The sequence below is a fragment of the Pituophis catenifer genome, unplaced genomic scaffold, assembly GCF_029215685.1.
Source record: "Pituophis catenifer annectens isolate HBS135680 unplaced genomic scaffold, rPitCat1.0.hap2 SCAF_1, whole genome shotgun sequence".
In the NCBI taxonomy this organism is placed as follows: Eukaryota; Metazoa; Chordata; class Lepidosauria; order Squamata; family Colubridae; genus Pituophis; species Pituophis catenifer.
Genome location: NW_027256881.1, coordinates 235,536,841 through 235,608,611, shown reverse-complemented (window position 1 = coordinate 235,608,611; position 71,771 = coordinate 235,536,841). Strand labels below are relative to the sequence as shown.

General features: G+C 37.5%; 9 protein-coding genes across 9 annotated transcripts in view; 1 reads left to right on the top strand and 8 right to left on the bottom strand.

Moving 5' to 3' along the window:
* LOC139310544 (olfactory receptor 5G9-like) overlaps positions 1-1,691 on the bottom strand; it is a 2,009-nt gene extending 318 nt beyond the window's left edge. Inside the window, exons 1-2 of the mRNA XM_070934723.1 lie at positions 1,636-1,691; positions 1-520 (exon numbers count right to left, since the gene is read on the bottom strand). The exon at positions 1-520 is cut by the window's left edge and continues 318 nt beyond it. Of these exons, the coding sequence (XP_070790824.1) occupies positions 1-520; positions 1,636-1,691 (576 nt within the window). The remainder of the gene's footprint in view (positions 521-1,635) is intronic.
* A 4,181-nt stretch (positions 1,692-5,872) lies between these two features.
* Positions 5,873-6,811, bottom strand: LOC139310536 (olfactory receptor 5J3-like). Its single transcript, XM_070934712.1, has one exon. The coding sequence runs from the start codon at positions 6,809-6,811 to the stop codon at positions 5,873-5,875; it is 939 nt and encodes a 312-aa protein (XP_070790813.1).
* A 6,782-nt stretch (positions 6,812-13,593) lies between these two features.
* Positions 13,594-14,535, bottom strand: LOC139310525 (olfactory receptor 5J3-like). Its single transcript, XM_070934701.1, has one exon. It carries the CDS (start codon positions 14,533-14,535, stop codon positions 13,594-13,596), a length of 942 nt encoding a protein of 313 aa, XP_070790802.1.
* Positions 14,536-26,157: 11,622 nt separating this feature from the next.
* LOC139310515 (olfactory receptor 5J3-like) lies at positions 26,158-27,114 on the bottom strand. Its single transcript, XM_070934689.1, has one exon. It carries the CDS (start codon positions 27,112-27,114, stop codon positions 26,158-26,160), a length of 957 nt encoding a protein of 318 aa, XP_070790790.1.
* A 3,119-nt stretch (positions 27,115-30,233) lies between these two features.
* LOC139310505 (olfactory receptor 5J3-like) lies at positions 30,234-31,181 on the bottom strand. The gene is given in 1 exon segment (XM_070934677.1): positions 30,234-31,181. A coding segment is annotated over 1 exon segment (948 nt).
* Positions 31,182-34,102: 2,921 nt separating this feature from the next.
* Positions 34,103-35,038, bottom strand: LOC139327407 (olfactory receptor 9G19-like). Its single transcript, XM_070957225.1, has one exon. It carries the CDS (start codon positions 35,036-35,038, stop codon positions 34,103-34,105), a length of 936 nt encoding a protein of 311 aa, XP_070813326.1.
* A 7,887-nt stretch (positions 35,039-42,925) lies between these two features.
* LOC139327560 (olfactory receptor 5AR1-like) lies at positions 42,926-43,891 on the bottom strand. The gene has a single exon (XM_070957417.1). It carries the CDS (start codon positions 43,871-43,873, stop codon positions 42,926-42,928), a length of 948 nt encoding a protein of 315 aa, XP_070813518.1. The 5' UTR covers positions 43,874-43,891.
* A 9,549-nt stretch (positions 43,892-53,440) lies between these two features.
* LOC139310498 (olfactory receptor 8U3-like) lies at positions 53,441-60,274 on the bottom strand. The gene is made up of 2 exons (XM_070934664.1): positions 59,333-60,274; positions 53,441-53,491 (listed from the first exon to the last, which is right to left on the bottom strand). Exons 1-2 carry the CDS (start codon positions 60,263-60,265, stop codon positions 53,441-53,443), a joined length of 984 nt encoding a protein of 327 aa, XP_070790765.1. The 5' UTR covers positions 60,266-60,274.
* A 4,214-nt stretch (positions 60,275-64,488) lies between these two features.
* LOC139327551 (olfactory receptor 5AP2-like) lies at positions 64,489-65,412 on the top strand. Its single transcript, XM_070957405.1, has one exon. The coding sequence runs from the start codon at positions 64,489-64,491 to the stop codon at positions 65,410-65,412; it is 924 nt and encodes a 307-aa protein (XP_070813506.1).
* Positions 65,413-71,771: the final 6,359 nt, after the last annotated feature.

Below are 71,771 nucleotides of genomic sequence, written 5' to 3'. Positions count from 1 at the left end.
TGTTGCTATTAAAGTGAAGCCAATAAATACTAATTTCAACGAATTATTTAAACTGATATCTGAACAGGCAAGTTGTAGTAGTGCAGGACCCTCACAGAAAAAAATCTTAATGATGTTTGATCCACAGAAGAACAACCGAGATGCAGGAATGATATGTACTAAAGAATGCAGGAGCCCAATAATGTAGGAAACAACTACTAGTTGAACACATTTTATTTGGGACATGATGACCAAGTAGACTAGAGGGTGACAAATGGCTACATAGCGGTCATAGGCCATGAGAGCTAGGAGGAAACACTCTGCAGTGGAAAATGCACCATAAAAGTAAATTTGAGTAAAACAACCTACAAAAGAAATATCTTTTTTCTCTTTTAAAAGATGGCATAGGAACTTTGGGGTAATAGCTGATGAACAGCAGATATCCACAAAGGATAAGTGAGTGAGGAAAAAGTACATTGGTGTGTGGAGTTGAGGACTGATCCTGATTAAGACAATCATGCCCGCATTTCCCAATAATAACCTTCAGGTTATTATTTTTCTATTCCTCAATTAGCTGAAAAATAGTGGGGGGAAAAAGAAAATAAATCCATTTTCCAATCATCCCAGAATGATATAGCATAATGGTTTATCAGTAGTTTATGTTGGAATTATGTTTATAAAGAAGGTTTTCTGTGTTTTTAATACCGAGTTTTAAAATATTCAGACTAGTCTGATAAAACCCAGAAAATCCCAAGCAGCCTAAACTTACCTATTGACTCTGATCTCAGTGACATCTACAATAGCATTCCTTCTTTTCTGGATGTATGTGGATTGCTTCTATATGAAATGAGTTAGGAAATTCTTCGCTTCCTGGAAGAAATGCAGATATCTTCCAGCTCCAGGTCTTCTTAATTTGGTCATAGCATTTTCTTGGCTGTCTTTTGATCTTAGTTTGTGCAAGAGATCCTAAAGCTATTGGGAAACCTTGCTATTCCCTAAGTACTCCCGATCTTAAACAAATACTTTCTATTAATTCTCATTAATAGATATTGGAGCTGCATTGCAACTTTTTAATATTCAATGACTGAAAATTTTAGCTTATTTTTGAGAAGTTGCAATACATTTGAAATAATGTTAGTTGAAGTATGCCAATGGACACCTACAATTTTCCTTATATGACACAATTATTTCAACCATCGACTTGTTCCCACTGTTATTAGTGATTGTATATGTTTCTTTGTATTTGTTTGTTTCTTATTATCTCTCAAGTGTTATAATGGAAGTTTGAATGGTCATATATCAAAGATGATGTATCTGAGACTGACTCAAGGCTATCTATTGATGAAGGAGCATTTGTGTGTGTGTGTGTGTGTGTGTGTGTGTGTGTGTGTGAAAGATTTTTGTTTTTAAAGTATTTGGAAAGAAAGAAAGGAAAGAAAGAAAGAAAGAAAGAAAGAAAGAAAGAAAGAAAGAAAGAAAGAAAGAAAGAAAGAAAGAAGGAAAGGAATAAATATAGAAAATATTTTGATTACCTGCTTCTAAGTAAAGGCCACACGATATGGCAACCTCACCAAACTAAAGAGGAAAACAGAAATGTACAGAAGAAAATAAATGGAGGCCAAAACTCAACCTAACCGGTCTTTAGGGACAGCTCACAAAGTATGAGGAAACTTCATTACTTTGGAAACATCATCCAGAATGATGAACAACATAGTGTGGGACTCCCAATTAAACTTTACTGAAATATACACCCAGCAAGGCAATTTGAGAATGAGTATTGTGAGAAAGCTAGAAATATAGAACTTTTAGTATAGAATACTAACCTAGGTAAGAGGTTAGTAGGTAAGACATGTATTTGTCTCTACATGTTGTATGTATAAGAAGAATAAGTACCACTAGAGATTTTATTTATTTATTTATTTATTTCATCAAGCATGTATTTCATGACAGATACAAGTATAAATATAATTATAAATACATGACAAGGATACAAATAAAAGAAAACATTAGGACAGGGATGGTAGGCACGCTGGTGCGCTTATGTACACCCCTCAAAGTCTTCTTTCTCATTCTCTGAAGAAAAAAATGGAATTAAAGCATCAAGGTCCAAGACCACATCAGTAAATCCACCTTTTCAAGATCTTATGATTGCACAGGTCTGACTAGAAAGATAGATATTTCTATCTAGCCTACCACTCCGGTGTGACTGGGATATCACAAGGAATCCACATTCAGCTGTTAAGCAGTTTCCTAAATTGCACGAAAGGCAGTGTGAGGAAGAAGTGTTCTTGAAATCAATGAAATGTACCTGGGAATATTTGATTCACAATCTCTTTATATGCTAATCACTAATGTAACCTATAGGAATATTGAGATCGCATGCAGGAATGAAAACATGAGAAGAAAAATACAGTCTCAGAGAAGCTCTAAGCATTGCCAATTACAGTTGCTGAAGGCACTCACTGTCCCAGTTCATATTCACCAAGCTAGTTTTTACTGGGCAGCAATGTAAGAGCTGTTGGAGAAGACTGAGTCAGAGATGGTGTCTTGTGACAAAGCTTGCTAATCTGCAGATACTTACTCTTGTTTAAAATTACGGGTAGTCCTTGATTTACGACCACAATTGAACTCAAAATTTCTGTTGTTAAGTGAGACATTTGTTAAGTGGGTTTTGCCCCATTTTATGACCTTTCTTGTCACATTTTTGTTAAGTAATTCATCACAGTTGTTTAATTAGTAACAAAGTGGTTAAGTGAATCTGGATTCCCTGTTGAATTTGTTTGTTAGATGGTCATAAAGGTTATCATATGACCATGGGATATTGCAGCCGTCATAAATATGAACCAGTTGCCAAGCATCTGAATTTTGATCACATGACCATGGGGATGCCATAATGGTGATAAGTATGAAAAAGGGTCATAACTCACTTTTTTCAGGGCCATTGTAACTTCGAATAGTCACTAAATGAACTGTTGTAAGTCAAGGACTATCTGTATTCTCATTAACTTTTCATCTCCACTTCTCTCCATAAGATAAGAATAATAGTAACAGTAATAATTTATTAAAGTTGATTCTTGTAACAGTTGAATGGAGCATTTGCCTGCTGACATTATGACATTCTCTAATGTCCTCATGTTCTAAAATAATCCAAAGAACACTTTCCTGGAAAATGTGATTTCTAAAATGCCTTTTCCTGGAATAACAGCTATAGATCCCTTATTTTACAACAGATAAAAAAGAAAGAATTCTACCAATGTGTATTTTTCTTGCCTTGAAATCCACTTCTTGGACTTATCCTCCTTTTGCTATCCTTCCATCCATTTTTTCATATATTCCTCACTGTATTTTCACACCTTCCTGATCATTGACAACAGATGGCTCTCAACCTTAGGTGGGTGATCCTAACATCTTAGGGGAGAAAAATCTCCCTAAGGTTGGGATGGCTACCAAAAAGAACAGCTGGAATGGAGGAATCTTTAACTTTCCTTCCTTCCTTTTTTTTAATTTTTTTTTATTATGAAACATTAAGACAATACAAAACATACAACATTTATATACATAAACTCTTTTCACAGCTTTTTAACTTTCCTTCCTGGTTGGAATACCTAGTGCAGGGGGATTTTACAATTTGGGAGCTAACACAGTTTTGACTTCTATATAAAAATCTATTGGTGTCCACATTGTTCCTGTGATATAGTTTTTCTAAATCTAAGCCAGTCCTGGGTGGTTAGCAAGCAAGCCCATGCATTGTGAACTGAATTCCAAGTAATCTTCAGTGGTAATCCTAAGTAAATGATATTATGGTAATATTTTATACAAATTAATGAGAGTTGAGTAACTGATGTTAGAACAGCCTGCTCTTGGAATAGTTGCATCTGATCCAGCAGCCAACTCTAGGCAAAAAATGCTCCTGGCCATGGCTTCCATTTTGAAGCAGGATTCTTGAAAAACCATCTCCTTTTTCAGTAGTGTAATACAATTCAGAAGTCTTTTGAAGCACCTGGAAGATTTCATTTCCCTGGTTCATGGAACACAGATTCTGCAGCACCTAAAATGCACTCAAGTCTCAGGATGAAGTGGCTGCAAGCAACAACTAAGCTGAGAGAGCACCAAGGATTCCAAAACTCAGCCCACTAGATTTCTGACAGGAACCCCTCCCCCATTTTTTATCTGATTAGGCCTGGTAATAGAGACCAGTCCATTCCTTTTTCTCCAATCAGTCATAGTGGTGTATGGTCTTATTGGGGATCCAAAAGTTTAATTCCATTGTCAAAAACCTTCCTGGATAGAATTTTGTTCTGAACTCTCCTGCTGTGTGTGTGTGTGTGAGAGAGAGGGGGGGGGGGATGGGGAAGGAGGGGGGGAAAAAAGAAAACTATGAAACTTCTTTTGTTGAAGGAAGAAAAGAGCAACTTTTTTCCCATTCTTATCATTTTTATTACCATTTTAGCTTTTTTACAAATGATTCCTATTTACTGGGTATTAAAATGTACACAGCTGTCACTAAATTTATATCCCTATCCTGTTGCAAGAGTATATTAGTTGAAATCAAAGGAAGTATGGGTAAAATTCTGTAAGAACAATTACATTCTGCTCTGGTAACCAAAATGAACATAACAATACTTCAGCATGGATGTTATCAGAAAAAATATGAAATGGCTAAGAAATTATTTGAAATACATCATGATTGGCCTGTAACTTTGCCACTAACCATATGGTAACCCTTGTGTGGAAATCTGAGTGACCAGAGTGGGGAATTTCAATGAAGAGTGATATAGATATGCATAAATAGTACATAGAGTGATATTTCAATGCATGTCCCTGTTGAACAAAGGTCTGTGGGTAGGGGTGGGTTCTACTTACCTTTACTACCGGTTTGCAATGGGAGCGTGCGCACAGGCAGAAGCTTCTGCATATAGGCAGATCATCATTTATGATATCCAGGCGGGTGGGCAGAGCCTCCCACTGCTTTTACTACCGGTTCTAAAGAACCGCATAGAACCAGGAGCAGCCCACTACTGATATCAACTGAAATTCATGACTTTTGTAATTAATGAATATACGGCTATTTTTATTTGGGAAATATTTATTTCATAAAGTTTGTATTATAGCTAGTCTAAAAACAGAAATGGATTGCCCAGGATTATAGACAAAATAATTTTGATTGCAACCGTGAGACAAATATTGCTGAAGGTATTACTGTCAATATTTGTCCTTTAAATGCTGGGTTTGTGAAGCTTCTGACAATACCAAATAACTGGTAGATAGATTAAATAATACATTCTGAAAAATATATAATGGGTATTGTGACCTCATTAGATATAGGAAAAGTCTTAGATAGAGTACAAATTAAATTTCTGGAACATGTTATAAAAATCGATTCTCATCAAACCTTCTAGAATTTTAAAGGATTAAAAAAACCCATGTCTAAATTGCAGTTTATACAGTTACATTATTTGTCACAGTCATGCTATGTGAAATGTAATATCAACTGCCTTAGAAACTACTATGGATTTGAATGTGCCAGATCAAGGCATTTTTAGAGATTAAACCAACAATGCCATTTCATACACAATGACAAAAAAAACAACAACAAAAAAAAAAACAACAACCCCAATCTAGAAGAACCTTGGAAGAGAGAGCTAGATTTTCCTATATTATAAAATTATAGTGTTTTAACATTTAAGACACAATGATTTTATAATTTTTAAAGAAATGTTAAATGTATTTATTACATTATTTTGAATTCAAAAGCAAATATATAATTAAGACTAGAGCTCTAGGAATATTATACAGCCTAGTGATTATTATTTAATGAGACACAATGCTAAAAACGTTTTGCTACTAGAACAGCTTTTATGTAAAATTAAATTTTGGCAAAAAGCAATAGCTCTTAAAAGTGTTGAAAATGATTTTTTTTTTCTAGGATACTTCTGAAGGCACCTCTTACCTCCTGGTTCCTCATGCTGTAGATTAATGGGTTGAGCATGGGGGTCACCACTACATAGAACACAGAGGCCATTTGGTCTAGGTGATAACTCTGCCTAGAGCTTGGCCTTGCATACATAAAACTGAGACATCCATAGAAAATGATGATGACCATGAGGTGAGATGTACAAGTAGAGAAGGCTTTCCTACGGGTTGCAGCAGAATGGAGCTTTAAAATGGTAACCAGGATATACGTGTAGGAAGTGAGAACAGTCAGGCTTGTTATTATTAAGTTGAAGCCAACAAGTACAAAAACCAACAAATAATTTAGACTGATATCTGAGCAGGAAAGAGCAACAAGGGGAGGACCCTCACAATAAAAATTCTTAATGATGTTTGGGCCACAGAAGGACAGTCTAGATGCAGCCATTGTGTGAATGGAAGTATTAATGATCCCAGCTATGTAGGCAACTGCTATCAGCTGAACACACTTTCTTTGGGACATTGTGATGAAGTAGAGTAGTGGATTGCAGATTGCCACGTAGCGATCATAGGCCATCACAGCTAGGAGGTAGCACTCTGTGGTGGCAAATACACCATAAAAGTAAAACTGAGTAAAGCAACTTGCAAAGGAAATGGACTTCTTCTCTTTTAAAAGATTGGATAACAGTTTTGGGGTCACCGTTGTTGAATAACAGGTATCCAGGAAAGATAAGCTGGTAAGGAAAAAGTACATTGGTGTGTGGAGTTGAGGACTGGTTCTGATTAAGACAATCATGCCCACGTTTCCCATCAAGGTGACGGCATAAACAGCAAAAAATATCACAAAAAGGATCAGCTGCAAGTGTGGGTCCTCTGTCAACCCAGTGAGTATGAATTCTGTCACCCATGTGCTATTTCCCATTAACACTGTGAAAATAAAATAAATATAGTATTTAATGTTACATGTTCTCTTAACATTTCAACTACATAAGAAGCTATTTTCTGTGATCTCAAATAAGATCTTGGAAGGAGGATTAATAAATTCTAAGAAGATAAAACTGGGTATGCCATTGTCAATATTCTGATGATATATTACAATATTGATGTTTCTTCATGATTATTATTGAAGAATGATGAAATCAAATTCCATAAACAATAAGAAGCTAGTATTTGGGATTCAAAACAAGTCCTTAGAAGGAAGACATGGAATTACATCTACAGTATAAAGAATAGCTACTCCAACATTAATACAGAACAATTTTGAGATTGTTACACTATCCTGATAAACCCAAAAGCCCCCAAAGATCCTCAACTTACCCAGTCACTCTGAATTCAACCACAACTACAGAAGGTTACAACATTCCTTCTTTGCTGGTTGTGGGTGGATTGCTTCTATGTGAAATAAGTTAGGAATTTGTGTGTGTGGATAGAAATCCGAATATATTCAGCTCCAGCTGGCTCTGAGTCTTTTTATTAATTTGGTCACAGCACTTTCTTGGCTGTCTCTGCAAGGGAATATTTTCTACTGGGAAACCTTGGTATTCCCTAAGTAGTTCTAATCTTAGACAAATGCTTTCTAGAAACGGCAGCTGTATGGTAACTTTGAGGTTCTCACCTGGAAGCTCCAACTATTAGATGTTGAATTAATACGTTTTTCTTGAAATTTTTATTCTAAATTTAAGAAGTTGAACTACAGTTGAAGTAATTAATATGATCAGGTGGATGTGCAAATGAGCATATAATTAAAACTTGCATTGTGTTTATCTGTTTGTCTGTACCTCAAATCAGTCCAAGGTTCATCATACCACAATTTTATAAACAATGTTCTTAAAGTCCACTAATCTGAAACCCATTGCATCAGGATGTCCAGACCAATTTTATTCACAAAGTTGTGCCGCTGAAGCATCCCTGTGGTCCTGTGAACACATTTTCCATGTTCTTTGCCAGCTTCCCACAAGCAGAATCAATGGGAAATTCAGCAGGAAGTTGGAACTCGTTTCTTCTTTTTGCCTACACACATGCATTTTATTTATCTGTTTAGGTAATTAAATATAGACTGATTATTGAAGTTCATTTGCCACTGCAATTATTTTTCTATTTATGATATATAGTCATGTTAGATGACCATCTGGCAGTGGGATATGAAAAATATGGTCAACCTTGGTGACGCAGCAGACTAAAGCACTGTTAAGTAACACCAGCTGCCTGCAATTACTGCAAGTTCAAATCTCACCAGGCTCAAGGTTGACTCAGCCTTCCATCCTTTCGAGGTAGGTAAAATGAGGACCCGGTTTGTGGGGGCAATAAGCTGACTTTGTATAAAAAAGAACACCGCTTGGGGGCGCCCGAAAGCCCTACTAAGCAGGTATATACAAAAGTATGAAGGCTATTGCTTAACGCATTGTAAGCCGCCCTGAGTGTCCAGAAAAGGGCGGCATATAAATCGAACCAATAAATAAATAAAACCTAATTTTGCCTTGTGGAAAGAGAGCCGGGGTGGGGAGGAGATCATGTTCAAGGGATGACACCAAATGTTATTGAAGATCCAGTAGGTCATAGGTTGTCTAGTATATTCTATACATTCCCTAATATAACACAGATATTTCAGCTATGGACTTGTTCCCAGTTCCCAGTATTACCGATAGTCCTTGATTTATTATGACGATTGAGCCCAAAATTTGTTAAACAAATTTTTCCCCATTTTACAACCTTTTTTGCCACAGTTGTTAAGTGAATCATTGCAGTTGTTAAGTTAGTAGGATGGTTGTTACTGGCTTCTCCATTGGCTTTGCTTGCCAGAATATCTCAAAAGGTGATCACATGACCCTGGGACACTGCAACCGTCATAAATATGAGTCATTTGCCAAGCATCATAAGTCACTTTTTTCAGTGCCATCGTAACTTTGAACAGTCACTAAATGGACTGTTGTAAGTTGAGGACTACCTTTATGAGTGATTGCATATATTGATTTCGACTTCGAATCATAAAATCATAGGTAGTGGTTTGATTCAGCCAGTTCACATCACTTCGGGAGAACTGGTTGTTAACTTTCTGAGCAATTTGGCGAACTGGTTGTTAGAAGAAATCATTAGGGCAGAGAACCGGTTGTTAAATTACTTGAACCCCACCACTGATCATAGGGCTGGAAGGGACCTGGGAGGTCTTCTAGTGCAACTCCCTGCCCAAGGCAGGAGACTTTATTACATTCCAGGCAAATGGCTATTCAGTCTGTTAGAAATTCTGTAGCCCTACAGATCAGTAGTGGGTTGCAAAACCCATCGCTACCAGTTCGCTCGTGGGTGCATGCGCTCATGCGTGATGCTTCTGTGCATGTGCAGAAGTGTCCGGTGCGGGTGGGGCAGAGCCTCCCGACACCGCCGCTACCGGTTTGCCGGTCTGGGTAGAACCGGTAGCAACTCACCACTGCTACAGATCAAATAAAATATACAATCATCATGAGCCTTGCTGCTTGTTTTCACTGTAACAGGAAACTCTCCTCAGAACAAAGGGACCATAGGCTATACTGTATATTAGAGATTATACCTAATAAATTTACAAACACAGCCATCTCTTGGCTGAATACCTCTGTAGTTTTTGCAATACAAAATACATTCCAATATGTATTCCAACACAATCTTTTCTTGAATGCTTCAACAATGGAGCAGCACAACTCCGGGAAGCAAACTGTTCCATTGATTAAGTGTTCTTATTGTCAGGAATTTCTCCTTAGTTCCAGGTTGGATCTGTCTTTAATGAGCTTCTATTATTCTTCTTGTATTGACTCAGTATGGTCTCATTAGTGCAGTATAGAGCAGTATTATCACGTCTCATGATCTTGATGCTATTCCTCTTTTCATGCAGCCTAGAACTGCATTAACTTTTTTGTCAGTTGCATGACACTGCTGGCTCATATTTAAGTGACATCCATTTGGACACCAAGATCCCTCTCACATGCCATACTTTTCTCATAACTGAACTACATCTTGCTGGATAGGTCCCAATGCTCAAGTCTGTCAAGATTCTTCTGAACAATGACCCTATCTTCAAAGGTGTTGGCAATTCTCCTGAGTTTGGTGTTGCCTGTAAACCTGATGAGCTTCCATTCAATACTCTGAGCTAGATCATTTATGAATATGTAGAAGACTACGAGGCCTAAAACGAACTTTGAAGTACCCCACTACATGTGTCCCTCCATATAAGACGTAGTTCCATTAAGTATTTTATGCTGAGTGCGGTTGTTCAGCCCACTGCAAATCCATCTGGTGGTGGTACCACATTGTTCTATCTTAGCAAGAAGTAGGCTGTGGTCTACTTTGTCAAGAGCCTTACATACATACTTTTCTATCATGGATAGGTATTTATAAACATATTTTGATCTGCATTCCTGTTCTTTCTCCCACTGCTTTTGATGGATTGGGCTATTTTTTTTTCCTTTTGTGTAAAGACAGATGTCATCTACTTGCCCTCTTCTCCCATTAGAGGACTAGTCATTTTGTTGAATTTTTTTGTTCCTTATATATTGAAAGAAATGTTTTTTGTTGTTATTTTTGGCATTTGTTGCAAGTCTTAGTTCTTTCCTGACCTCAGCCATCCTGACTTCTACCATGCAAATTCGGGCTATTTGCTAATATTCTTTTTAGTTATATGTCCCTCTTCCCACTTTTATGCTTGTCCTTTTTGTTCCTTAGTTTGTCAGAGAGCTCTCAATGCAACCATTCTGGTTTCTTCTGGTGCCCTTTGTTTTTCTTTTTCTGTGATATTGTTTTTGTTTGGACCTTTAATATTTCCTTTTTCAGAGTTTGCCATGCATCCTGAAATTTTTTTTTCCTTCTAGTATTTCCATCCATGGAATCCTTCTTATTCTCAAACTTAGTTTGCCGGAGTCAGTTCTCTTAAAATCTAGAACATTGGTCTGACTTTGTTCAATTACCTGTGCCTGCATTATGGCAAATTCTAGTACAATATGGTCACTCTCCCCCAGAGTTCCTACAGCTTTCATTCCCTCAATCAGTTCATCCCTATTAAGTCCAGTATAGCTCACCCTCTAGTACCAGCCTCCAGATTTTAGGTGACAAAGTTGTTAGCTAGGCATTTCAGAAACGTGTTCAATCTTTCACTTGCTTTAGAGTTCGTTTTCTAGTTTATATAAGGATAGTTAAAGTCCACCATTATTACATGGGTGTTTCTGGACACCTCAGCTAAGTGATAAGCAAAGAGTTTATTTTTATTTATTTTATTTTATTTTGAATTTGTATACCGCCCTTCTCCCTGAGGACTCAGGGCGGTGAACAGCCAAGTAAAAACATCAAGTACAAATATTAAAATACAGTTAAAATATACATATATAAATTTGGCCCCATTAATTAAAAACAATAAACAAAACACTTAAAAACACTTAAAAAAAATTAGGCCAGCCCGGCTTGCTGGAAAAGGAAGGTTTTAAGGGCACGGCGGAAGGCACCGAGGTCTTGGATTCTCCTTATCTCTGGAGGCAATTGATTCCAGAGGGTAGGTGCCCCCACAGAGAAGGCCCTCCCCCTGGGGGTCACCAGCCTGCACTGTTTGGCTGATGGCACCCCGAGGAGGCCCTCTCTGTGGGAGCGCACGGGTCGATGGGAGATTGTCGGTGGCAGCAGGCGGTCTCGAAGATAGCTAGGCCCTATGCCATGGAGCGCTTTAAAGGTGATAACCAACACCTTGAAGCGCACCCGGAAGACCACTGGGAGCCAGTGCAGCTCGCGCAGGAGCGGTGTTACATGGGAGCGCCAGGCTGCTCCCGTCACTACCCGCGCTGCTGCATTCTGGACCAGTTGGAGCCTCCGGGTGCTCCTCAAGGGGAGCCCCATGTAGAGAGCGTTGCAGTAGTCAAGGCGAGAGTTCATCTATATCCTCTGCTTGGTTTGATTGATGATTGAGGATATTTGTTTGATTTTTTTTATGTATTTATCATGCGTTTTCTGTCATTATTATATTGAAATTATAAATGGTCCAATTTTAAGACTTGAGTCAAAGCTTTTGGGAAGGGGATGCTAGTGGTGATTGATTTTTATTTATTTAGCATATGGAAAAAATCCAGAATAATTGCCACAAAAACCACAAAGATGGTAGGCTTACTGAAGTGAGGAGCACAGCAGAATTGTACAGAGGAAAATCAGTAGAGATCCAAGCTGGACCTGTCCAGTCTAGTAATAGTTATCAAATGTGATTCTTGTAAGAACTGCATGAGATTTTGCCTGCTGACATCATGAAATTCCATTATGTCCTCATAGAACCCACACTGGACAAAACAACAGTTTCCCACAAATTGGTAAACAAGATTTTTAAGGGGCATTTTCCTAGAATAATAGCTATAATAATTTCTCCCAGGTTAGAATTTTGTTCCGCACCTGCCTGCTGGGGATGGGGAGGGGAGATTGTTGGAAGGGAGAAAAGGAAGAGAAAAAGAAAGTTATCTTTTTGTTGAAAAAGAAGAAAAAAAAGGACATCATCTTTGTTATAATTGTTGCTTCTTTAAAATGATACATCATTACTGGGTATTAAAAAGTATATAGGTATTGAATTTATATCCCTACCCTGTTGTAACAATCCATTAGCTGAAATAAAAGCAATTAATTGTATAGGTAAAGTTCTGGAAGAATAATTAAATTCTGCTCTACCAGCCAAAATAAACAAAATATAATCCTTCATCTTATTAAAAACCTATGATTATTGGCAAAACATTCATATACTGTATGAAATGGCTAAGAAATAATTTGCAGTTCTGTTTTGGTGGTCCATAGCCTTACGATGACTCTTGTGTACCAATCTGAATGATCAGCATGGGGAATTTCAATTCAGAGACACAGAGCACGAGTTTCCACACTGCCATATTTGTTTTCACTTAGTGTTCTATTTGAATGCACTCCTGTTACACAAACATCTGTGGACACTAAGTCATTGAGATTACTTGGGTGAGAAGATTGCAATTTAGGGTTTTTCATGAAGCCGTCATGGAGTGATCCTTGAAAGAAAATCCAGAACTAGACAGAAGACATAATCTAGGCCACCTGTGTATATATTTTATTACAAAAAGCAACAAGATGTTTATGGCACATAAATTGAAGCAGCAATAATTGAGTCAAAATGTCATAAAATACAGACCAGAGCAAACCTTGGTTGAAATTATTTGTTTTTAACAGGAAGATTTAAAATCACAGTTTTTCTCTTTATGATCATATAATAGTACCAGTTTGGTTTTCTGGTTCCTTTATGCCTCATCATTCTTATCATATCTAAGATTTTTAAAATACCACACACAGAAACACAAACAAACAAAGACATACAAACATGTATATAGACATAGACCCAGGCAGTTCACTGAGGTTGCATCATTAACATTTAGCAGGTTTTCCCAAAAATAAGACTGGGTCTTATATTAATTTTTGCTCCAAAAGACGCATTAGGTCTTAATTTCTGGTTAGGTCTTAATTTGGGGGAAAATATGGTACTAAATGCATCCATCTGGCTGACAATCTTAACTGGGGCTTATTTTGGGGGTAGGGCTTATATTATGAGATCCTGAAAACTCAATACCCAATACTCCCTTAAATGAAAGGAAGACAAATTCATTCAAGTAGCCTTCCAAGTATAAATATGTCAGGTAATTATTAATGTACACAAATATTCCTCTATATTTCTATATGTTACTGTAGTTCTAAGGGTATTCAGTGTTTGGTATAAAAAAGGAATGCAACTTTTTTTCCCAGAATTTTTCTGAAAGCAACTTTTACCTCCTGGTTCCTCAGGCTGTAGATCAAGGGATTGAACATTGGAGTCACTATTACATACAACACAGAAGCTATTTGATTTGTGTAATGAGACTTGCCAGGTTGTGCATAAACAAAGCCAGCACATCCGTAGAAAATAGTGATGACCATGAGGTGAGATGTACATGTGGAAAAGGCTTTCCTCCGAGCCTTGGCAGAGCGCATCTTTAAAATGGTGATCAGGACATAAGTGTAGGATGTGAGAATAGCCAGGATTGTTGCTATTAAAGTGAAGCCAATAAATACTAATTTCAACGAATTATTTAAACTGATATCTGAACAGGCAAGTTGTAATAGTGCAGGACCCTCACAGAAAAAATTCTTAATGATGTTTGATCCACAGAAGAACAACCGAGATGCAGGAATGATATGCACTAAAGAATGTAGGAGCCCAATAATGTAAGAAATGACTACTAGTTGAACACATTTTATTTGGGACATGATGACCAAGTAGACTAGAGGGTGACAAATGGCTACATAGCGGTCATAGGCCATGAGAGCTAGGAGGAAACACTCTGCAGTGGAAAATGCACCATAAAAGTAAATTTGAGTAAAACAACCTACAAAAGAAATATCTTTTTTCTCTTTTAAAAGATGGCATAGGAACTTTGGGGTGATAGCTGATGAACAGCAGATATCCACAAAGGATAAGTGAGTGAGGAAAAAGTACATTGGTGTGTGGAGTTGAGGACTGATCCTGATTAAGACAATCATGCCCGCATTTCCCAACAAAGTGATCGCATAAAGGATAAAAAATGTCACAAAGAGGATGAGTTGCAAGTGTGGATCATCAGTCAACCCTCTGAGTATGAATTCTGACACCCGTGAACTGTTTCCCATTGAATCAGAGAAGTTCTGTGGAAACTGAAAGAATGCAGCAATCAGAATATGGTATCTGACCAATGGAAAGATGCAAACAAAAATAAGATATTCATGATGAGAAATGAATTATGATTTCAATCAAAATCAAATTGAACCTGATTAAAATTCAGCCTAAAAATCACCCAGTGTGGATGCAGAAGGATGAGAATGTACAATAGAGCATCCACACAGGGTAGATTTCTTCATTCTGTACGTGACCAAAGATACAAAGCATTGAACTTGACATGCTGAAAGAACACATGGACCAAGAGTGAAAAACCATCTTCCTAGGTAGGTATATCAATAATATTTCCCCCTTCCTTATTATTACTGAAAAACAAGCAAATTTCATGGAGATGAGAGGCTAGTTTGTGATCTAAAGGGTTATCAATGAAAGAAAACTAAAAATTTGGTCCTGCGAAAAGAAAATGGAATGATTAAAGGGAAACCTTCAGGTTATTATTTTTCTATTCCTCAATTAGCTGAAAAATAGTGGGGGAAAAAGAAAATAAATCCATTTCCCAATCATCCCAGAATGATATAGCATAGTAGTTTATCAGTACTTTATGTTGGAATTATGTTTAAAAAGAAGGTTTTCTGTGTTTTTAATACCGAGTTTTAAAATATTCAGACTAGTCTGATAAAACCCAGAAAATCCCAAGCAGCCTAAACTTACCTATTGACTCTGATCTCAGTGACATCTACAATAGCATTCCTTCTTTTCTGGATGTATGTGGATTGCTTCTATATGAAATGAGTTAGGAAATTCTTTGCTTCCTGGAAGAAATGCAGATATCTTCCAGCTCCAGGTCTTCTTAATTTGGTCATAGAATTTTCTTGGCTGTTTTTTGATCTTAGTTTGTGCAAGAGATCCTAAAGCTATTGGGAAACCTTGCTATTCCCTAAGTACTCCCGATCTTAAACAAATACTTTCTATTAATTCTCATTAATAGATATTGGAGCTGCATTGCAACTTTTTAATATTCAATTATAAATCTGATTGAAAATTTTAGCTTATTTTTGAGAAGTTGCAATATATTTGAAATAATGTTAGTTGAAGTATGCCAATGGACATCTACAATTTTCCTTATATGACACAATGATTTCAACCATTGACTTGTTCCCACTGTTATTAATTATTGTATATGTTTCTTTGTATTTGTTTGTTTCTTATTATCTCTCAAGTGTTATAATGGAAGTTTGAATGGTCATATATCAAAGATGGCATACCTGAGACTGACTCAAGGCTATCTATTGATGAAGGAGCATTGTGTGTGTGTGTGTGTGTGTGTGTGTGTGTGTGTGTGTGTGTGTGTGTGAAAGATTTTTGTTTTTAAAGTATTTGGAAAGAAAGGAAGAAAGAAAGAAAGAAAGAAAGAAAGAAAGAAAGAAAGAAAGAAAGAAAGAAAGAAAGAAGGAAAGAAAGAAAAAGAAATATAGAAAATATCTTGATTACTTGTTTCTAAGTAAAGCCCACACGATTTGGCAACCTCACCAAACTGAAGAGGAAAATGGAAATGTACAGAAGAAAATAAATGGAGGCCAAAACTCGACTTAACCGGTCTTTAGGGACAGCTTACAAAGTATGAGGAAACTTCATTACTTTGGAAACATCACCCAGAATGATGAACAACATATTGTGGGGCTCCCAATTAAACTTTACTGAAATATACACCCAGCAAGGCAATTTGAGAATGAGTATTGTGAGAAAGCTAGAAATATAAAACGTTTAGTGTAGAATACTAACCTGGGTAAAGCTGTATTTGTCTCTACATGTTGCGTGTATAAGAAGAATAAGTACCACTAGAGATTTATTTTATTTATTTATTTATTTCATCAAGCATGTATTTCATGACAGATACAGGTATAAATATAATTATAAATACATGACAAGGATACCAATAAAAGAAAACATTAGGACAGAAACGGTAGGCACACTGGTGCACTTATGCCCCTCAAAGTCTTCTTTCTCATCCTCTGAGGAAAAAAATGGAATTAAAGCATCAAGGTCCAAGACCACATCAGTAAATCCATCTTTTCAAGATCTTATGATTGCACAGGTCTGACTAGAAAGATAGATATCTCTGCCTACCATCCCGGTGTGACTGGGATATCACAAGGAATCCACATTCAGCTGTCAAGCAGTTTCCCAAATTGCACGAAAGGGAGTGTGAGGAAGAAGTGTTCTTGAAATCAATGAAGTGTACCCGGGAATATTTGATTCACAATCACTTTATATGCTAATGCAGTGACGGCTAACCTTTTTGCCATCGCGTGCCAGGAGAGGGGGGGCAGGGGAGGAATGCGCGCACATGTGCCCACACGCATGCGCGCTCAACCCCCCCTTTCCCCCCCCACGCTCCTGGCACATGATGGCCTGGTAGGCCCGTTTTTCTTTCTTAGCTGGTTCCCCTCTTCCAAAGGCCTCAAACGGCCCATTTCCCAACTCCTGGTGGGACAGGAAGTGATGTTTTTTGCTGTCCCCAGCCTCCAGAGCCTCTCTAGGAGTCTCTAGGAGTCACTCTAGGAGTCTCTGGAGGCTGGGGACAGCAAAAAACATCACTTCCTGTCCCACCAGAAGTTGGGAAATGGGTAAGGTGACCAGACGTCCCGCTTTTGAGCAATTTGTCCCGCGTCCCGCGTCGTTTTAAAAAAGTCCCGATTTTTCATTCTGCTTCCTGGTTCCCGGCTGCCTCCTGAATCCCCGCTGATGGCTAGAGGGAAAAAACCTGTTTAAACTCTTGCCGCGGGGCTTCAAAGGGCCGCCCTACGTTAATTAGCTCGGCTTCCCCCTCTCAGCTGATTTGCACAGGGCTCTGCTCTTGCTAAATTGCTCAGTTTTTTTTTCCTCTTTGTGCAAAGCTCAAAACGAAACTGAAAGTAAAACAGGCTGTTGGCTTTGCGGTTTGCTTGCAACGTTGGAAAATTAGGCAGCAGATTTATTTTCCTTTTCCTCACCAAAAAAGGTAAGTGCAAACAATGGAAAATTATTTAGGGCAAAAGAGGAGAGTTCAAGATTTTAAAACACAAAAGAAAAAAAAGCTCTTTTTAACTAGGGAATTGTAATAATTGAGATATTATTAATTGTATACTGTGTTGAAAGCAGAAATGGTTAAGTTGTGGTTTGGAGGAATATATGGGGGAAATTATTTGGTTTATTATTATTGGTAAGTATAATTAATTGATTTGTAAGAAATTGGATTGCATGGAAATAATTGGAATATTCATGTTCATATTGATTAATATTCAAAAAAGATAGTTATATAACTAATTGATTTATATTAAAATGTTGAATTTGTATTAAACAACTGTATTACATAATTACATAATTAACCAATGTGAGGATGGATATAAAAATAGATGACAATGGGAAGGGGTATAAAATAGAATAGAAGGGAAAAATTGAATTTGATTAAGATTAGAGATGAGGATGAAGGGTAATATTGTTTTTTTAAAAAAATAGATGAGGAATAAATATGGCAAAAAGGAAATATAGAAATTGTAAATTTAATTGAAATGACTAAACACTGTTTAAATTTGTGAACCAGCCAAATATTCTGTTCAAAGAAAATACATTGTATGTATGTGTGTTTCTAATTATTGCTATTTGTTCATATTTGTTCTCTTTTATTCTTTAAAGTTTAACAATTCATTCTTTATCTTAATATCTTTATATTTGTTTGGGGTTGGCTTTCTTCCCTTTCATCTTTTTTATTGTACAGCAATCTTTCTCCTCAAACCTACCACCTCTCTTTGCTTTCCTTCTTACTTTCTCTTCCCCCCCCTCTTCTTCTCCTCCCTACTTCCTCTTCCTTTCTCCTTCTCCTCCTCTCTTCCTCCCTCTCTTAACCGTCACTCCTACTCTAATTTCCCTTCCCTTCCTTCATCCCTCTCAATTACTGTATCCTTTTATGCATATGGACTACTCAGAGGGCTGAAAAAGTTATTTTTGACTGGTCCTCGCACTTTTGACCAGTCCTCGAACTTACGACTGTCCTCACATTTTACATTTTTGCCCTATCTTGTCATCATGGTGAAGAGAAGCAGTTGTGAAATGAGTGACGTGGTTGTTAAGAATGCTGCACGGGCATAAATGTGAGGATGGTCATAAGTGTGAGGACCAGTCAAAAGTGTGAGGACCTGTCAGAAATGACTTTTTTCAGCCCTCTGGTTAGTCCTTTTGTGCATATGGACTACTCAGACGGCTGAAAAAGTTATTTTTGACTGGTCCTCGCACTTTTGACCAGTCCTCGAACTTACGACTGTCCTCACATTTTACATTTTTGCCCTATCTTGTCATCATGGTGAAGAGAAGCAGTTGTGAAATGAGTGACGTGGTTGTTAAGAATGCTGCACGGGCATAAATGTGAGGATGGTCATAAGTGTGAGGACCAGTCAAAAGTGTGAGGACCTGTCAGAAATGACTTTTTTCAGCCCTCTGGTTAGTTCTTTTGTGCATATGGACTACTCAGAGGGCTGAAAAAGTTATTTTTGACTGGTCCTCGCACTTTTGACCAGTCCTCGAACTTACGACTGTCCTCACATTTTACATTTTTGCCCTATCTTGTCATCATGGTGAAGAGAAGCAGTTGTGAAATGAGTGACATGGTTGTTAAGAATGCTGCACGGGCATAAATGTGAGGATGGTCATAAGTGTGAGGACCAGTCAAAAGTGTGAGGACCTGTCAGAAATGACTTTTTTCAGCCCTCTGGTTAGTCCTTTTGTGCATATGGACTACTCAGAGGGCTGAAAAAGTTATTTTTGACTGGTCCTCGCACTTTTGACTAGTCCTCGAACTTACGACTGTCCTCACATTTTACATTTTTGCCCTATCTTGTCATCATGGTGAAGAGAAGCAGTTGTGAAATGAGTGACATGGTTGTTAAGAATGCTGCACGGGCATAAATGTGAGGATGGTCATAAGTGTGAGGACCAGTCAAAAGTGTGAGGACCTGTCAGAAATGACTTTTTTCAGCCCTCTGGTTAGTCCTTTTGTGCATATGGACTACTCAGACGGCTGAAAAAGTTATTTTTGACTGGTCCTCGCATTTTTGACCAATCCTCGAACTTACGACTGTCCTCACATTTTACGTTTTTGCCCTATCTTGTCACCATGGTGAAGAGAAGCAGTTGTGAAATGAGTGACATGGTTGTTAAGAATGCTGCACGGGCATAAATGTGAGGATGGTCATAAGTGTGAGGACCAGTCAAAAGTGTGAGGACCTGTCAGAAATGACTTTCCAGCCCTCTGAGTAGTCCCTATACACATAGCCATGGCCACCCGGTCACATGACCAGCTAGCCACGCCCACCCAGTCACATGGCCTCCAAGCCACGCCCACACAATAAGCCACGCCCACAATGGTGTCCCTCTTACCAATGTTAAAATCTGTTCACCTTACCCTATACACATAGCCATGGCCACCCGGTCACATGACCAGCTAGCCACGCCCACCCAGTCACATGACCAGCTAGCCACGCCCACAAAATAAGCCACGCCCACAATGTCCCTCTTTACCAATGTTAAAATCTGGTCACCTTAGAAATGGGGCCTTTCAGGCCTCCGAGGGAGTGGGAAAGGCTGTTTTCGCCCTTCCCAGATAAATAGAGAGGATCTGGAGCCAGATAAGAAAGAAAAAAGGGCCTTCCCCACCCCACCAGGCCCTCCAGAGGCAGGAAACAGCCTGTTTCCCTACTTCTGGTGGGCCCAGAAGGCCCGAAAATCAGCTGGCCGGCACGTACATGCCCCCAGAGCTGAGCTGACGTGCCCACTAATATGGCTCCTCGTGCCACCTGTGGCACATATGTCATAGGTTCGCCATCACGGTGCTAATGTAACCTATAGGAATATTGAGATCGCATGCAGGAATGAAAACATGAGAAGAAAAATACAGTCTCAGAGAAGCTCTAAGCATTGCCAATTACAGTTGCTGAAGGCACTCACTGTCCCAGTTCATATTCACCAAGCTAGTTTTTACTAGGCAGCAACGTAAGGGCTGTTGGAGAAGACTGAGTCAGAGATGGTGTCTTGTGACAAAGCTTGCACAACTTACTCTTATTTAAAGTAAGGTGACCAGATTTTAACATTGGTAAAGAGGGACATTGTGGGCGTGGCTTATTTTGTGGGCGTGGCTAGCTGGTCATGTGACTGGGTGGGCGTGGCTAGCTGGTCATGTGACCGGGTGGCCATGGCTATGTGTATAGGGTAAGGTGAACAGATTTTAACATTGGTAAGAGGGACACCATTGTGGGCGTGGCTTATTGTGTGGGCGTGGCTTGGAGGCCATGTGACTGGGTGGGCGTGGCTAGCTGGTCATGTGACCCGGTGGCCATGGCTATGTGTATAGGGACTACTCAGAGGGCTGAAAAGTCATTTCTGACAGGTCCTCACACTTTTGACTGGTCCTCACACTTATGACCATCCTCACATTTATGCCCGTGCAGCATTCTTAACAACCATGTCACTCATTTCACAACTGCTTCTCTTCACCATGATGACAAGATAGGGCAAAAATGTAAAATGTGAGGACAGTCGTAAGTTCGAGGACTGGTCAAAAGTGTGAGGACCAGTCAAAAATAACTTTTTCAGCCCTCCGAGTAGTCCATATACACAAAAGGACTAACCAGAGGGCTGAAAAAAGTCATTTCTGACAGGTCCTCGCACTTTTGACTGGTCCTCACACTTATGACCATCCTCACATTTATCCCCGTGCAGCATTCTTAACAACCATGTCACTCATTTCACAACTGCTTCTCTTCACCATGATGACAATGTAAAATGTGAGGACAGTCGTAAGTTCGAGGACTGGTCAAAAGTGTGAGGACCAGTCAAAAATAACTTTTTCAGCCCTCTGAGTAATCCATATGCATAAAGGGATACAGTAATAGAGAGGGATGAAGGAAGGGAAGGGAAATTAGAGTAGGAGTGACAGTAAGAGGCGGAGGAAGAGAGGAGGAAAAGGAGAAAGGAAGAGGAAATAGGGAGGAGAAGAAGAGGGTGGGGGGAAGAGAAAGTAAGAAGGAAAGAAAAGAGAGAGGTGGTAGGTTTGAGGAGAAAGATTGCTGTACAATAAAAAAGATGAAAGGGAAGAAAGCCAACCCCAAACAAATATAAAGATATTAAGATAAAGAATGAATTGTTAAACTTTAAAGAATAAAAGAGAACAAATATGAATAAATAGCAATAATTAGAAACACACATACAAACATACAATGTATTTTCTTTGAACAGAATATTTGGCTGGTTCACAAATTTAAAGTGTTTAGTCATTTCAATTAAATTTACAATTTCTATATTTCCTTTTTGCCATATTTATTCCTCATCTATTTTTTAAAAAAACCAATATTACCCTTCATCCTCATCTCTAATCTTAATCAAATTCAATTTTTCCCTTCTATTCTATATTATACCCCTTCCCATTGTCATCTATTTTTATATCCATCCTCACATTGGTTAATTATGTAATTATGTAATACAGTTGTTTAATACAAATTCAACATTTTAATATAAATCAATTAGTTATATAACTATCTTTTTTGTATATTAATCAATATGAACATGAATATTCCAATTATTTCCATGCAATCCAATTTCTTACAAATCAATTAACTATATTTACCAATAATAATAAACCAAATAATTTCCCCCATATATTCCTCCAAACCACAACTTAACCATTTCTGCTTTCAACACAGTATACAATTAATAGTATCTCAATTATTACAATTCCCTAGTTAAAAAGAGCTTTTTTTTCTTTTGTGTTTTAAAATCTTGAATCTAAAATCTTGAATTTAAAATTTCTTTTGCCCTAAATAATTTCCCATTGTTTGCACCTACCTTTTTTGGTGAGTAAAAGGAAAATAAATCTAATTTTCCAACGTTGCAAGCAAACAGCAAAGCCAACAGCCTGTTTTATTTTCAGTTTCGTTTTGAGCTTGGTTTGCACAAAGAGAAAAAAACAACTGCTGAGCAATTTAGCAAGAGCAGAGCCCTGCGCAAATCAGCTGAGAGGGGGAAGCCGAGCTAATCAACGTAGGGCGGCCCTTTGAAGCCCCGCGGCAAGAGTTTAAACAGGTTTTTTCCCTCTAGCCATCAGTGGGGACTCAGGAGGCAGCCGGGACTCAGGAGGCAGAATGAAAAATCGGGACTTTTTTAAAATGCCGCGGGATGCGGGACAAATTGCTCAACAGCGGGACTGTCCCGCCAAAAGCGGGACGTCTGGTCACCTTAATTTAAAGTTACGGGTAGTCCTTGATTTACAACCACAATTGAACTCAAAATTTCTGTTGTTAAGTGAGACATTTGTTAAGTGGGTTTTGCCCCATTTTATGACCTTTCGGGTTACACTTTTGTTAAATAATTCATCACAGTTGTTCAATTAGTAACAAAGTGGTTAAGTGAATCTGGATTCCCTGTTGAATTTGTTTGTTAGATGGTCATAAAGGTTATCATATGACCATGGGATATTGCAGCCGTCATAAATATGAACCAGTTGCCAAGCATCTGAATTTTGATCACATGACCATGCGGATGCCACAATGATGATAAGTATGAAAAAGGGTCATAACTCACTTTTTTCAGGGCCATTGTAACTTCGAATAGTCACTAAATGAACTGTTGTAAGTCAAGGACTATCTGTATTCTCATTAACTTTTCATCTCCACTTCTCACCATAAGATAAGAATAATAGTAACAGTAATAATTTATTAAAGTTGATTCTTGTAACAGTTGAATGGAGCCTTTGCCTGCTGACATCATGACATTCTCTAATGTCCTCATGTTCTAAAATAATCCAAAGAACACTTTCCTGGAAAATGTGATTTTTAAGATGCCTTTTCCTGGAATAATAGCTATAGATCCCTTATTTTACAACAGATAAAAAAGAAAGAATTCTACCAATGTGTATTTTTCTTGCCTTGAAATCCACTTCTTGGACTTATCCTCCTTTTGCTATCCTTCCATCCATTTTTTCATATATTCCTCACTGTATTTTCACACCTTCCTGATCATTGACAACAGATGGCTCTCAACCTTAGGTGGGTGATCCTAACATCTTAGGGGAGAAAAATCTCCTTAAGGTTGGGATGGCTACCAAAAAGAACAGCTGGAATGGAGGAATCTTTAACTTTCCTTCCTTCCTTTTTTTTAATTTTTTTTTTATTATGACACATTAAGACAATACAAAACATACAACATTTATATACATAAACTCTTTTCACAGCTTTTTAACTTTCCTTCCTGGTTGGAATACCTAGTGCAGGGGGATTTTACAATTTGGGAGCTAACAAAGTTTTGACTTCTATATAAACATGTATTGGTGACCACATTGTTCCTGTGATATAGTTTTTCTAAATCTAAGCCAGTCCTGGGTGGTTAGCAAGCAAGCCCATGCATTGTGAACTGAATTCCAAGTAATCTTCAGTGGTAATCCTAAGTAAATGATATTATGGTAATATTTTATACAAATTAATGAGAGTTGAGTAACTGATGTTAGAACAGCCTGCTCTTGGAATAGTTGCATCTGATCCAGCAGCCAACTCTAGGCAAAAAATGCTCCTGGCCATGGCTTCCATTCTGAAGCAGGATTCTTGAAAAACCATCTCCTTTTTCAGTAGTGTAATACAATTCAGAAGTCTTTTGAAGCACCTGGAAGATTTCATTTCCCTGGTTCATGGAACACAGATTCTGCAGCACCTAAAATGCACTCAAGTCTCAAGATGAAGTGGCTGCAAGCAACAACTAAGCTGAGAGAGCACCAAGGATTCCAAAACTCAGCCCACTAGATTTCTGACAGGAACCCCTCCCCCATTTTTTATCTGATTAGGCCTGGTAATAGAGACCAGTCCATTACCTTTTCTCCAATCAGTCATAGTGGTGTATGGTCTTATTGGGGATCCAAAAGTTTAATTCCATTATCAAAAACCTTCCTGGATAGAATTTTGTTCTGAACTCTCCTGCTGTGTGTGTGTGTGTGTGAGAGAGAGAGAGAGAGAGGGAGGGAGGGGGGAGAGAGGGAGAGGGAGATGGGAGATGGGAGATAGGGAAGGAGGGGAAAAAAGAAAGCTATAAAACATTCTTTTGTTGAAGGAAGAAAAGAGCAACTTTTTCTCCATTCTTATCATTTTTATTACCATTTTAGCTTTTCTAAAAATGATTCCCATTTACTGGGTATTAAAAAGTACATAGGTGTCACTAAATGTATATCCCTATCCTGTTGCAAGAGTATATTAGCTGAAATCAAAGGAAGTATGGGTAAAATTCTGTAAGAACAATTACATTTATTTATTTATTTATTTATTTATTTATTTATTTATTTATTTATTTATTTATTTATTTTATTTTATTTTATTTTATTTTATTTTATTTTATTTTATTTTATTTTATTTCTATACCGCCCTTCTCCTGAAGGACTCAGGGCGGTGTACAGCCTGATTAAAAGGACAAGACAAAACAAAATTTAAAATTATTAAAATTATTAAATGATAGGCTCAATTTTATAACCCCAAATTTAAAATCCCATTTTAAAAACCAATTAAAATCTTTACATTGATAGCCCAGCCTGGCGGAACAACAAGGTTTGTTACATTCTGCTCTGGTAACCAAAATGAACATAACAATACTTCAGCATGGATGTTATCAGCAAAAATATGAAATGGCTAAGAAATTATTTGAAATACATCGTGACTGGCCTGTGACTTTGCCACTAACCATATGGTAACCCTTGTGTGGAAATCTGAGTGACCAGAGTGGGGAATTTCAATGAAGAGTGATATATATATACATAAATAATACATAGAGTGATATTTCAATGCATGTCCCTGTTGAACAAAGGTCTGTGGGCAGGGGTGAGTTCTACTTACTTTTATTACCGGTTCGCAATGGGAGCGCGTCTCTGTGCATGCGCAGATTGTCAATTATGACATCCGGTGGGTGGGCGGAGCCTCCTGCCGCTTTTACTACTGGTTCTAAAGAACTGGACAGAACTGGGAGCAACCCACTACTGTCTGTGGGCACTAAATCACTGGGATTACTTGGGTGGGAAGGCTGCAATTTAGGATTTTGCATGAAGCAGCCACTGAATGGTTCTTGAAAGAAAATGCATAACTAGACATCAGATAAAATCATCTAGGCCATCATTGAATATACTCTATTACTAAAAGAAATAAGAGATTTATATCACATAAATTGAAGCAGCATTTATTGAGTCAAAATATCAGAGGAGACAGGCTAGTTCAGACTTTGGTTGAAACCATTTTTCTTTAACATGGATGTTTAAAATTACAGTCTTTATGATTACAAAACAATCCCAGTTTGGTTTTAAATATGTATTATATATTTATATTACATTATACATATGTCACCATCTTTAACATTTAGCAATTAGATTCCATTAATTGGTTTTATGAAAAATATAATATCTTGGATAAATATTTAAATATGAACATTTTTGTTGTCAAAATATCGGAGCTAAATTGCAATAGTCCCTGAAATGATAGTAAAACTAATTCAGTCAAGTAGTTTTCCAAGCAGAAATGTGTCAGATAACCATACTGTTAATATACACATATTTGCTTCTATATTTCTATATTTTACTGGTGTTTTCACGGTATTCGGTTTTTGGTATAAAAAAGGACACATTTTTTCCCCCCCAGCATTTTTCTGAAGGCAACCTTTACATCCTGGTTCCTTAGGCTGTAGATTAAGGGATTGATCATTGGAGTCACTACAAGATACAACACAGAAGCTATTTGATTGATGTAGATAGACTTGGTAGGTTGTGATTGTGCATACACAAAGCCAGCACATCCGTAGAAAACAGTGATGATCATGAGGTGAGATATACATGTGGAGAAGGCTTTCTTCCGAGATTTGGCAGAGTGCATCTTTAAAATAGTAATCAGGATACAAATGTAGGATGTGAGAACAATGAGCATTGTTGTTATTAAAGTGAAGCCAATAAATATAAATTTCAACAGATTATTTAAACTGATATCTGTACAGGCAAGTTGTAATAGTGCAGGACCCTCACAGACAAAATTCTTAATGATGTTTGGTCCACAAAAGAACAACTGAGATGCAGGAATGATATGAAGTAAACCATGTACAACCCCAGTAATGTAGGAAACGACTACTAGTTGGACACATTTTATTTGGGACATGGTGACCAAGTAAAGTAGAGGGTGACAGATGGCCACATAGCGGTCATAGGCCATGATAGCTAGGAGGAAATACTCTGCAGTGGAAAATACACCATAAAAGTAAAGTTGAGTAAAACAACCTGCAAAAGAAATAACCTTTTTCTCTTTTACAAGATGGCATAGGAAGTTTGGGGTGATAGCTGATGAACAGCAGATATCCACAAATGATACATGACTGAGGAAAAAGTACATTGGTGTGTGGAGTTGAGGACTGATCCAGATTAAGACAATCATGCCCACATTCCCTAACAGGGTAATAGCATAAAGAGTAAAAAATATCATAAAGAGGATGAGTTGCAACTGTGGATCATCAGTCAATCCAGTGAGTATGAATTCTGTCACCTGTGTTCTGTTTCCCATTGAATCATAGAAACACTTTGGAAACTGAAACAATGAAGTAATCAGAATTATATGCTATTTGACCAGTGGAAAAATGCAAACAAGAATAAGATATTCATGATGAGAAATGCACTATGGTTTCAATCAAAATAAAATTGCACCTGATTAAAATGTAACCTACGACTCATCACCCAAGGTGGATGCACGAAAGGGATGACAATATATTATATAACATCCTTCATCTCATGCTTGATCAAATGTACAAATTATTGACGTGCTGAAAGAACACATGGACCAAGAATGAAAAGCCACCTTCAAATGATGTGACAATAGCATTAATTTTCTTCCTAAATATAATTAAAGAATAATCATATGGAATACAGTAAGAGGTAGGAAGATAGTTTGTGATCTAAAATCTTCAAAGGGTGAGATAAGACAGTTTTGTCTTTGAGAGAAGAGGAAACTTGAAATACTTAAAATGTAGGACTGTAAATCTACATGTTATTGTTATATTCCTCAAATATCTGGTAAGCAATAAAAAAGAGGATGTCCTCTTCTCAGTTGCTCCTGAATGTTGGTGGAGCAACTTTATCAGATTGTACCTGATAAATGCTAAATAATCATTTATCACTAGTTTCAACTAGAATTAGTGTAAAAACAATAGTTTCTCCATCTTTAATACAGAACAATTTCAAAATTCTCACCCTATTCTGATAAAAACCAAAAGACCTCAAACAGGCTAAACTTACCTATTTACTCTGATCTCAGTGACATCAACAATAGATTAAAGCATTCCTTCTTTCCTGAATGCAGGTGGATTGCTTCAATATGAAGTGAGTTAGGAAGTTCTGTGATGAAATGCAGATATCTCCCAGCTCCAAGATCCAGGTCTTCTTAATTTGGTCACAGCATTTCCTCGGCTGTCTTTTGGTCTGTGCAGGAAATCTTATTTCTAGTGGGAAAACTTGCCAGTCCCTAAGTAGTTCCGAACTTAGACAAATGCTTTCTATTAATTCCTATTATCAGAAATGGGAACTGCACTGCAATTTTTCAATGTTTAATTAATAAACTCCCTTGAAAATTTTAGTTCACTTTTGAGAAGTTGAAATTCACTTGAAATAGTTAATATGACTCAGTTGAGTGTGGAAATTAATATCTAGAACTTTCCTTATATGACATAACCATTTCAACCGCTGTTCTATACTATTGTATATATTTATTTTTATTTGCTTGTTTCTTAGTATCTATCAAGTGTTCTAATGTAAATATGAATGGCCATACAGTAAATTAATGATGGAGTATCCTATTGATGAAGAAATTTGTTTTTGAAGGGAGAGGATGTTGATAAATTTATGTTTCTACAGCTGAAGGAAGGGAAGAGAAGGAGGAAGGAAGGAAGGAAGGAAGGAAGGAAGGAAGGAAGGAAGGAAGGAAGGAAGGAAGGAAGGAAGGGTAAAGTCACTTTTCCTGCTTCATACTCACCAAGTTTGTTTCACTAGGCAGCAATGTAAGATCTGTTGGGGAAGACTGAGTGTTTGGAACAATGATTGCATGCAGGGGTGGTGAGATGGTGACAATGCTTACTCCTGTGCTGATACCTGACTCTTAGAGTTATTCTCATTACGTTGTCATCTCTACTTCTTACCACACGATAAGAATAATAGTAAAGGTAATAGTTTATTAAAGTTGATCCTTGTAATGGTTGAATGAGACGTTGCCTGATGACATCATGAAATTCCCTAATGTCCTCATGTTCCAAGATAATCCAAATAACACTTGCTAAGTCAGCAGGGTTTTTAAGGAAACTTAAATAAATAAAAATATAAAAGAAAGATAAAGTAAAAAAGAAAGAACTCTATAATTTATGTCCTTCTATCCTTTCATTTTCCCACCCATTATACTTTTATTCATGAACTCCTTCACCATAGTTTCACACCTTCCTGACCGTTGATGCTGGATGTCTCTCAACCTAAAGAGGCTGATCCTAAAATGAAGGGGGAGATATGTATGGTCCTATTGTAGATTCAGAATTTTAATTTCACTGGCAAGAACCTTCCTGGGTAGAATTTTGTTCTGAACCGGTTGTGGGGATGGGAGACATGGGGGAGGGTGTGATTGTCATTGAATTTATACTCCTACCCTGTTGCAACAGTCCATTAACTGAGGTAAAAGGCACATCGTAGTATAAGTAAAATTCTGGAAGAATAATCAAATTCTGCTCTTGTAACCATAATGAACAAAATAATCCTTCTGCATATTACTGAATCTTATTAGCATAAATATGAAATGAGTAAGAAATATTTTTCAATTCTTTTAGTTTGGCCCATGATATTGAAATTTAACATATGGTGACACTTGTGTGCCCATCTGAGTGACCAGCGTGGGGAATTTCAGTCAAGAAACACAGCACACAATGACACAATAGCAGTTTCCATGTTGTCATCTTTTATTTAGTGTGATAATTGAATGCACTCTTGTTGCACAAATGTCTGTAGGCACAAAGTCACTGGGTGAAAAGACTGCAAAATTTAGGATTTTGCATGAAGCAGCCACTGAGTTGACCTTGAAAGAAAATCCACAACTAGCCATAAGACAGAATCTAGACCACCTGTGTGTAGACTTTATTACAAAAAGCAACAAGTGATTTATGTCACATTAATTATTGAGTCGGAATATCACAAGAGACAGACTATTTTGGTTGAAATGTTTTTTTTTAACGTAGAGGTTTAAAATCACAATCATTCTCTTTGTGATTCAAAAGAATCCCATACCATAGCTCAGGTTTTTAAATAATACACCATTCTATATTATTTGTGTGTGTGTGTGTGTGTGTGTGTGTGTGTGTGTGTGTCTCCATCTTTATATTTTTTGACCTGAGGAATCTCACTGGGGTTTCATCATTAACATTTAGAAATTAGATCACATTAAGAAAATGACAATAACTTGGTGAATTTTTAAAATGTGAAAGTAGATTTTGCTCTCACAATATTTCTTGGCTAAATACCAATGGTCCCTTATAATTGAAAGCAAAACAATTCAATCAAGTAACCTCCCAAGGGGAAATATATCAGATAACCATCCTGTTAATATACAAGTATTTCCTCCTATATTTCTACATGTTACTGGAGTTCTAAGGGTATTCAGGTTTTGGTATAAAAAGGAACACAACATTTTTTCCCAATAATTTTTCTAAAGGCAACCTTTATCTCCTGGTTCCTCAAGCTGTAGATTAAGGGGTTGATCATTGGAGTCATTACTAGATATAATATACAAGCTACTTGATTGATGTAGTGAGACTTGCTCGGTTGTGATTGTGCATATGCAAAAGCACCACATCCGTAAAAAATAGTGATGACCATGAGGTGAGATGTACATGTGGAAAAGGCTTTCCTCCGAGCCTTGGCAGAGCGCATCTTTAAAATGGTGATCAGGATATAAGTGTAGGATGTGAGAATAGCCACATTCGTTGTTATTATAGTAAAGCCAATAAATATAAATTTCAACAGATTATTTAAACTGATATCTGAACAGGCAAGTTGTAGTAGTGCAGGACCCTCACAGAAAAAATTCTTAATGATGTTTGGTCCACAGAAGAACAACTGAGATGCAGGAATGATATGCACTAAACCATGTACAAACCCAGTAATGTAGGAAACGACTACTAGTTGGACACATTTTATTTGGGACACGGTGACCAAGTAGAGTAGAGGGTGACAGATGGCCACATAGCGGTCATAGGCCATGATAGCTAGGAGGAAACACTCTGCAGTGGAAAATAGGGCATAAAAGTAAAGTTGAGTAAAACAACCTGCAAGGGAAATAACTTTCTTCTCTGTTAACAGATGGCATAGGAACTTTGGGGTGATAGCTGATGAACAGCAGATATCCAAGAATGATAAGTGAGTGAGGAAAAACTACATTGGTGTGTGGAGTTGAGGACTGAGCCTGATAAAGAAAATCATGCTCACATTCCCCACTAGGGTGATGGTATAAGCAGCAAAAAATATCACAAAGAGGATGAGCTGCAACTGTGGATCATCAGTCAACCCTGTGAGTATCAGTTCTGTCACCCATGTGGTATTTTCCATTGAGTCGTAGAAACACTGTGGAAACTTGAAGAATGCAGCAATCAGAGTTATATACTATCTGACTAGTGGGAAGATGCAAAGAAAAATAAAAGATATTCATGATGAGAAATGAGTTATGATTTCAATCAAAAAAAATTTGAACCAGATTAAAATGTAGCAGAAAGGTCATCACCACAAAGTGGATATATATGATAAAACCCCAATGGCCAGAACAGGCTAAACTTACCCATTTACTCTGATCTCAGTGACATCTACAATAGTTTAAAGCATTCCTTCTTTTCTGGTTGTAAGTGGGTTTCTTCTATATGAAATGAGTTAGGAAATTCTTTGCATCTGGGGAGAAATACAGACATCTTCCAGCTCTAGGCTCCAGGTCTGCTTAATTTGGTCACAGCATTTCCTCAGCTGCCTTTTGGTTTATGCAAGAGATCTTAATTCTTTTGGGGAAAACTTGCTATTACCTAAGTAGTTCTGATTTTGAACAAATGGTTTCTATTAACTCCCATTAAAAGAAATGGGAACTGCACTACAACTTTACAATGTTTAATTACCGAGTCTTCTTTATAATTTTAACTTACTTTTGAGAAGTTGAAATACATTTGAAATAATAACTATGACTCCCAAAGGGGCGCAAATGATGAGCTGTGATTTTCTTTATATGACACAGCTATTTCATCCATGGTGTTATTTATTTATTTATTTATTTATTTATTTATTTATTTATTTATTTATTTATTTATTTATTTATTTATTTATTTATTTATTTATTTTATTGAATTTGTATACTGCCCTACTCCCAAAGGACTCAGGGCGGTGAACAGCCATAGAATAAAACATATAAATACAAAATTTAAAATAGATTAAAATGAATTAAATAATTTGGCTGAACAAATTTAAAACCCCAATAATTTAAAACCAGATTTAAAATTTCCATTTAAAAGGGGAAAGACTTAGGTCAGGCCGGCTTGATGAAATAGGAAAGTCTTGAGCGCGCGACGGAAGGTACACAGATCCAGGATCCTCCGTATCTCCGGGGGGAGCTCGTTCCAGATAGTAGGTGCCCCCACAGAGAAGGCTCTCTCCCTGGGGGCCGCTAGTCAACATTGTTTGGCCGATGGCACCCGGAGGAGCCCCTCTCTGTGGGAGCGTACTGGTCGGTGGCAGGCTATTGGTGGTAGCAGGCGGTCCCGTAAATAACCAGGTCCTAAGCCATGGAGCGCTCTAAAGGTGATAACCAAAACCTTGAAGCGCACTCGGAAGACCACCGGGAGCCAGTGCAGCTCGCGCAGGAGAGGTGTTACATGGGAGCGCCACGTCGCTCCCATCACTACCCGCGTGGCTGCACTCTGCGCCAGTTGGAGTCTCCGAGTGCTCCTCAAGGGGAGCCCCATGTAGAGAGCGTTACAATAGTCCAGACGGGAGGTGACGAGGCCATGAGTGACCGTGCATAAGGAGTCCCGATCTAGAAAGGGACGCAACTGGCGAATCAGGCGAACCTGATTTATTAGTGATTATATATATAGCAACCCAACAAGACAGACACAGACTTCAGAGGATAATTAGAACTGCAGAAAAAACAATTGCTACCAATCTGCCTTCCATTGAGGACCTGTATACTGCACAAGTCAAAAAGAGGGCTGTGAAAATATTTACAGACCCCTCGCATCCTGGACATAAACTGTTTCAACTCCTACCCTCAAAACGACGCTATAGAGCACTGCACACCAGAACAACTAGACACAAGAACAATTTTTTTCCTGAATGCCATCACTCTGCTAAACAAATAATTCCCTCAACACTGTCAAACTATTTACTAAGTCTGCACTACTATTAATCTTCTCATCGTTCCCATCACCCATCTCCTTCCACTTATGACTGTATGACTGTAATTTTGTTGCTTGTATCCTTACGATTTATATTGATATTGTTTCCTGATTGCTTATTTGTACCCTATGACTATCATTAAGTGTTGTACCTTATGATTCTTGATGAACGTATCTTTTCTTTTATGTACACTGAGAGCATATGCACCAAGACAAATTCCTTGTGTGCCCACTCACACTTGGCCAATAAAAAATTCTATTCTGTTCTATTCTATATTCAGTACTCATTTGTATTTATACTCATTTGTCTTGAATGTATCATGTATTATGAACTGTTGTATGAGTAGTCATATATTAATGATGGAGTGAATACCTGAGATGGCTCAAGGCAGTCCATTAATGAAGAAGTTTTTGGGGGAAGGGGGGTGTTGATACATTTCATTTCCTACAGCAAGTGGAATTAGTTGCCTCTAACCAAACCCACAAAATATGGAAACTTCACTGATTCGATCTGGGAAGGACAGCAGAAATATACCAAAGATTGTGAATAGAGGCGAAAGCTCCATTGGCTTCTATACCAAGTCTTTTTGGAAAGCTCATGAACTAGGTGGGAACTTCATTACTTTGAAAATATCACATAGAATGATGAACTACATACTATTAGGTTCCCAAATGAACTCTACTGAAATACATACTTAGCCTGGCCAGCAAGGCAATGTTGGAATGAGTATTGATGAAAGAATTGAAAACATAAAGTTTTTATTGTAGAATATTAACCTGGGTAAAACTACATTTGCCTCTATGTGTCTTGTGAATAATAATTATGGCTGAAAATCTCCTCAAAGTTTGTTTGTTTGTTTGTTTGTTAAGGTTTGAAAGAAATATGTTCTATGTGAGAACAACTTATTTGGAAAATAAATAAATAAAAGAAAAACAGAAAAAAGGAAAAGAAAAAGCAATTTATGTAAAAGAAATCATTCTTACAGGGACATTTTGTAAAAGATTATCTGATAATAAATCTGTATGTAAATGCAGCCTAAACTATAGTAATATTTTCAGGGTAATAAAGTACAAGCACATGTTTTCATTCATATTTACTTAGGGTATCTTCCACTTCTTTGCTTTCTTTTTAAAAGATTTCTTTACCTCCTCATTCCTGAGACTATAGATGAGAGGATTGATCATAGGGATCACAACTGTATAGAAGACAGATACAACTTTGTCTCTCTTCAAAGCATAGCTGGAACTTGGGCGTGAGTAGATGAAGAGGATGGAGCCATAATACAAAGTGACAGCAGTTAAGTGAGAGGCACAGGTTGAGAAGGCCTTCAGTCTCCCTTCAGCGGAACGTATCTTCAAGATGGCTGCCAGGATGAGGACATATGAAGCAAGAATAAGTGCCAGGGGTATAATTACATTAGAGATAAGAATGAAGAACAGCACTGATTGGTAGCTCTCAGGCACATTACAAGAAAGTTTGACTAATGGAGGTAGGTCACAGAAGAAGTCATCAATTACATTTCCATTACAGAAGCTCAACGTGAAGGTTTTGATAGTTATTATTGTAGCATTGATAAAACCACTGAGATATGAGAGTGTCACCAGTCCTGTGCATAACTTTCTGGACATATGAGTGGCATACAGCAGTGGGTTTGTAATGGCCATGTATCGGTCATAGGCCATGGCTGCAAGAAGATAGCATTCACTGTAGGCAAGGCCAGCAGAGAAGAAGAACTGAGCAGCACAACCTCCAAAGGAAATGCTCTTGTCTTCAGAGATGCTATTTACCAGGATCTTTGGGGAATAGACAGAGGAATACCAGAGATCCAGGAAAGATAAGTTTCCAATGAAAAAATACATAGGTGTATGGAGGTTTGGGCTGCCACAGATAAGTGCCATTAATGTAATGTTTCCTGTGAGGCTGGCTATATATATTAATAGAAATGTTACAAATAGAATCAGTTGTAGATTTTGGTTATCTGTGAATCCCAAAAGAAAAAAATTCATCACCGTAGTGTGATTTTCTTTCTCCATGAAATATTAGGATTAACTGTTAAAAAAAAATATGCTGCAGTTATTTCATTAGATTAGCATAAATTCTCCAAGTATTATACTTCAGATACTTTAACATGTAAATTTCAAAAATTAATCATTTTCCTTAAAAACTCACACAAAAATGTTGGGAAAAAATACACTTTTGTTTGTTTATGTCCTAAAAATGCAATTAGTATTTGGATAAGGAAAAATAGAAAACTTCAGTTTCTTCTGTTTCTGTTTAGTGGAACTTACTTTCTTTTCAACAACTGGTACATTTTTTCTCTTCAGGATTCTTGATGTTTGACATTTCAGTGGTAGGAACTTTGGAGGTGAATGAACATGTCATACTAGAATTCACCATAATGCAGGCATAGACAAGTAAACAAAGTCAGATTAGTGTTTTAGACTTTAACAGAATTGACTTCCACAAAGTAAGAGAGAATAGAAAGGTTTCCATGGATGGAAATTCTAGAGGGAAAAACTGTTTAGCCTGGCTGGGAAACTCTGAAAAATGAGACAATAAAGGCCCAAACAAAAACAATACATCAGAATGAGGGAGGGAGGGAGAGAGAGAAAGGAGAGGGGGGGGAGAGGGGGAGGGGGAGGGAGGGAGAGAGACAGAGAGAGCGACTCTGACAAACTGAGGAACAAAAAAGAAAAGTATAAAAATGGGAAGAGGGGTGTTAGCCCGAATCTGAAAGGACAGAGTCAGGAAGGCTAAAGCACAGAATGAACTAAGACTTGCAACAAATGTCAAAAATAACAAAAAGGTTTTTTCCCCAAATATGTAAAGAACAAGAAGAAAGTCAAGGAAATGTTCATTCCATTAAGGAAAGAAGATAACAAGAAGGTGATGGGCAGCAGGGAGATGGCAGAACTCTTTCTTTGCACCTATCTTCATGTAAAAGGAAAAATAGTCCAACCAGCATTGTGGAAGACAGAATAAAAATGCAGGTCAAAATAGGCAAGGAATTGGTAAGATAACACCTATCTGTTTTAAATGAGTTCAAACTCCTGGACAAGATGGTTTACATCCCTGGGTACTTAGGGAGCTAGCAGATGTGAGATACCACTGAATATAATCTTACAGAGTTCCTGGAACATGGGACACAGAGAGCTGGAAAAGAGCTGATGGCAGTTCCTATCTTCAAAAAGGGGTAAAAGAGGATCCAGAAAACCTCAGGATAATCATGTTAACATCATTACTTGGGAAAACCCTAAAAAAGTAAGCAGTGGATTGGTCAAGAAATAAGGTGATTACTAGAAGCCACATGAGTTTGTTAAAAACAGATCATGACAGACAAACCCAGGGGTGAAATCCAGAAGGTTCTAACAGGTTCTGGAGAACCGGTAGCAGAAATTTTGAGTAGTTCAGAGAATCAGCAAATACCACCTCTGACTGGCCCCAGAGTAGGGTGGGAATGAAGATTTTGCAATATCCTTCCCCTGCCATGCCCATCAAACCACGCCCACAGAACCAGTAGGGAAAAATTTTGAATTTCACCCCTGAACAAACCTTATTGCCTTCTTTGATAAAGTGAATAAATGAATGGACCAAGGAAATGCTGTGGATATAATAGACTTCAGTAAGGCATTTGTCAAAGTAGACCACAGCCTACTTTTTGGTAAGACAGAACAATGTGGGGTAGACAAATCCACCACCAGATGGATTTGCAGATGGCTGACCAACCACACTCACTGTGTACTCCTCAATGGAACTACATCTACATGGAGGGAAGCATGCAGTGGGGTACCTCAAGGTTCTGTCTTGGGTCCAGTGCTCTTCAACATCTTCATAAATGACCTAGATAGGGGAATTAAAGGGGTGCTCATCCTATTTGGGGATGACACAAGAGGGGGGGGGAATTGCTAATACTTTGGAAAATAGTCTCAAGATTCAGCAGGATCTTGACTGAGTTGAACTTTGGGCCCTATTTAACAAGATGCAATTCAGTGGTGAGAAAAGTAAGGTCCTGCAATTAGGAAAAACCACATGCACAGATACAGGATAGGAAGTACCTAGCTAAAAAGTAGTGCCTATGAAAGGATCTAGGTGCCCTGGTGACCTAAGTCAGCAGTGTGCTTCAGCTGCAAAAAAAAAAAAAAAGTCAGTACTGTCCTAGGCTGCATCAACAGAGGGATAGTACCAAGATCACAAGAAGTGATAGTACTGTTCTACACCACACTGGTGAGGTTGCCTTTGGAATACTACAAGCAGTTCAAGCCGCCATTATACAAAAAAAGATACTGAAGCTTTAGAAAGTATGCAAAGAAGAACAACAAATATGAGGGGACTGGAAGCTAAATCATATGATGAACAGCTAAGGGAACTAGGTATCTTTAGCCAAATGAAGATAGACTTAAGGGTGACAAGGCTGCAGTCTTCCAATACATGAAGGGCTAACACAGGCAAGAGGTATAAATTTACTCTCCATAGCATTTGAGGACAGGACAAGAAGCAATGGGAAAGCTCATCAGAGGGAGATCCAACCTGGAAATGAGGAATTTTCTGACAATGAAAATAATTAATCAATGGAACAGCTGGCCTCCTGGAGTTGTGGGTGCTCCATTGCTGGATGTTTTGAAGAAAAGATTGGACAATCATTTTTCCAGGATGGTATAAATTAAAGACTCCTGACATAGTCAACCAGTTTCTAGCCTGGTCCCTAACCACTATACCAGGGGTGAAATCCAGCAGATTCTGACAGGTTCTGGAGAACCGGTAGCAGAAATTTTGAGCAGTTCGCAGAACTGGTAGCGGAAATTTTGAGTAGTTCAGAGAACTGGCAAATACCACCTCTGGCTGGCCTCAGAGTGGGGTGGGAATGGAGATTTTGCAATATCCTTCCCCCAGGAGTGGGGAGGGAATGGGGATTTTGCAGTATCCTTCCCCTGCCATGCCCACCAAGCCACACCACACCCACCAAGCCACGCCCACAGAACCAGTAGTAAAAAAAATTGGATTTCACCACTGCACTATACCAAACTGGTTCTGTACTCTGTACTCTTTGCTTAGTGTTGAACAATTTGCTAAACAGTCCATTAATTCTCATGCATGCTTCCCTTTCCTTCCATCATAAACTGCTCTTATTGAGCAATCACATTTCAACTCCATATTGACTCAAAATATTTCTTAATCAAGGTCTATTCACTGTATCCTATGGTTTCCTTAAATCAGCTAAAACCTACATTACACTTTCTTTCTTTTTTTTTTTTTACATTGATACTCTTCTCATTGACCTGGTTTAAACACTCTTTCTCTTCTCTTACATAAAACTGCACTGTTCTGCCCAAAATTGCTCATGGTCCAAATTTGCTCATGGCCATCTTTTGCACCCATATAAACCAAAACCCTAAAAAAATGAACAGACTAATTTCCAAGTAGTGTTTGCTTTCACTTATGCAGCTTTGCTCTTTGCATTGGGGAGAAATGATAGCGTTCTTCCAGTTATCAGGAACAGGTGCAGTCTTTACTTTACATACACAGTAAACTCAGCCATAGAGTTATAATCACAACTCAGCCACTCTATAAGTAACCCAAAATCCATCACGGGATATTTTCTAGTTACACCATCCTTACAGCATTTATGACTTTTTTTTTCATCTATAGTTCTCAAACAGTAATGTTTATATAAAGTGTTTCAGTCCCACTTTTTAGTATATTATTATCTTTTCTATACAAATGCCTAAAGTACTCCTTCCAGCCTTCACTTGCTTCTATTTCACTCAAAATCATTGTATGACATTGTATGAAAATTGTATGACTGTATGAAAATAATTATTTTTTATATTCTTTTGATTAGAGGTGGAATCCTCGTTTAGCCTTCTTCCCTCCCTCCTTTTAAATGTCATGAAATTATTTCTGCATTTTCTCTATCTTTTTTTTTATTGCAAAAGTTTTACAATTACATTTTCACCCCTTTTTCCCCCCCCACCACCCACCCCAAACTTCCCAACCTCCCTAACCCTCCCTAACCCTCCCCTCCCCCCAGACTTCCCTATATTATACTCATATCTAGTAAAAATAAATAAAAAAAACCCTTAATATAAAACTTGTGTAAAAACTTGAACCCCTCCCTCCCCTTTATAATTTTTCTTTTTACCCTCATTACATTAAAATATTTCTAATACATTATTTTCAAATAAAAGCTATTTGATACTTTCTAGTTTGATATTTGTTCTGAACATATTCTATCCACTTTTTCCATTCATTTTCTCTATCTTTTTGATCTTAGCCATTATTTGCTCACTTTAAATATTTCCTTTGCAATCATCAAAAAGACAATATTTTTCTTTTATGCCCATTTCTTATGGCAAGTATTCGGATTTGTTCCTAGGTCTCAGATGGTCTACTTTTCCTGTATTCTCTTCATTCAGTGCTGTACATCCATTCATGTAACCTAATGGAATAATTTTTCCCTGGACTGCATTTATTAAGAAGATTGTACAACTTCCCCAAATCTCATCTTTGGTTTTCCCATTACTACCATTTATTGGAGCCAAATATTTAACTGGTGTCAACCTGTGGATTTCTATACTCTTACACTCTCACAGAAACCTAGATAATACAAATTCATATATTCTGGAATAAATTATAGTTCTTTCATTTATACTTAAATACATAATTTCACTTCTATCCCTGTGAATTTCAACTTTATTCCACAATATAAGTCTACTCTCCCTCAGATACATTACATCCTTTTTCTTTCTCTTAATTTCATAGACTTATAAAATATCTATTTTCTTTTTAAAATTTTATTTGTTAACTCATAGCATTTAATATTCACTCCTCTAACAAACCTGTAGTCATATAAAGAAGTGTGAAGATAGGTTGCTTTTCCTTCTTTCTTCCCTGTTTAGAATCAAGCTGGATCTGTTAGAAGATCAGCCTCTTCAACAAAAACCAGTGTGGATTTTTGATGGTACTTCTGATATGGTGCAGCAATTGTGCTTGTAGATTCTGGAATTATATACATTCAGAACATCAAATTCTTATGCTTCCTGAACCCAGAACTAATTTGTCAAATGAAGTTCAGGAAAAAAATTCTACATGGACCCAATTACATTAGAAATACTGTTTGGAAAATGCTGAGGGATATTTATTTAGAAGATCATATTGTCTCTCAAGAATACCATCCAAGTCTCTCAAGGATACCATCCAAGGGACCTCTTTAATTGGTGATAACTTCAAAGCTATTCTGTGATTAAATGTTAGCTATTATATGAACTTTCATTGGCATCCTTCAGGCTCGAAAGACTATGGTATCGTGCTCTGGAAAGAGGTCCTAAAACAGCATCTAGTGTGACTAAAAGGCCAATTTGAGAGTGGCAATCCCTTCCACACTGAGGGCAGATACATTCTGTCCCCCTGGCCAGCCCCCAGATTTCGCTGGTTCTGGGACTGCCTCTTTGCCTATGAACAGACAAATCAGTAAAAAATACCTTTTTTATTGATGAGAAAATAGACTTGAGAACCTGTTCCCTAAATTCATTCTCAGTTAGATATTTCTTTCTATTTGTAGTTTTATATATTTTTCCATTTGTAATTTTATCTATTCTCTTTATAAATTGCATTAAATGTTCTTATTGCTTGCCATTTTCCCCCTAAACACTTACTCATTTGATGCAAGACAGTTGAACATTCCTAAGTATAGTAACATTTTCTCTGATGTTTGTAAATTCTAATGTGATGGTCTCCTTTAGAATGTCTGTTGTCTTACAGAGCCTTACTTTTGATACACTTTGACTCATCAACACACATACTCACACAATTTATGTATGATTTATAAATTTATCCTGGTAAAATAATCTAAAAAGAAAATCAGAATAACCAGGGTAAATCTTATAGCTATGGCAGCCTTTTCATGTTCATAAACTGTGCAGTGATTGATTATTACATAAAATTTCATATTTATAAAATATACATTCAAAATGTCACACTATTCCTTAGACATAAATTGTATTTATTTATTTATTTATTTATTTTATTTATTTATTTATTTATTTATTTATTTATTTATTTATTTATTTATTTATGTTTGATCTTTATTCCACCTTTATTATTATTTACAAATAACTCAAAGGGATACCTAATATTCCTTCCTCTTCCTATTTTCCCTATAGCAACAACCCTGTGATCATTGCTTTGCTTTGGTGAGGTTCCCATGAAAAGTATAATTAGAGATGTGTGAATCAGCCTTAACCTGGGTCAAATTTCCAAACAGAGTTTAAAAACTGAATGGACTTTCATTGCACAAGTGTTCATGTGCAAAAGCTTTTTAAATCTCCAGTTAAGATCTAAATCTAAAACATGTGATTGTACAATGAGACACAGAACATCTTGTTATGACATGTCCTATAAAAATGGCTAGTAAGGTGTCCTCATAGAATATGAAGATCAATCCCAATATATGATCTCTCTTCATTCTGGGAGTCAACTGAACACCAGGATAACACATCTTATGTTATGAGATAGGATTTGCCTGGAGTTGAACATAGATCAATCATTGATTAGTAATGTCTATTTCTTTACTATCAACATCCTGTTTTCAAGGGCTGATGATGTTCTGTAATCAGTATGGGTGTTTCCATGGCAGGAATCTGCCCTAGTTTGGAAGCAGCTGTAGGCCCGTGTCCCTACTATATAAGCAGGGTTGAAAAGCTGATCTGATCTGTTTCACACTCAGCTGTGGTTAAGTTGAAGCCATGGAAAAGTTAATTTTTATTCTTTATTCATTTTTAAAAAGATATTGTGGGTTTATTTCCCTCCAGCTCAGGGGTGAAATCGAGTAGGTTCTGACAGGTTCTGGAGAACCGGTAGCGGAAATTTTGAGTAGTTCGGAGAACCAGCAAATACCACCTCTGACTGCCCCCAGAGTGGGGTGGGAATGGAGATTTTGCAATATTCTTCCCCTGCCATGCCCACTAAGCCATGCCCACAGAACCCATAGGGAAAAATTTTGAATTTCACCCCTGTTCCAACTCCTGAGTACCACCTTCTGTAAGGGAAATGCTGGCTGGCTTTGCATTTCCAAACAAAACAGGAGAGTAAAGTTAGGCAGTTTTCCTTTTCTTGTTGACACACTCTGCTACCAAGACCTGGAACTTTTTAAATTTACTTTCTTGGAGTTTCTGAATTCATGGAAGTGAAGACTGTTACAAATAACCTCTTTGAGGAATAAAAATGCTGCAAAGAGGAAGCGTCATAGCGAAGTTTTCTGTATTGTAATTGTAATTATGTACTCGACAAATAAATAAAGAAAATAAATAATATAAAAAATAAAATATATTAATTTCAGTGGGAGGTAAGCATGACTAACTTTTCCTTAATATTGTACTTGGATGCCAAGTGATAATATAAATCAGGGGTGTCAAAATCATGTCATCAGGGCAGCTGTCATGGGACTTTTTTCCCCTTCGCTAAACCGGGCGTGGGCATGGACAGCACATGACGCATCCGCCCCATGGGCTGGGAGTTTGACAGCCCTGATGTAAATCATTATTATCTAATAGCCTTGAAACAATTGTTCAACAGTTGTTCAACATTAAACTGAAAGCACAATAAATTTATTCTTTTTCGAAGGTAAAGCACTTGGAAATCAGTTGCTATTAATTCTTATTTGGAGGTTGTTGTTTTGACTGGAGTGAAATATACATATATTTAACAGCAAAAATAACAGGAGATAGATTTATTGTTTTAAGTCTAATGTTACTCTTAGAAACCACATTATGAAGGCATGTTTTCTTACATCAAATGCTTGATTAGCGTGGTGAAAAAAACCCTACATTTGCTTTTTAACTATAAAACTGTAGATTCCTACATAGAACCTTACATACAACAAGCACTGTGACATTTTTAATTAGCATCTTACAACTGATAGATGGTTATTTATGGGATAAAACTTTCTTGCTAATAACTCTTCTAAATGCTTCCTTCACATCTCTGTTTCTTAGGCTATAAATCAAGGGGTTCAGCATAGGGATGACAACAGTGTAGAACACAGAGGCCCACTTATCCTGATCTAATGAGTAGCTGGAAGGCGGCCGCAAATACATAAACATCACTGTCCCATAAAAGAGGGTGACCCCAGTGAGGTGAGAAGCACAGGTAGAGAAGGCTTTGAGCCTGCCTTCAGCAGAGCGGATTCTCAAGATGGCAGCAAAGATGAAGATGTAAGAAATGAGGATGATGAGAAGGGTGCTGAATTCGATGAATCCACAAAGGCTGAAGAGGAGGATCTCACTGACATAAGTGTCAGAGCAAGACAATGCCAGGAGTGGAGGAATCTCACAGAAGAAATGATTGATGACATTAGAACCACAGTAATCTAAGCTGAAAGTCAGACTAGTGTGGGATGCCAAGCTTATAAGACCTACTACGTAGGAACCAACCACCAACACCAAACAGACTTGTTTTGACATGATTGTACTGTAATGGAGAGGACGACAAATGGCCACGTAGCGGTCATAAGCCATGGCTGCCAAGACATAACACTCAGCATCCACAAAGCCCACAAAAAAGGCAAACTGTGTGGCACAGCTGGAGAAGGAGATGACTTTATGTTGTCGCAAGAAGTCGGCCAGCATACGTGGGGCAATGGCTGTCGAATAACCAAGGTCCACCAAAGAAAGGTGGCAAAGGAAAAAATACATGGGGCTGTGGAGCTGTTCATCAAGCAGAATCAGGAGGATCATGCCCACATTTCCTATCACATTTGTCAAGTAAATGGTCAGGAACACCACAAAGAGGACAATTTCTAGGTATGGATTATCTGTGAACCCCAAGAAAATGAACTCTATCACCTGTGTGTGGTTGTCTCTAGCCATCTTCATGGAGGGAGAGGAAGAGGTGATGAGATGAGATTTGGAGGTGTAATAAAAAACCCAGCCCAGGAAAAGAAAAACTATTCTAGGCTCAAGAAAATAAAAATAGAGCAAGAAGCTTTTGTGATGCTGGGCAGAGATGCCAGTAGTCTTTCATCTGAATCCCCTTTCAGTTCCTTCAGTTGGTGGCATCCTCAGAAGCACCACAATTTGACTCATTCAATGCTACTGTATCAAGAAAAGAAAGCAGTTCTTTATTCGATAAAAATGGCAGAACTATTTAAAATTTAAAAAGAAAAATTAAAAATTAAGCATTTGCAATATTTAGCTTCCTTGTTATGGAAGTGAAATGTCCTTCAGTGAAAGCAAATATAGAAGGTTATTTTGTACAGTCTAGATTACATTTTTCCAGTCTGGAACCTTCTATACATATGAGAGTACAATTATCAGCATTCTCAGACCTTGTGATCAGACAGAAAACGTATAGCCTACACAGCAATAGCATAGCAATAGGGCTGGGTTCTACTTACCTTTATTACCGATTTGCAACGGGGCTGCGCAGAAGTGTTTTTATGATGTCAGGGTCAGTGGGCAGAGCCTCCCGCCGGTTTTACTACCAGTTCTATAGAACCGGTGTGAACTGGGAGCAACCCACCACTGAATAGCACTTATATACTGCATTTTGCCCCCAACAATTTGGGTTCTCATTTACCTACCTAGGAAAGATGGAAGGCTGAGTTAACCTTGAGCAGGTGAGAATCAAATTGCTTGAAGTTATCTCTACATTACATGTAAATGCACATATACAATGTCTGACTGCAAAAAAAAGATAGAGTAAAACAATAAGTATACCAAGGAGGCCTGGCCATGAAACCAGATTGAGATCACACCAGTCCTCTCCTTCATTATGGGATGCTCTGTGAATACTTGGACATATTCATGGTCCTCAAGATGTCCAAATGCATCCGGCGGGTATCTGCTAATATTGAAAATATGCTCATTCATGTTATCAACAAATAATGGTAGTTATAGTTTGTCTGAAGGTCACCCAGATGGAAGGATACTCTGAAGCTTGTCCTTTTAAATTCTATTTCTTATTTTCTCTTCTTTTCGCAGCAAAATTGCCTTGGGGCTCACAGCATCATAAGTCTCTCTCCTTTGCAGCACTTTCTAGGGGTGTCTAAGTAGCATTTTTGGGAGCGTGCAAGGTATGTTTTCTGTTTAAAGAAAGCTAAAGACAAACAATCTTTAGTCATATATATATATATATATATATATATATATATATATATATATATTTTCTCAGGTTTTCGCGGGTGTTTGTATGTAGGTCTTTGGTTATTCGGGTCTTCTCCCACGTAAAATTGGAAGTGTCTTGGCGACGTTTCGACGAAGTCTCATTCGTCATCTTCAGGCTGGTGTTCTCGGCTTCGAGAACTTCGAGCTCCTGGAAGCACGAAGCCGAGAACACCAGCCTGAAGATGACGAATGAGACTTCGTCGAAACGTCGCCAAGACACTTCCAATTTTACGTGGGAGAAGACCCGAATAACCAAAGACCTACATATATATATATATATATATATATGTCTTTTTCTTTTTTCATAGGCTTTTATGTGCATATTCTTTCTAGCCAGGTTCCACCTATGTAAGCTAAGTTGTTCTTCAGCCCTAGTTCTGTGAAATCTCATTCACAAGTTTCTGGGCTTTTTGTATCCTGCTGAAAAGCAACAACTCTGTGCTCTCCCAAATTGCAGCACAGAGTTGTTGCTTTTCAGCAGGATACAAAAAGCCCAGAAACTTGTGAATGAGATTTCACAGAACTAGGGCTATATATATATATATATATATATGTATGTATGTATGTATGTATGTATGTATGTATGTTAATAAATCCAAAGGTATCGCTTCAAGCTATCAAGGATAACATGTGTTATGCGGTAAAATGTATTAGATTTCCATCCACTAGTTCTGAACTAGGAAAGGACGGAAGCAAATGCAATAACAATTTCATCTAGTCATCAGTGACAGAATGTGATACCAAAAAGAACTTTTGACCTAGAATATTGTGGCCCCAGAATTTGAGATTGAGGAGGTAGATTCAAAAGTTACTTTCTACATTAGGCACAATTGACTGGGAATACACAGGCTAGGTAATCCCTTTTCCCCATAACATGAGAAGAATCATGGCAATGGGCTTCGAACTAAATAACTGTGAATGATGTTTTCTTCTTCTCCTTTCATTTCCTCAGCTAGAAGGATTCTATATTGTGAGTATGTCATTTATACATGTATAATCAGTGCTTGGGAAGGGAGAGAGCGAGAGAGAACTCTCTTATCATCCTTCTTATACTGGTTGCCTCCCAGCTGTGCTGGGGTAACAGCTGCCTTCAAAATCTGAGAGATGTAGATCTGACTCCAACATCTCTGAAAGATGTCAGACAGGAAAATCTGGCCCATATTGTCCAAATGGCATTAATTTCTTCCTCTTCTGAGCTAACCTTATTTTGGAGAGACTTTTATCTTCCTTGTAAGATCTACAAGAATGGAAGACACCATTGGATTTTTTTTTCCTGTTATGACCTGGACCATTGTAATCATTCCAATATTCTAGGTACTATGTCCAGGCTGGCATTCTGCTGAAGCAAATATTCTGTGTTAAAGTGAAACAAAACACTGGATTAATAGTTTTGCATGGAAAAAAAGGAAGCAAGGACTGTGTGGATGCTGTAATGTCAAGCATATGAAACACTAAAACATTTCAATCACACTACTTTTGGAAGAAAAGAGCACTGTGGCTTTTTAGAAATTGCTTATACTGTAGATCTGCTGCTTATCTTTCTTAGCAACAGTTACTACTCAGGAAATGTTTGATTATCATTAAAGACTAGCTTGACATCTCAGCATCTCTATTTTTCTCCTTTCTTGGCTTTCATCAAGAAGATTCTTCTTATTGCATCATTTCATATATTGTCTCAGAATTTAGATTTCCCAAATTCTGGTTTTGCAATGCCCAGCCTCACTTTCTCTAAAACTATATCCTACCTGGAAATTATGGTAGGAATCTTCATGCTTTATTGTGGATTCGTCAGGTACCACTTAGGATGTTCAGAGAAGATGGTCAAACAGGATGCTCAGAAGTTGATCGGACCATCCTTTGTTGTTTTCATGTGCTTCAGTTATTCAGACAGACAAATTGGAGGTATTTATTTGTCTACCTCAGAGCCCCAGACATCTAATGCAAGTATTGCATTACTCACAGGAAGCCATTAAAAACATATTTCCCAAAGGATCTCTACTTTTACTAAGTTAATTAAAGAGATTCACTTTCTCTTGAAATTTTGATCCAGTAAAAATATTGTTAGGTGGGCATGAAAAAAGTCATTTGCAACTGACACTATCCCACCAAATTATCCAGATCAATACCCAATACAATGCACAATCTTTCTTAGAAGATGCTATCAGGATTATTTATCTGTCAATATATATAATACATCTGTATAACAGTTTACATTGATTTGTTATGAAGACAATTGAATGTAACCAAACAAGAATACATGTTTTTATTAACACCATTTAGATTATTTTCTTGATGTCTTGATCCAGGACTGATTTATTTGAAAAGTACTGTATTGACTGAACCATAATTCCTGATCATGTTCCAATAATAATATCATGCTTTGACACATGGACATTAATTTTAGAAAGAAATTGGTTTTTTAAAACATAATTGTTAGATGATGCTTTATTATCAAGCAAGGAAAAATGGTATTATTGATTTTTAAAAAACAAACAAACAGAGAACTGACCAATTATAAGAGCAAAGATACCATTGTAAGATAGACCTCTTCAAGGAAACTGGGAATTTCAAGCAAGGTCACTGGGAAAACTGGAAGCTTATCTCTTCTCTCCCTGAACCTGCTGAAGAGCAGCATTTCTCCATGGTGTTTAGCTGCAAAAGAGCAATCCTTTGCTCTCTACTATCCACTGAAAAACTCATCAGTTAACACAAGAAAAAAAGTGAGTGGGTTTTCTGTTGAGTTCCTGAGAATTCAACAGTCTTCAAACCTCTGTTTAAGTTGTGAAGCTTTTCTTTTGCCATCTATTATTCTCGCCTAGGCTAGAATATTGGACAGAAAATTTCACTTCAGAGGAAGAATTATCTTTATCTGGAGAAGATCAAGAATTAGTATGATTTATTGGGTTAGGGATTTTCTTTCTTTCACTGTGAGTTATTGATATGTATTTATGTTGGAGGGGTACATGAAGGGAGGCTCAGCCAATCTCATTGTACACGTGTTGTGCTTTGACAATAAAGGTTGAACTGAATTGATTTGGATTATTTTATGATGGTTCACTTGTTACAGCATGAAATATCAACATCCAGAAAGTTGTAGGAATCTTCCCTTTTTAAAATGCTCTGTTTCAAAGATGTTGAAAGAGACAGAAGCTCATCCATGTTTTTCTAATCTTTCCTCTAGGGAAGATTTGAAGCTAAAGTACAAACATATTTCAGTTTACACAAAGAGTTTACATGACTGATAATCCTAACTGTGTCTGAAAATATAGTTTTTCCCCGAAAATAAGACCCTGTCTTATATTTTTTGAACCCCGAAATAAGTGCTTGGCCTTATTTTTGGGGAGGTCTTATTATTTTGGAGCACGTGGAGCAAGATGGTGCTCCTCTTGCCGTCTTACCTGATTTCCAGTTCTGCGTTTAAATATTTTTGGGGTGGGCTTATTTTCGGGGGTGGGGCTTATTTTAGCACATGCACTCAAAAGCCCGATTGGCCTTTTTATCAGGGCTGTCTTAGTTTTGGGAAAACAGAGTATAATTCCAGAAAAAGCTTCATACACATATTTGTACTTCATTTATGCATATATGTGTATCTTTTCCTTAAGATGTAGTATAGTAGGACAGGCATGCTGTTATATTTCTTGAATGAATAACTATAATTTTTACCAACTGACTGACTGGTGGTGATTTTGTGTTCCTTTTCAGAGAAGGTGAGCTCATGAAAAGGCTTTTGTAAACAAGAGGCTAGACCTGGTCCAAGGCACTGACTGTTTTTAGCTAATGTGTGGTTTAAGGTCAGCTATGTTCATGTAAATAGGCACTATTAATACAGTACTTAGTCTGGCTTTGAGTTTTTGCCCAAATGGCATATGACCTCTGAGACTATTTCCTACTTCCTTTATTTTGTGTTTCATTCCAGGCTTGAATTTGACACTTATCAAGTCAGTTATAATTTCCTCTCAGATAAACTAATCCAGTTCGTGCTTCATCACAATCCATCAGCCACTTACCAGCAAAACATTATAAGCAGCCACATTGGGAGGGGGTGGATTATAAATAGTAGTGTATTGGGGTTTTTTAAATCCAGTATCTATTCCCTTTTAAAAGGAAAGTGGTTAGGATTAATTAAAATATTTAGATAACTAGTATCAACACCAGTGAAAGAGGTATATTGGTAGCAGTTGGGAATGAGAAAAGGCCTTTCATGCTGGGGGCCTTCCTACTGACAGCTGGTAGCCACCCATGAAGCAAAATCTTGGATTTTGGCTTGATAAAGTAGGGCTCTTCTACTATTCTCAAAGTAATTCAGAACATAATCAATATCAGTATGTTGACTCACTCCCAATGACAGGGACTGCCTGTTGTGATTGTATTGGTTTGCTTGCTTCTCACAGTGGTGCATCTATTTAGAGATAGCTGAAAGCCCTTTATGAAGCAGCCACAGGATCCCAGAAAAAGCAATAGCTGCGTTAACAATTCGAAAGGAGGTATTCCAGGGGTGAAATCCAGCAGGTTCTGACAGGTTCTGGAGAACTGGTAGCGGAAATTTTGAGTAGTTCAGAGAACCGGCAAATACTACCTCTGGCTGGCCCCAGAGTGGGGTGGGAATGGGGATTTTGCAGTATCCTTCCCCTGGAGTGGGGAGGGAATGGAGATTTTGCAGTATCCTTCCCCTGCCATGCCCACCAAGCCACGCCCACCAAGCCTCATCATGCCACGCCCACAGAACCGGTAGTAAAAAAATTTGAATTTCACCACTGAAGTATTTTATATATACTTTCAGGTATTGTGAAGCCATAGTTTGAAGGATTTGCCCTGTGGTCATGGTGAGTATTCATTCACGGCTAAAAAGAGGCAATCTGAGCAGAACAGCATTCTTGGTTATTTCCTTTCTCTAAGTAGGTCTGATGCAATGTTCTCTAGTATTAAAAAAAAAAAAAAATCCCTTGAGGAGGAAAGGGTAGGATATTCTTTATGCCAACTTCCTTCTATAAGCATTCACCCACCCCATTATTCCTGTACTTCATTTCTGCACCATTCGCTCCAACTGTCAGGGACTGTCAGGCAAATGCATTATGTGAAGAGGTTGATTTAGATGTTCCTGGGAAGAAGAGAAAATGGTATCTTCTCTAACATCAGCAACTGAGTACATATAGCCATAATGCAGTTTAGTTCACTTGGACTTAATAAATTTTAAAAAAATCCAACATTAATTTATTTATTTAGCAAATTTATATAGCCACCCAACTCGGGGCAGCATACCACATTAAAAACCCACAGTTAAAAATCCACAATTTATTATAATCCCCACCCTCACAACCCATGATGGTGCCAACAAAATCAAACAAGCTACTTGATTGGCTTTGAATGGGGTCACCAAGTCCACTGGCAAAACCATGATTTCAAGATCTTGTGAAAAAGCATTAGTAGTAAATCATGCTTTATGGCTTAGTGTAATTGTTGAACTTAGTCACTTTGTTGAAAGCTTATAAGTTTAATTAGATCAACTTCTGAATCTATAATGCAGTGTTGAAAATTGGTATAAAGGATATTTGTCTTCTTAATAATATCTTGATAGTATTTTTATTTCTATTTTAGCCACTGTCTTATTGCTTCTCTTGCATTAAAAGTTGAAACACTATTTGGAATATGTCAGAGAGGAGATTGATGTTTGATCCAAACTCCCAGGAGAAGCTAACATTATGGGACAATCTAACCCTGAAGATTGTTGGTGAATCATTTTTATAGAGCTCATGGGAAACAATGTATTATAGGTAGTCCTTGACTTATAATAGTTCATTTAGTGACCATTCGAATTTACAACAGCACTGAAAAAAGTGACTTATGACCATTTTTCACACTTATAGTCACTGCAGCATCCCCATGGTTACGTGATTTACATTCAGATGCTTGACAACCTCTTCATATTTATGACGATTGCAGTGTCCTGGGGTCATGTGGTCATCCTTTGCGATCTTCTGATAAGCAAAATCAATGGGGAAGCCAGATACACTTAGCAACCATGTTACTAATTTAACAACAGCAGTGATTCACTTAATAAATGTGGCAAGAAAAGTTATAAAATGGGGCAAAGCTCACTTAACAAATTTCTCACTTAACGATATAAATTCTGGGCTCAGTTGTAGTGGTAAGTCGAGGACTACCTGTACTGTAATAAATTGTAGATTTTGTTTTTTAAGATACTCATCTATTTCTACTAATCCCGTCCAGTCCCTTCTTCGCTCCTTCAGGGACATCTAGTTTTTCATGAATCCTTATAAGAAGTTAAGATTTTTCAACAAAGGATTCATTTCCTGATCTTATTGAACTCCCCAAAAGATGTACAGCAATGGTTGTGTTTCAATTTTTGTATGCTGGAGATCAATAGATGGGAAGGGACTATGATTCGTATGTTGTGGGCCTCTTTTGTGTTGGCTTAATAAGGTAGCAAATTGGATAGGAAAATGACATAAAAATCAGATATGTGAATGTCTTATTAAATTATATTTTGAAAATTTGGAGTTAATGAAAGCATGTAGAACTTTGGATATAGTTCTTATTTGCAAATAAGAAGGTTGTTTTACTCCAGAAGAAAATCCACACCACACCTGGCCTAAAATCCTGGATGGAAGACATCTCTACAAATTTTATATATTTTGACTTTATAACAATATTATGGGCTGTCTGATCAATATGATTCCAGGACTCAATTTGGTATTATAGATGTTCTCAAATTATTATTATTGAAGAATTTTATAATATATAATAATTTAATAAATATTTGAAAATAATTCTCTTTATTGCTTCTTTGCTATTTTCAAGTTTATTTTGTTCTGCGTTTTACCTTAACATTTATTACCAAGTTTGATTATTGCTTTTTTCTCATTATACATTAACAAGCAATTTTATAAAAGAGTCAAACTGAAATTAATGACATATTAAAACTTATAATTATATAAGTTAAAAAGGAACTGTGTGTGGATATCTGTTGGGCAAGTCAATGTATCTGGATGATAATAATTTACTTTTGTATAAAGATATTTGTCTCCATATATTTCTTTACACTAATGAATGCGGAAGTCATTAGTTCAAAGTTTACAGCATTCATCCAAGCTCTTTAATTTTTACGTAATTTCTTTTCTAAGTGTGGAGAATACACTTAGGACTATTTTGCTACAGGAAAAAAAAAATAAAGTTCACAGGGAATAATTAAGAAGTATACCGCAGAGTTTTCTATGTTGCAATTAAAAATAATAAGACTGCATAAACAAAAAAAAAAATCATCAAACCTTATTTTCTCTCAGTGATATCGTCTATACAAAATTATATGCTCATCTGTTTGTCTTCTCTGGAGTAAACATGTGTTTTCATGCTGTCATCTTAATGAAATCTCATAAGGCTGCCGCAAGCAATCGAACAAGTTACTAGTTAGAAACAGCCAGTTGCCTGAACATCATCCATTCTTATTAGCAAAGAAAGACCATAACTATAACTATCCTGGCTACAGAAAATACTGCAAATTCCTTCCTAACATCCTTATCTAGCATCATCTAATTCGCCAGCTCTGTAATCTTATTTAGGGATGAAGTCTCCACAGATGATTAATACTCTGCCCAAGGATAGCTGGAATAATCACTGATTCAGTTTCCTACTCAATCCATTAATTTACAAACATTTAATTGCAAATTTACCATTTCCACAAAACATTTGTTCCCATCTAGGTCCTCTAATGAACTGGATATATCAGTTGTCCCAAAATTATTTAGGGCAAGTCAGTGCAGAAGAATGAATATCTAATTCCAATTAATTATTGTTATTGTTGAAAACCAGGAAGGAAATCAAGTTTTGCACAGTTCAAAAGCATAACTTGCTTTTAAAAATGCTAATGCTGATAGAATTATAAAATGACATTGTAAATGGCCTACAGTAGAGTTTAAAAGTCTTCCCTCTACTTTTGTATTCATGAATAGCAAGATGATTTGAGCATTCACTACAGGGGTGGGTTCTACTTACCTTTATTACCGGTTTGCAACAGGGCCGTATGCACAGAAGCTTTCTGATGACGTCGGGGTCAGTGGGCGGAGCCTCCTACCAGTTTTACTACCAGTTCTATAGAACCGGTCCAAACTGGGGGCAACCCACCACTGATTCACTACCCCAAATCACAGGAAACTGTGATAAACTAGCTAAAAATATGCAATACAGTTGAGGAATGACAAAATAAGCACAACAGATGCAAACTTGGGAGTGGTGGTTATATTTTTTAGAATTTTTCAACAATCAAAAGTATTTTTTCTTCTTCTTCTTAAGGGCAACAACACATAATTTTTCCTCTTCTAGAATTACAATTAAAATGCTTGTCTCCCAATATATAATTGAATTAACTTGGCCCATTTTTAACATGCTGATTCTAGTAACTTGTTTTCTAATAAAATTAACCTGGATAGTACCTAGCTTACTAGTATAAAACAAAAAGTTTGTGCTAACTTTTTAAATAATAAAACTAGACATGTAAATGAGAGGTTTTGATTGCAATCCTGCATACATGGAAGAAGCCCAACTGAAAGAAGGCCTTACTTCTAGATAAGAGAGTTTACATGAATAGCTGAATGTTTGGTGGTTTAAGATAATCATAAAGTTTGAAGCAAAGGAATGATAGTCTTGAGCAGGGCTGTCAAACTTGCAGCCCATGAGCCAGATGCGTCACATGCTGGCCATGCCCATGCCCGGTTTAGCGAAGGGGGAAAAAGTCTCTATACGTCATGTGACACTGCCATGATGACGCGAGTTTGACACCCCTGGTCTTGAGGAGCTGTGGTACATTATATGAACCAGGTGTTCTGTTCGGATTGGGAAAGGAAGACACCAAATTATCAGGGGCATCAGTGTGTGGAAGAAAAGTCAAGAAGGCAGTGCCAAGAGAAAACGAAACTTCTACAGCTCCACTGAAGTTTGTGAGAGAGTGGAAACTTTCAAGGACAATTTAGCAGGTGTGCAAGTGAGACAGATAATTCCCATAACAATGGGAACTTGTTTATTTAGTTTACATGGAAGCCGGGGGGGGTTGGGCTGGGGAAATCATTGATTATTACTATGTATTGGACCTGAGAAATTCAGAGTTAGTTTTACTTCAGCTTTTCCAAATTATGTATTCAATAAACCATTAAGTTTTTCAGAAATGAAAATGATCCTGGACTTTTATTTGGATACCCAAGCTGGATGTTGACAGGCAGCCATGACTGTCTGATCTAAACTCTTCCCCTTGATTCCACATGTTGCAATGAGTATAAAATGAGTCAGGGCCACAATCAGATGGCTGTTTAATTCTCTACTGTGGATGCCCTTGAAGATTATGGAACTAAATCTCTTCTTCTACAGGTTGATAAATTCTGTTAGCTTTACCCAGCATAACTGATGGAGGATTTATGAAAGGTAGAGATAAAAGGATCATGGAGGATTTGAATTTTTCTGGCCCTAGAATCTGAAGCCCCACCTGTTAGTTGTTTGATATGAATGTCATGTTAATAATAGTCATGATTGCAACTTTATATTAGTTAATGAGCGGAGGTGGTGCAGTGCTTAGAGTGCAGTACTGCAGCTGCTTCAGCTGACTGCTAGTTCAGCAGATCAGTGGATCAAATCTCACCGGCTCAAGGTTGACTCAGCCTTCCATCCTTCCGAGATGGGTAAAATGAGGACCCAGATTGTTGGGGGCAATATGCTATTTCGTATACTGTCTTTGGTGTAAGCCGCCCAGAGTCCTTGGAGAGTGGGCGGCATAGAAATATGAATAATAAAATAAATAAATAAATAATGAATTTATATGCAGGAATACTTACTTTGGTCTAAGAAATTAAAGGATGGAAGAAAGTCAAAATAATAGGCATACTAGAACTATGCCTAACATATTAATTTCATGATAAGGTTGACCCATGAATAGGCATTGTTGTTAGTTTTGTGAAAATATGGGTTGGGAGAATAGATCATGGAAAAACATGAAACAAAACACTGTGTTTACATTTTGTTGAAATGTGGGAGGGATAAGTACATGGAAAAACAATCTTTTTATATTGTTGAAATATGGGAGGGATAAGTACATGGAAAGTGCTTTGCCGTCAATGTGAAACCATAGGAGTGAAATAATCAGCCTTGTTTTTTAAATTTCTTCCAATTCACCATCTTTGGGGATCTCTCCCTCCCTCCCTCCCTCCCTCCCTCTCTCTCTCTTGAATGTTTTCCATTATTGACATTCTGTGTTGTAATTTTATCCTTTCTTGTTGCTTACAAAAGTTTAGCTCAGAGGAGAAGAATGCAGGAGTCCAGGAATTGCACCTCACAATTCACATATTCCCAGATCTCCTAGATCATTTTTAAAGTGAAAATTCCTTTTTCTTGCTCTTTCTACTTGGTAAGACTGTGTTGATCCAACAGATTCCCTTTTGCAATCTCCAATGAATTGTTTTTTTCTCCAGAAGCCTGGCATTCACCCACATTTCCTGCTTTTTCCTCATCCCTCCCAAGACCTACATATAAACACCCGCGAAAACCTCAGAAAACATATATATGTATATGTATATGTATATGTATATGTATATGTATATGTATATGTATATGTATGTGTATATATATATATATATATATATATATATATATATATATATATATATATACATATATATATATATACATATATGTATGTATGTGTGTGTATATATATATATATATTCATTGCTCATTCTATTTTATTCGCAATAACGCCTACACACACACACACACACACACACACACTTTATTGCGAATAAAATAGAATGGGCAATGAATAGCCAAGAAAATATAGTATAACAACAGTACTTATTTCTGTATTTTAGGGTGGGTTTGGGTGACTTTTCAGTAATTTCCTAGTGTTTCAGAGCCTACCCCTGAGTAAATGGTATGAAAGAGCTGCTGTAAATGAGAGTCTGCTGAGACCTTGTCTTTTACGTTTAACTTATATCTATGATAATAAACTTACAATATGAGGATAGAGTCCCAAAGGTGCTTTTTTCAAGAGGCAACTAGACTTTCTGGTTTTTCTTTGAAGATGTTTCACTTCTCACCCAAGAAGTTTCTTCAGCTCTGACTGTATGGTGGGGAATGGAAGGATTTATGCTCTTTACAGACAGCTGGTCATTTGCATTCTTTTAAAGGGTAGTTGAGGCCACCTGGAGGTTTATCTTTGTCATCAAGGTTACCCGAGTAGTGCAAATGGGGTGAAGCCTTCTTGGAACCACTGAAAGGACTGTGTTGTGGACTGGAAACAGATGATGTTGTATCCCTCCCCCTCTGTTGAGAGCAGGCTGTTCAATTTTGAAATAGATGGCCTCTTTGACCCCTCTTTCAAACCAGAGGTCCTCTCTATTCAAAATGTGGACTTTGCTGTCTTCAAAAGAGTGGCCTTTTTCTTTTAAATGCAGATAGACTGCTGAATCTTGTCCTGATGGGTTTGTTCTCCTATGTTGTGCCATGCATTTATGAAATGGTTGTTTTGTAAAAAAAAAAAAAAAAAAAAAAAAAAGATAATTGAATTCTTGACTTTGCAAAGTTCCTTTTTCTTCACCAGTCTTCATCAACCTTCTACAGGAAAACCGCAACACCATCTTATTATATTACATTATGCTAATTTAAATTGTGTGCCTTTGTTAGTGACCTGACAACTGTGAGATCTGGTTATCTTGAAAATTTGTCATTATGGTAATGCAGAATACAGATAAATATATGTGCTCAGGTTGAGTCCTGGAATGACCTGGCTGGAACTGACCAGCTTAACATCCTATCTGAGTAAGGTGACCAGATTTTAACATTGGTAAAGAGGGACACCTTTTGGACGTGGCTTATTTTGTGGGCGTGGCTAGCTGGTCATGTGACTGGGTGGGTGTGGCTAGCTCATCATGTGACCGGGTGGCCATGGCTATGTGTATAGGGACTACTCAGAGGGCTGAAAAAAGTCATTTCTGACAGGTCCTCGCACTTTTGACTGGTCCTCACACTTATGACCATCCTCACATTTATGCCCGTGCAGCATTCTTAACAACCATGTCACTCATTTCACAACTGCTTTTCTTCACCATGATGACAAGATAGGGCAAAAAACGTAAAATGTGAGGACAGTCATAAGTTTGAGGACTGGTCAAAAGTGTGAGGACCAGTCAAAAATAACTTTTTCAGCCCTCTGAGTAGTCCATATGCATAAAAGGATACAGCAATAGAGAGGATGAAGGAAAGGAAGGGAAATTAGAGTAGGAGTGAGAGTAAGAGAGGGAGGAAGAGAGGAGGAGAAGGAGAAAGGAAGAGGAAGTAGGGAGGAGAAGAAGAGGTGGGGGGAAGAGAAAGTAAGAAGGAAAGAAAAGAGAGAGGTGGTAGGTTTGAGGAGAAAGATTGCTGTACAATAAAAAAGATGAAAGGGAAGAAAGCCAACCCCAAACAAATATAAAGATATTAAGATAAAGAATGAATTGTTAAACTTTAAAGAATAAAAGAGAACAAATATGAATAAATAGCAATAATTAGAAACACACATACAAACATACAATGTATTTTCTTTGAACAGAATATTTGGCTGGTTCACAAATTTAAACAGTGTTTAGTCATTTCAATTAAATTTACAATTTCTATATTTCCTTTTTGCCATATTTATTCCTCATCTATTTTTTTTAAAAAAAATTACCCTTCATCCTCATCTCTAATCTTAATCAAATTCAATTTTTCCCTTCTATTTTATATTATACCCCTTCCCATTGTCATCTATTTTTATATCCATCCTCACATTGGTTAATTATGTAATTATGTAATACAGTTGTTTAATACAAATTCAACATTTTAATATAAATCAATTAGTTATATAACTATCTTTTTTGTATATCAATATGAACATGAATATTCCAATTATTTCCATGCAATCCAATTTCTTACAAATCAATTAATTATATTTACCAATAATAATAAACCAAATAATTTCCTCCAAACCACAACTTGACCATTTCTGCTTTCAACACAATATACAATTAATAGTATCTCAATTATTACAATTCCCTAGTTAAATAGAGCATTTTTTCTTTTGTGCTTTAAAATCTTGAACTCTCCTCCTAAATTTCCCATTGTTTGCAGTTTTGCACCTACCTTTTTTGGTGAGGAAAAAGAAAAAGAAATCTCTCTCTGCCTCATTTTGTCACGTTGCAGCAAAGACCCTGCTTTCGCTTTCGTTTCTTCAGCATAGCTAGGGGGAAAAAATCTGCTCCAGGAACTCTTTACACTGATCACCTGTAGGGCGGCCCTTTGAAGCCCCGCGGCAAGAGTTTAAACAGTTTTTTTCCCTCTAGCCGTCAGCTGGGACTCAGGAGGCAGCCGGGACTCAGGAGGCAGAATGAAAAATTGGGACTTTTTTAAAACGCCGCGGGACGTGGGACAAATTGCTAAAAATCGGGACTGTCCCACCAAAAGCGGGACATCTGGTCACCTTATATCTGAAGAACTACAGAGCTAAAGTATGAAGGCTATTGCTTAATGCATTGTAAGCTGCCCTGAGTCTCCGGAGAAGGGCGACATATAAATCTAACAGATAGATAGATAGATAGATAGATAGATAGATAGATAGATAGATAGATAGATAGATAATTGTACAGGACATTCAAGACATTCTGGAAGCATTCATCCAAAGCAGTGTGATTATGGACAGATGACTCTAACGAGAGAGTAGAGGCAGAAATATGGAGTGAAGAAGTCTTAAAACAGTAGGGAGTATGAGAAGCACATAAAATAGATACAGCAGCTTTTGCCTTTGTAACATAATCATATAGGTGTTATTTTGAAAGCTAAAAGCCCAGTTGGAAGACATTCATCATATACCTTATAGTTAAATGTGGGTGTTTGAATAATTCCAGCTGAAGAACAGGTAGGGACAGAATAGCATTCAAAGAAAAAGGATGAGGGAATTAATAGGGTGGATCAACAGGAACACCTCACCTAGCATGTGATTCCCTGGTGTGTTCTCTTTGAAACCATATGTCTTCCTGGAATCAGATCCTGGGCAGTGAGCTAGTCCAAACCAACAACTAAAGTTTATTTCATACTTAGAATGAAACAGATGGAAATAAATTTCCTTTGGAGTGGGGAGGTAACCATTCTTTAACAAAGAACCAGAATTCTCCCTCTTCTTCTCTTCAGGGCCTCTTTAACCTCCTTGTTTCTCAGGCTGTAGATCATGGGATTCAACATGGGGATCACAAGTGTGTAGAAAACTGAAGCTATTTTATCGGTGCCTAGGGAGTGATTCGTGCTTGGCTGCAAATACATGAAGATCAAAGTTCCATAGAAGATGATGACAGTTGTCAAGTGAGAAGCACAAGTAGAGAAAGCTTTGTGTCGTCCTTGAGCTGAGCTGATTCTTAGGATGGCAGACAGAATAAACACATAAGAGATAAGAACAATAAGAAGGGAGACTATCATATCAAAGCCAGCAAAAGCATAGATCAATATTTGTTTGGTGCTGGTATCAGAACAGGAGAGGGCCAAGAGCGGGAGATCATCACAATAGAAATGGTTAATCACATTTGAGGAACAGAATGATAGCCGGAATGTAACGATGGTATGGAACAGGGCAACAGAAAAGCTATATATATAAGGTGCAGCTACTAATTGGATGCAGACTCTCTGGGACATGATGGATCGATAAAGCAGTGGGTTACAGATGGCAACGTAGCGGTCATAGGCCATCACTGCCAGCAGGAAGCACTCTGTGATCATGAAAGTCAAAAAAGAGCCCAGCTGGGCTGCACAAGCATGGAATGAAATGGTTTTCTTAACTGCTAAGAGGCTTGCCAGCATTTTGGGGGCAATAACGGAGGAATAGCAGAGATCAACAAATGCCAAGTGGGTGAGGAAGAAATACATAGGGCTATGTAGCTGTCTGTCAGTCTGAATCAAAAGGATTATGCCCAGGTTTCCCATTAGAGTGATGCTGTAATTCAAGAGGAATATGGCAAAGAGGGGCATCTGCAGCTCAGGGCGGTCGGTGATTCCAAATAAAACAAATTCCTTCACTGTACTCACAGTTGAATTGATATCTGCCATTTATTCCATCACCTCAGTTAAATTCTCCTCAGGAAATGAGTGAAGAAGGAATACACTTTCTTCTTTAATGTTGAGTCATACTCTCTCATATTCAAGAGATGATATATTCTATTTTATTTAAAATTTAACCACTGTCTCGTTCATTCTACTGACACAAACATCCTAATATCATTTTGGCTGTACCATCTGAAACTATTTTAGAGCAATACCATGAAGATTTGTTCCCATTATAAAAGTGCATTATATTTCATAAAGCGCTTGAGTGTCACAGCAACACCAAGAAGATAGCTTATGTGCAGTAAAATATCTCAGTCCTCAGCTGGAAAAAAGTTAGGTTCTATCTATCAATCCATGATGCACATTGGCATTTTATCTTAGAAAGCGAGCTAGCATCAACACATACACACACTGTAAGATGGACCTGGAAAGCTGAACCACACTTATATCAGATGTACTGAAAAGTCCAGAATTGGTCAAGACTTAACTAGCTGCCTGATAAAGTTTCACATAGACATTGTAGAATCTGGATCGCTTCACTCGGGTTGCTTGTTTCTGTACAGAAAAAAAGGCATATTTTTAGAAAAATTATAAGCCGCATGCAAGAGTTCTCATAGTACTGATTTTTATTTCATCATATGGCTTTTCAGAAGATTTTCTAAGAAAGCTAAGATCACACAAACAATTGCCACCTATGAGATTTTCACTTTTGATTTGCACCCCATCCACTTAACATTTCGTAGAAAATTGCTTTGTCAGTAGAATTTGATATAGAACTTAGCTATGTGTAGCTAAGGCTGCTCAGCATATTTCTTCTTGATATTATGACCTGTCCTGGCTTACATTTTGAAAATGACATAATACATTGGAGTGTAACTACTTCTGGATGCTAATTTCTCCACATTTTGTGTCATACTTTTCTGAAAGAAAGAAAGTATGTTACATGAGAAAGGACATTGAGAAATTTATATTTTGAGGAAAAATAAATGTTTAGAAATGCATATTTTAAAAAATTCAGTACTATTTTTTTTTTAAAAAAATCCATCTCAATACATAGTGAAGATTTTCCTGATTTTTTTTTAAAACCCTGATATAACTTTGTTTTCCAGAAGCCAAGTCTTGGAGCTATTCCAGTTTGAGACTGATGTTTAAAAACCAACCAACCAATGAATTACTAGGTTATTCCCAGACAAATGCACATTATTTACTCTGAGATTCTCCCCATCTAAATTGCAAAGGGCTAAGAGGCACTTTTTAACTTGATATTTTTCCCAGCCTACCTCTCTCTGCACTTTCTCTTCCATCTGTTATTTACAGAGGCTTGCTCTCATCAGGTATCTGCTTCAGTATGAGTGCCTTTGCCCCTCTAATAATTTGCTTTCAGAGGTTTCTCAAGATCTTCTGCTCCTCAGAGATTTTCCTTGTGAGACTTGACTCCTGTGGGAGAGGAGCTGAGTTTGTAAATAACAAATCTGTAATGATGGTGAGATGAAGAAAACATACATCCAAAATACACATTCTAGATTCTCAAGTGTCAGTGAATTTCTATAAGTCATTTCTCAACTATTCAAGTGATTATTTACCATATCCTTCTGGGTTGGTGGTACAAGTATTGGCATCTTCATGACCCATGAAGCTGAGACTAAGACAAACAGAAAGCAAGGCGACTGAGGTTCATGAGCTATAACTGTTCTGCTATACTATAAACCTTTCAACAAATGCCAAGAAAGAGAGAGTGGTAGGCTATGAAACAGGAAACAGCAAAGTCTTGAAACAATAAAAGAGAGAGCTTTTGCCATGCAAATTATTCCAGTGGCACAAGGCTGCTTACTCAGAGAGTATTTCTCAATGTCAGCTAAGATGGGTGGACATCAAGACTTATAATTCCCCAAGCTGGCTGGACTAAGATACTGAAAACCAATTACTATTTTACTATTGAAATTATGAACGTTTTCTTCCTATATTAATAAAAAGGCCATAGTTCTGACAGCATGTTTTCAGCCAAAACTCCCAGCGACAACCAAGACCAGGCAGGGTCTTTTAGAAGTAGTACCTAGCCAACTCCCCATCAGAAATTTTACAATGGACAAAGAGGTGGCATCCTTGGTGGGAGATTGTGGCGCATTGCAAATGCACATTGGGGTTGTACAACACTGAAGCATTGAATGATGCCAGCAGTTGGCAGCAGAAGATGGGGAGATGTTGTCCTGGAATACTAGGCAGTACTACATGACCTCGTCAATAGTGAACTTAAATGTCATATCTTGATAAGTGGCTTGAGATAGAAATAAATAACATGACATCCCTTATTTTAAGATGAGGTTGATAACCCAAAACCACATTACTTCATGCCCTTTAGATGTGTCAAAAGAGTTTAGTAAGGATTGGTTGCAATTGCCTTGCTGGGGAAGATGTAATTTCAGAGTTGAAACATTAACTCATACCCAGATTTCTCCTATTATGGTCACATTTTGGACCAAACTCACAGAATTGTTGATATAACTCTAGACTGCACATTAAAAATGCATAGGTTCTTCTTGTTTAAATCTTGTCTACATCAATCAAGACATCAAGAACTGTAGAGTTTTTGAGAATGTAAACAAACTAAAATTTATTATACAACACTAGAAAAAGAAAACAGTGTTGGATTCGTAACATTAGTTTGTTGATTTGTGTTGTCATTTGAACTATATCTTTATTTTTGACAAAGGGACAAGAAAGATTATTTTCAAGCAGTATGAACAATATTTCAAAGTTGTCCTACTTTATAACATGTAGATCTTTGGGACAAAAATGTCCCTAATTTGGTTCAACTGACAGGATGGTGGCATAAATTACTCACAGATCCTCTACTTAAATGATTTTCATTATTCTGTCCAGCATCAACAAGCAGAAAAAAAACAAATGTCAAAGGAGAATGGGAACCTTCAGGGAATTTTTAAACCAGAGTTTAAATAAATGGAGCCTTCACTCACTCAGCAATTTCTGCAATGCTATCAGTATTTCATTCCCAGGTAAGCTGTATATTTTGAGAGTAGTGTTCACAGAAAGAGGCCTTGGAAATTTTTGCTAGAAGCTCTAGCTTACAGCAGTCCCATAACATTACTTATGTGGGTCCCTTAGAACAAAGAAAAGGATGCATCAGTGCTGAAATTATAGTTATTTATTCTCCCATTAGAAGCAGTAGAAGAAATTCGGCGGGGGTAGGGGGGAAATCTATTAAGTACAAGTATGGGAAGTAACTTTTTATTCTTTCTGGTAGGGTTTAGGAAGTCTTGTTCCTGTTAAATTGTCAATACATTTGGAAAATGTATCATACACAAAGTTCTGGCCGTCTTTCAAAAATAGGAGGTAAGTACATATTTCCTCTTTCTATTTATTTACAGAGAATAGACACTGCTCTATCATTGGCCAGGACCAGAATAAATGAAGATAATAGGATTTTCCAACTATCCATCTCTCAATAAACAGCATGTCTAAATTAATTTGCCAGAGCACCAAGACAATGGTTATCAACCAATGATAATTGTGTACTTAAATTGATCCCCTGCAAGTCACTTTCCAGATGGCAACTGAATTCCTCATGTGATAGTATGCTTTCAGAGCTAAATGCAATGTGAGGAGACAGAAAACTGCAGTTTCCTGATCATCTGCTTGGGGCATAGTTGGGTTTTACACAGCAAAAATTATGACAATTTGTATTTATAGTAAGCAGAAAAGGGTAGAGAATGGGAGTAAATCATAAGTAGAATAGTAAGGAAGACCATATTCTAGCATGTAGTATGTTATCCTGATAATATATAGGAGATCTCAAGCTGGATATTGTGTTCTAATTCAGTGTTATTAGAAGGAGCAGTGAATCTCCTTAATTTGAAAGGAGAGCATAGCCCCAGGGATTGAGTTAAACTCTTCTCTTATACATTTTTCTCCATCTTAACACATCTTTACACCACCACAAGTTTAAGGGATGGCATTGAATCCATGGCTAGAGGATATATAAACTGGGGGGGGGGGATACTTGCATTAGGTTACATTGACATTTGAAAGAAAAAAAGGCATATATCTATAGATTTCAAAGTAATATAACCTCATACACACTATGTGATAGGCAGAAATTGTATTGGTCCCGTGTTTTAGTTACCTTACAAAGTAAGCAGTAAATTCCAATCTTTGTCTAATTACATTTTTTCCCCTCCCAACAATTAATATACAAAGAAGAAATTTATATGTGGAATCACACACGGCTCTCCAAGTTCATTCTCCTGGGCATCACAGATCAAAAAGAACTGCAACTGCCCCTCTTTGTGTTGTTCCTACTGGTGTACATCATCACCCTGGTGGGGAATCTAGGAATGATCATGCTAATCAAGACAGATTCTCGACTCCACATTCCCATGTATTTTTTTCTCAGTAATTTGGCATTTATAGACGTCAACTATTCTTCCAGCATTACGCCCAATATGTTGGTGTCTCTCTTAACAGAAAGGAAAAGCATTGGATTTGCTGCCTGCGCCATTCAAATGTTTGTGTTCGTTGTATGTGGAAGCACTGAATGTCTTCTTCTGGCTGTGATGGCCTTTGATCGGTATGTGGCTATTTGTCACCCTCTGCGTTATTCAGTGATCATGTCAGGAAAAATCTGTGTCTGGTTGGCAGCTATTTCGTATTTCCTTGGCATTTTCTATGCAGTTTTACACACCACATTCAGTTTTTCTTTATCCTTTTGTGGACCAAACATGATCAATCATTACTACTGTGATATCCCCCCACTCTTAAAGCTTTCTTGCTCTGATACTCACACCAATGAGACTGTAATATTTGCACAAGTGAGTATAAACTGTGTAGGCACCACAGTAATCATCTTGTTCTCATATGCCTCTATCTTAACCACCATTTTAAAGATCCGTTCTACACAGAGTAGACGCAAGGCCTTTTCTACCTGTTCTTCTCACCTGATTGTTGTCAGCTTATTCTATGGGACGATCTTCTTTATGTATTTACGGCCCACCTCCACATATTCCTTGGAACAAGACAAAGTGGCATCTTTGTTCTATACAGTGGTAATTCCCATGTTGAATCCTCTCATCTACAGCCTAAGGAACAAAGAAGTGAAGGAGGCATTTTGGAGAATCTTTAGGAAGACAGTGTGATGGTGGAGAACAGTTGTGAAATATTGTCCCTATGTATTCATATATAATAAATATATGTATTCATATATAGTACCTGCATGAATTCATATATACCAGTAGTAGCACCAAATATAATTTTTTGCTCAAGAATATTATGGTTGTATTTGTTTATGAATGTTCTGGGGTAGAGTTGTGTCACTCTAGTTCAGAAAGTAATATGAACTCTTTTGTGCAGCTGAAAGGCATGTATGATAACAAAACATTTGTGGACCGTATTGTGCACCATTAAATGTTGCCTACAAAATCTTATTTATTTCTAAAGGTAAGACATTTATACATCACATGTTTCCAGCAAAGCCAGCCTGCAGCCCTAAATTCTGTTTTGCTCTAAATTCAGCAACTAGCAATAATCCAAAATATATTAAATATCATTAAACTATTATTATTAGGTCCTTTTAAAGATGAGTGTCCGGATAAAGTCAACTGCAGCTGTCTTGGCAATGTTTTCAGAAAGTGGCTTGTCATTGCCTTATTCTTAGGGTTGTGAGAGTGTGACCAGCCTCGAAATAACTCAGATGGCTTCATGCCTAAGACAGGACTAGAATTCATGGTCTCAGTTTCTAGCCTTGTGTCTTTAACCATTATACCAAACTGTCTGTCCTTAAAACAGCAAATAATCACAAAATGCTTTTGAATGTGATTGAAGATAATGTTTGTTACTTAGGAGGCCCTACATGGCATAAGTCCTGATCACTTCAGGAACTGCCTATTTCCCATCAATCTTGTAGGGTAGTCATGCTCTGGGTTCCTTCAATTAACAAAGAATCTGCAACTCAGGATCCCGTGTGTGTGCTTGTGTGTGTGTGTGTGTGTGTGCGTGCGTGCGTGCAGTACCTGCCCACTAGAATAAGTGCTCTGGGTGGGTAGCCTCCTATTGGTGTTTTCGAGGACCTGGCTGTTTGCACAGGCTTTGGGCTGGACAGTTGACAGCTGGGGTAGTGTGTGTATGTTTCTTGTGGTTGTCCTGCTTTTGCCATCTTTGGTTTCTGTCTTATGGTTGTATTGCTTTGTTGCTATTTTTTTCCTGTGCTTGTACTTTGTGATCTGCCCAGAGTTGCTGGGAGTGAAGTAAATAAAATAAATAAAAATGGATCAAATAAAACAGCAATCAGAAGTATAAAGAACAGCACAGAAACATGGGATTAACACAGAAATGAGCAGACAGCAGAATAAATGAAGGCTCTATGGAACAAAGGTGACTGCATAAATGTAAATTTTATTTTATTTTCTTGAAGAAGAAGGAAAAAAGAAGAGACAGTCTCTGCCATTAGAAGAGGAAATTACAGAGGTGCTACTGAAAAGGTCCTCATTTTAGGACATTCCAGGTGAATATGTTTCTGCATTGGCATGGAAAGAAAGCTGGTAAGGTAGTAAGAGCACCTGAGTCTTGAAGTTAGCTTCCAAAATACTTCCTGTTCCTTTTGTGACAGCTGATGCTGCCATGTTAAAAAAAAGAAGTTAAATAGGTATTGATTGAGGTACATCACTACTGTCCTCCTTTCTTAGGCTATTTGAGAGGCAATTGTAATGCAATAGTCAAAATGGATTATAACCAAGATCTGGATAATTATTGTCAAGTCCAAGAAATCCACTGTTCTGACCTAGGCTTCCTGAGAAAGCATAAATCACAATCGTAGTCTCTTTTATTGAGACAGCTGTGAATTATGGTCATTCACAGCCCGTAATGATTCACAAACAGTCTGTGAAGATTCCGACAGATGTCTGCTTGAGTTGACACAGTTTTTCAGGGTAATGTTGATAAGCACCCACCTTTATTTCCCTTGAAATGCTGCCAGAGACCTAATTGTCAATTTGTATTGCAAGGCCAAATGGAGCACAGAGTCAAACGGACTTCTCAGAGCTTGGATTGACTATATGAACTAATTGCTCCCTGCAAAGTCTCACGTCCGTTTGCTCCTCTTTTATGTCTTATGGGAGGGACCAATCATCTCCAAGCCTTACTCCCGAGTCACCCGTTTTTTTCTTAATTGTTCTTGCCTTCTGGCAGTTCTGAGCATGCGCACACTGGGAACAGGCTCACGCTGTTCTTCTGCCTCGCTGATGTCAGATTCCGGAGGCTCTGGAGGCAGCACATAACTACCAGATGGCCCTGGCCCCCTCTCTACCTCCGACACAGAGCCCTCGTCCGAGCCTTCCCCAGACTCCAGGACTGGCCCACATTCCTCCCCAACCTCCTCACTGTCTGAAACTGCTGCCAGCTCTGCTGGCCGCTGGCAGGCCACAACATCCACTAGCTAATGTATGCCCCTCCAGATCAAACCCTGTAAATCTCGTGGCCAAAGAACATTCTCATCCTGTGAATCTGCTCTTTCTGGGGGAAGAGCCTTGATAGTACAGTGGTTATGCACCCTGTTATTAACACAGCTGCCTGCAATTTACTGCTGGTTCGAATCTCTCCAAGGCTCAAGGTTGACTCAGCCTTCCATCCTTTCTAAGGTAGGTGAAATGAGGACCCAGTTTGTGGGGGCAATAAGCTGACTTTGTATAAATATACAAAAGTATGAAGGCTATTGCTTAACGCACTATAAGCCGCCCTGAGTCTCCGGAGAAGGGTGGCATATAAATCAAATTAAAAAAAAACAAAAAAAAAACAGTTCCATCTAAATCAGGCTTAGTCATATTCTAAATGTCCTAATTCAATGTTCTCCCAATACACCTCTCCTTTCTGGAATTAGTTTTAAATTTGTTCTTTCTCAACCACTCCATTTTTTTTATTAAAGAGTTTTACAAAAAGAAGAAAAAATATTTCCCCTCCCCCGCTCCCTTCCTTACCGCCCCCACCCCCCCGAACTTCCCAGAACAAAATACAGGGTATAACAATTAACAATCATATGCTAAACTAAGCTAATTAACTAAGGACTCCTATCCCCCCCTTCACACTTTAACTCCCCTTTTACTTAACTAGATATAAATACTCTTAATTTTTCTATTCATTTATGAGCTATTTGATACTTTTTAGTCTGATATTTGTTTTGAATATAATCAATCCATCTTCTCCATTCCGATATATATCTTTCTTGTGAGTAATCTTTCAAAAATGCTGAAATCTTCGCCATTTCTGCCAGATTCGCTACTTTTAATGTCCATTCTTCAATGGTAGGCAAATCTTCCTTCTTCCAATATTGCGCCACCAAAAGTCTAGCTGCAGTTATTAAATTTAAAATCAATTTAGTCTCTATAATCGTACAATCTGTAATTATACTCAGCAAAAACAATTGTGGAGTAAACTTTATCTTCTTTTAAAGAATATTTTGGATAATCCACCATATTTTAATCCAAAATGCTTTAACTTTTTTATAAATCCAACCACTCCATTATTGACTTCTATGTGATCACTTCATTGGAGTTAGTTGATAATATGCTGTTTTAGACATCCCATTCCAACATTCTAAATTTTGTCCCCTAGAAGTCTTACATAGATCAGTGTTTCTTGTGTCATGATGCTTTCCCACTTTTAAGACTTATGGAGGACCCCAACAAACAGTTATTTCTTTGTATTTGTTGATATTGATGCATTTGTAGAATATTTATTTAATGAATCACATAATACAATATTAAATCCATTAGTTATTAACATCAATAAAATATTTTTCATGAAAAAATATTTTTTAAACAAATTAAAGCAATGAGAAGAGTGATTATTTTAAAATTTATTTGTATTCCACCTTTATTATTTTTTTCAAATGACTCAAGGCAGCGAACACACCCAACACAACTTCCTCCACCTGTTTTCCAAACAAAAACAACAATCCTCTGAGGTGGATTGGCCTGAGAGAGAAAGAGATTGGCCCAAAGTCTCTCAGCCATCTTCATGGCTAAGGCAGGATTTGAATTCACGGTCTCTTGCTTTCTAGTTTGGTGTTTCAACCACTGGCTTTTAAACTGTTCCAAATACCTTTAGTATCTGGCAAATAATTTTGATTCTGGGAACTCCTGAGAGGGGCCCCCAGGGACCCTTAGACTATACCTTAAGAAACACGGATGTAGATGTTAGTCAGTATAGGAAATGAGATAGAATCCTATGGAACACTACAATCAATACCCATGGGGGTAAAAGTAGATCTCCAATGCCATCTTTTGGACAATTCAGCAAGCAGGCCTGAACCATGGCACCACAGTATCCCAAGGCTCCAATCTCACTAGAATGTGAATGGTATTGGAAATCACTCAGAGTTAAAGAAGAAGAATCCAAATAGACTCCCCACCTCCCATATCTGGTTCCCAGCATAGGTCATTTACCAAGGGAGCCAAAGTAGTCTCAGTACCATAACTTGGATGAAATCCTGACTGGAATACATTCAGAAAATTATGAAAGGAAGAAAATGTAGCTTATAAATTGCTCAAATTTTCCTTGGGAACAGGATTTTTCCAGTCCAAAAGTAAATCTGAACTGAAAGCTTCACGGTCCAAAAGTAAATCTGAATTGAAAGCTGTCAGCCTCACTTTCCTTAGAGATTCTCTGTGAATCTAACCCGAGGTTGTTGGGTTTTATTTTTTTCTTTTTGCAATGACTTGAAAGACGTCTAACTCTAACCATAGCTCCAATTTTCACTGAAAATAGTATTTCCCTATACATTTTACTGCGGTCCAAAACTAAGTCCAAACAGAAAGCTGTCATCTTCACTTTTCTTACAGAGCCCAGGAAAATTGAAATTTGAGGTCAGGTGTTCAGACTTCAAGGAGGCCTAACCCTAGCTCCAATTTTTACTGAGAATAGGATTTCCCAATGCATTTTACTTTGGTCCAAAAGTAAGTCTGAACTGAAAGCTATCACCCATTGCAAAGCTAGAGAGGCTTTGCAAATCTAACATTGAGGTTGCTCATTGGTCATGACTTGAAGGAAATCTAGCTCTGACCTGTGATGTTGGATTTCCAACCAAAATTTGAGAAAACCTAACTCTAACTCTACATGGCATTTTCCCTCCAATGGGGTTTTCCCATGCATATTCCCTCGCGAGCAAACTGAGCCAAAATGGGAAAATAAAAGTTCTACTACACCAAAAGAGCCTCTCTGAATCTCATTGGGATGTTGGGTTTCCTCCAGTATGTATATAAATCTCATCCAAATCCCAGGTGGAATTTTCTCTCCAGTGGGTTTTCCCATGCATTTTCTCTTGGAGGTAAACTAAATGAAAAGCCTCAATGAACCTGACAAAGTTGCTGAATTTACTCCTCGAAGTCAAGGAATTTATTTCCAGTTTTTGGAAAACAGGCTCATAGCGAACATTCATTTCCTTAATGACCATAGTGTTTGCGTAAGAAGCACCACATAAATGGTCATAAAATTGGGTCAGTCACATGGGTGACCTGCTTTAGGACTGTCACAACTTATGACCCTAATGGCCAGGCTCCATTACTGTCGTAAGTTGAGACTAGCTGTAAAAGGGCACTCTTCCTCCCTCCCTCCCTTCCTCCCTCCCTCCCTCTTTCTTTCTTTCTTTCTTTCTTTCTTTCTTTCTTTCTTTCTTCTTTCTTTCTTTCTTTCTTTCTTTCTTTCTTTCTTTCTTTCTTTCTTATAATTTAAATGTTCATGATAGTACATGTTTCTCTTTAGTGTTTGTATGTGTGCATGTATTTATGTATTTGTTTGTTTGTTTATATCCTGCTTTTATTATTATTTTTACAAATAACTCAAAGTAGCAATCCTATGCAACACAACTTCCTTCTCTTGTCCCCCCGCCCCAAACAACAACCCTGGCTGAAAGAAAGTGGCTGGCCCAAAGACACCCATCTGACTTTCATGGTTAAAGTGAGACTTGAACACTGTCTCCTGCTTTCTAGCCTAGTGCCTTAACCACTAAACCACTTTTATACAATAAAATAAAGTAACAATAAGAAAAAACATGGAATAATTGAACAATGACAGATTGCAACTTATTATAATTGTGTATCATTATTAGAAATATATAAGTTGATTGAATGTAATAACTATGATCATTTGTACTAGTTTTACTTGTTTTAGACTGTATGACACTCAGATGCCACACTGTTCACACATTGATTTGATATGTTTGTAAAAAAATAAGAAATAAAAAACATTTAAAAACCCCACTAAACCAAACTAGTAATCATTCTGATCTCTCTAGAAACAAGAGCGTAGAATAGATTTTGGGCTAATGTAATGATCCAATAATAATGAATATTTACCAGCTAAATTTAATAGTTTTGATTTATCATGGGGAATCATTAGATATTGCTTGAATATATCTATAATTGTACAATTGCAATCTTCCAATTAAGTCAAGCCCAGTTGGAACAACATTCATTAATTATGACAATGTGGTGTGTGTTCATTGCTG

Excerpts from the sequence above, each read along its gene's own strand:
- LOC139327551 (XM_070957405.1), top strand. The coding sequence starts at position 64,489 with ATGTGGAATCACACACGGCTCTCCAAGTTCATTCTCCTGGGCATCACA.
- LOC139310536 (XM_070934712.1), bottom strand. The coding sequence starts at position 6,811 with ATGGGAAATAGCACATGGGTGACAGAATTCATACTCACTGGGTTGACA.
- LOC139327407 (XM_070957225.1), bottom strand. The coding sequence starts at position 35,038 with ATGGAGAAAGAAAATCACACTACGGTGATGAATTTTTTTCTTTTGGGA.
- LOC139310515 (XM_070934689.1), bottom strand. The coding sequence starts at position 27,114 with ATGGGAAACAGAACACAGGTGACAGAATTCATACTCACTGGATTGACT.
- LOC139310525 (XM_070934701.1), bottom strand. The coding sequence starts at position 14,535 with ATGGGAAACAGTTCACGGGTGTCAGAATTCATACTCAGAGGGTTGACT.
- LOC139310498 (XM_070934664.1), bottom strand. The coding sequence starts at position 60,265 with ATGGCAGATATCAATTCAACTGTGAGTACAGTGAAGGAATTTGTTTTA. Across the intron at positions 53,492-59,332 it reads GAAGAAGAGGGAGAATTCTG|GAAAAATTATGTGTTGTTGC; the intron begins GTTCTTTGTTAA and ends ATTCTAGAAGAG.
- LOC139327560 (XM_070957417.1), bottom strand. The coding sequence starts at position 43,873 with ATGAAGATGGCTAGAGACAACCACACACAGGTGATAGAGTTCATTTTC.